This window comes from Gigantopelta aegis, chromosome 10 (genome assembly GCF_016097555.1).
Source record: "Gigantopelta aegis isolate Gae_Host chromosome 10, Gae_host_genome, whole genome shotgun sequence".
Classification (NCBI taxonomy): Eukaryota; Metazoa; Mollusca; class Gastropoda; order Neomphalida; family Peltospiridae; genus Gigantopelta; species Gigantopelta aegis.
In genome coordinates this window covers 13,278,027-13,348,026 of record NC_054708.1, presented here as the reverse complement: position 1 = coordinate 13,348,026, position 70,000 = coordinate 13,278,027, and the positions used below count along the sequence as shown (strand labels likewise).

The 70,000-nt window shown below is 37.5% G+C and overlaps 2 protein-coding genes and 1 long non-coding RNA gene across 7 annotated transcripts in view; 2 read left to right on the top strand and 1 right to left on the bottom strand.

Annotated features, from left to right (window-relative positions):
• Nucleotides 1-16,166, top strand: part of LOC121384518 (octopamine receptor 1-like) — a 51,599-nt gene extending 35,433 nt beyond the window's left edge. For both annotated transcript variants that reach the window (XM_041514935.1, XM_041514934.1), the window contains exon 2: nucleotides 13,449-16,166. In XM_041514935.1, the coding sequence (XP_041370869.1) occupies nucleotides 13,879-15,570 (1,692 nt within the window). In that variant the 5' untranslated portion in view covers nucleotides 13,449-13,878 and the 3' untranslated portion in view covers nucleotides 15,571-16,166. The remainder of the gene's footprint in view (nucleotides 1-13,448) is intronic.
• A 22,511-nt stretch (nucleotides 16,167-38,677) lies between these two features.
• On the bottom strand, nucleotides 38,678-64,193 carry LOC121384768 (cilia- and flagella-associated protein 99-like). 4 transcript variants are annotated; one of them, XM_041515315.1, is made up of 20 exons: nucleotides 64,111-64,193; nucleotides 63,440-63,471; nucleotides 62,699-62,846; nucleotides 61,370-61,514; nucleotides 60,912-61,006; nucleotides 60,011-60,123; nucleotides 54,671-54,762; nucleotides 53,305-53,363; nucleotides 52,179-52,286; nucleotides 50,014-50,166; nucleotides 49,003-49,091; nucleotides 48,396-48,600; nucleotides 47,811-47,869; nucleotides 46,591-46,673; nucleotides 45,660-45,712; nucleotides 43,666-43,806; nucleotides 42,506-42,589; nucleotides 41,787-41,866; nucleotides 41,104-41,281; nucleotides 38,678-39,658 (listed from the first exon to the last, which is right to left on the bottom strand). In XM_041515315.1, the coding sequence occupies exons 3-20, from the start codon at nucleotides 62,810-62,812 to the stop codon at nucleotides 39,521-39,523; spliced, it is 1,989 nt and encodes a 662-aa protein (XP_041371249.1). In that variant the 5' UTR covers nucleotides 62,813-62,846; nucleotides 63,440-63,471; nucleotides 64,111-64,193; the 3' UTR covers nucleotides 38,678-39,520. The 4 variants fall into 4 exon arrangements, with proteins under 4 accessions (XP_041371249.1, XP_041371251.1, XP_041371250.1 ...); XM_041515317.1 differs by having other exon boundaries at nucleotides 64,123-64,192; XM_041515316.1 differs by having other exon boundaries at nucleotides 62,699-62,935; nucleotides 64,111-64,183.
• On the top strand, nucleotides 43,696-48,992 carry LOC121384769. Its single transcript, XR_005959434.1, has 4 exons — nucleotides 43,696-43,818; nucleotides 45,171-45,220; nucleotides 47,015-47,112; nucleotides 48,844-48,992. It is a non-coding gene; the product is annotated as an uncharacterized LOC121384769 (long non-coding RNA).
• Nucleotides 64,194-70,000: the final 5,807 nt, after the last annotated feature.

The following is a 70,000-nucleotide window of genomic DNA, read 5'->3' as shown; positions in this document are numbered from 1 at the left end:
AAATGTTCTAAAATTGATCAGGAGATGCATTTTTGTGTTGTTGCTTCTGTTTGTTTTCTTCCTTTTTTCTTTTTGAGTTATCACCACTAATGATAACTGAGGATAATACACCCGAATTTAATATGGACGAAGCACTAAATGAAGTAAACAATGACAGTATTATTAATGGACAATTCAGCGAAGATGAAATTTTAAAAGGCATAAAACAACTTTAAAATGATAAGCTGCTGGTATTGACAAAGTCGTTAACGAGTACATTAAATCAACCGCAACAATTCTCTTGCCAGTTTACGTTAAACTTTTTAACATACTCATCGAGCACGCTGTTTTGCCGGAGGAATGGCTCAATGGTATCATCATACCAATTTTTAAAAATAAAGGAAACCGCCTATCGCCCGAAAACTACCGACCGATCACATTGCTTTGCTGTTGTTCTAAGTTATTTACATCTATACTCAATAACCGTTTAAATATATTTATTAAAGAAAATAATATCATGAGTGAAGTCCAGGCTGCTTTTCGTAAAGGCTACTCCACAACAGACCACATATTCGCCTTACATAATTTGATAGATATATCTTGAATAATTTAGGAATGAGCGATGTCTGGCTTTCCCAATCTTTTGTATCAGTTAAGGTCCTCTCTCAACAAATAACAAATAGACAATATGACTAATATTTACAAACATGGAGTAACGAAACAGAACTCTCATCGAAAGGCACTACATACAGATATTACAAGGAACACCTCAGTCTAGAAAAAATATTTTACTATTATCCCTGAAAAGATGTGGACAATTATTTTGAAATTCAGATTATCAAATCACTATTTGCCTATTGAAACTGGACGCTGCAATAACATACCTAAGAAAGACAGGCTATGTAACCTATGTGATGAAACAGACATTGGTGACGAATACCATTATATTTCCGTCTGTAAATATTTTCATGATTCCAGGGTCCAGTTTCTACATCCATATTATTATACACGACCAAACACTTTCAAATTCAAACAACTCATGAACAGTAAACGAATCAGTGTATTAAAGAATTTATCAAAATTAATAAATGTTATTACTAATATCTTTAAATGCTCAAAATGCACCCAAACTAACAGTATTTAAGGATTGTACTGTTTATACTGGAAAATAACTTATTTACTGCATATATTGTCAACCACCATCTTGTCATGTGTATATTGTGAAGTGAATGTGTGTACATATATACATTTATATTGTAAATCCCAAAATCTTCATGTATATATATATATATATATATATATATATATATATATATATATATATATATATATATGTGTGTGTGTGTGTGTGTTCCTTTATATTACGTAGCCCTCCTATGCCGTTGCTGAACGGCCAGAGTGTAAATAAATTCTGTTCTGTTCTGTCCACCTTTCGAAATGTAGATCAACTGTAAGCTTTAAGCACCAGAAGATTTCAGAGGTCATCACGATTTGTAAAGGTATTATCCTGGTTACAAGCAAAGATCGTGATGACCTCTGAAGTTTTTTGGTAGTTAGAGCTTATTGTTGACCTACATTTCAGAAGGTGGACAGTTATTATTAGTGGTGATAACAAAAAAAATAAAACAATACCCCCCCCCCCCAAAAAAAAAAAAAAAAATAATAATAATAATAATAATAATAAAAAAAAAACCCCAACAACAACAATAAAAAAATAAAAAATAAAAATAATAATAAAATAAAATAAAAACCCCAACAACAACAATAACAAACAAACAAAAAACAAACAAAAAGAAACAAACACAACAAATAAAAACAAACAGATTGGACAGAAATGGTGGTTATATTTTGGAGGGGTTTTACGTCTTCTTATCTGTCTTGGTTGCTCCTCATTGGCCATGGTGCCTCATTGGCCATGGTGCCTCGTCGTTCGCTTTGGTATCCTGGATGCTTTCCTTCACACTTTCCATATAGCCATGCAACTATAATGACTTCGACTCTGTCCCCAAAATGACCTAATTTGGACCCACAAAGTCATGGAGCGTCACAATAGTTTATTAGCTGAGGCGGCGCGGCATTATTTCTGGTATAGATGGCGCTGTTGTAGCTATTTTGTGTGACGGTAATTTTAAAGGCGTTGCAAAGTGGAGTATACTGAGATCTGTCAAAATTACCAAATGTTTGACGTTCAGTAGCTGATGATTAATAAATCAACGTGTCCTAGTGGTGTCGTTAAACAAAACAAACTTTAACTTTTTAACATTTTATTTTAGTTATATTTATTTTTTTAAAGCATAATATAACCTTTTTGCAGGATTTAACATCTTCCCGTTAAATGCTGGCAAAAAGTTATATTATGCTTTAAAAATAAATCCAAGGCTACCATAATTGTAAATATAACTTGGTTTTAGGCTTAATGCATTTGAATGGCTGACACGTAAGGGTCGTCTTTCGTGTGTACTGTGCGGGCACGTGGCGCGGGAAACGGATGCGTAAAAAAAAATCGATTCTATGGTAATCAGTAGCAGTGTTTCTGTCTGAGCGGCGCGGCTTTTGTTACCGCGCCCGCGCCACATCAAAAACTGCATACATGGAAAATTGGTATCAACTTGATCAGCGAAAAGTAAAAAATAAAAATAAAATTTTTAAAAATAAATTCGGAAACAAATCATATAGTTCCCTCTGGTTGTGAGGATTCAATTAACAAGTAAATCACAAACTATGACAACCAGCAAAGCGGAACTTGTTACTATCCATTTCAGTGTCTATTTACAGTGATTATGTAGTACATGTCTCCATTTGTTATGATCATAAATAATGCAAAAACGCTCCTGGAAATTTCCATAATTCCAATTAGGTTGAGTTTTAACAGGGTTTTCCATTATTGTTGGATAATGAAACCAGATCTATTACAATATTAATAAGTATCTATTACTTATCATAACAATAACCACACATTACAGATGTTATGCTTAAAATGGACTGTTCATATCTCTTGTTAGGCGAATAACAGCAGATAGTGCACTACAGTTTGACCATTAAATAGGCTAATGCAGACAATTTGTTCACAGATATTGAAAGAGAAAACCCGCAGCCACCACGCAACGGACTATTCTTTCCGATTAGCAGCAATGGGTTTTTTATATTCAGCATCCCACAGACAGGATGGTACATACCACGATCTTTGTTACACCACTTGAGGAGCATTGGTTGGAATGGGCCCACCGACGAGGATCGATCCTAGACCGACCGCGCATCAAGCAAGCGCTTTACGAAAGCAGTTGTGGATCTAGGAATTGTGAAAGGAGCTCTGAAGTAATCGTTAAGCTCTAACATTAACGGAATACCAAATACCAAAGAATGCACACGCCTTTTTTATGGGACGATTCAGACCTGAGCTCTTAAGACGCGGATGTTAAGCATATGATAAAGCTAAAAAATATAATGGTATTCGCTGGGGAAAAAAATAAATCTTGTTTTTGAAGAAAAAAACCCGAAAGTTTATTCACTCTTCATTTAAAACAATAATTTTTTGGAGAGATACAAACTTTGTAGAGTTGTCAATAGATGTTTTCAGCATATCTGTACTAGCAGTGGCTGCCATTAGCACTATTATACGCGACTAATGGATTTACACGTGGCTTAAGCGAGAGAGGCAGAGGTGCCTCCAAACGTCAATGAGGAAAACACGCTTGCAAATTATCTTCACGGATCACAGTTGACTTTTCTGCACCCAGCGATTATCGCTGGATTCAGGGATTTATTCTGCACATGCATTTCTGTAAGAGGACACCGCTTGTACCTAAATAATATCATTAAAGTTTTCAAGCGCGGCGTGTTTGTTTACAAGCAATGGGATCTAAATGACAATCAGGGGTCTATTGAGCGTCAGTAACGAGCAGGAAGGATTCTACCGGGCCGGGGTTTTTGTGATTGCCACACAGCACCGAGTCCCTGTGAAGGGTGATTAGATCAACCCAGCTAACTAGCTAGATTTGTCGTCTGTTGGCCCCAGGACACGTCGTCTGCTTTCTGCCTGTAACCAGGATAACACCTTTTACAAATCACGATGACCTCTGAAGTCTTCTGGTGCTTAGAGCTTATAGTTTTGACCTACATTTCAGAAGGTGGACAGTTATTATAGTGCTGATGACTAAACTATTAAAGGGACTATCCTGAGTTTGTAGCCATTTTCGGTAAATAGAAGAAGTTTACATTATTCAACCTACAACTTTTTATATTTTGTGTCTTAGAATATGAAACTCTCTAGAACCAACGTATTCCTGGACATCGTGCTCTTTTCCAGAATCTAGAATTTAGGATGATAAAAAAAACAAAAAACAAAAACCTGAATAATTTGAGCCAAAAGTCATTCCAAATGTATTTATAGGGATAAAGCTTTATACTTAAAACATTTTAAGGTCAAACGTAGGATGTGTGTTTATTTTGTTGGGGGAACAAACGGAAGTCTTACTAAGGCTGAAAACTCGGGACTGTCCCTTTAGATACGTTCACATCAGTATACATTTCTATCAATGAAAAAAGAACCCGAACAAACAAATACAAATAATATTATTTGCAATAAGGCATATATACTAAATTATTGTGTTTTGTTTAGTGAAAGGTGACCTACATTGTGCAATGGTTATAGTACTTCTAACTGACAAATTGTATACATGTACATCAGTACAAACTCGTATGAAATGCATTGTTTTCATCAGTAGAAAAAAAAAAAAAGTTTTACAATAAGACGTATGGTATACTAAATTAGAGCATCTTCTTTGATAAAGGTTGTGGTTGGTGCAAAGCAACTTTACTCTTTAGTATTACAAAAGAAGAAATACTTGTGATGTAAGTGCAATTTGGTCACTATGAAGAAAACCATTTACCATTTCTCAGTTGTAGAATGTTATAAAATTTAATTAAGCCTGGCTAAATTTTTGCTTATCATCTAGAAGGTGTACAGTTGGTAACCATTCATTCATTCACCCATCCAGTCCACCTCTCTCTCTCTCTCTCTCTCTCTCTCTCTCTCTCTCTCTCTCTCTCTCTCTCTCTCTCTCTCTCTCTCTCATTACTATAAAATCAATATGGTTTTAAACCATCTAAAATGACAATTAATCACAAAATATCGAATTAGTGTCATCTTTTTCCCCCATCAAAAAGCCACAGCTTTCAAAGTGTCATTCTCTCACAAAAGTCAACAGACTCAACACACAATAATTAGACCACTCTAGTCGTATAAATGTATATACGAGTCATAACACACCGTGGATGATTGGCACAAGTAAGCACTAGATGCTATCGAGTATTGGCAATCGGTCTAGGAATTCTTTAGTAAACGGAAACAGAGTATGCTATTTAATAAATGTTACACTTCCGTCTAGACCTATGATATTAAACAAACTAATTACTGAGATTTGTTTAATTTGTTTAGGAGGGTGTTTTTCTATATATGAAACAACTTTATATTTCTTACTAAAGTGAAGGAATTAATTCATATTTACCGACAAGCCGGAAGGTTACAGGTATTGTGTCTCTAACAAAACAATGGGCATTGATGGGGAAAAAACCCAATATCGCTGCATTAGCAGCTGTAAGTGAAAACGAATACTTCTTACATGAATAATAGCACGATCAGTTGGCCTACTAAATGGATTTGCAAATTATTACCCCCTCCCCAAACAACAGCAACAACAACAAAAGCATTCACGTCGTTGTAGTGTCATTCAGAATTCGTTCTGCAATTCAAGCATTATACGCATTAAACCATAGCGGTACAGGGTCATGTAAAATAATCTAAGTTCTAAGGTCAAGTACTGTGTTAATTGTGTTATTTGAATTGTAGAATCGGTGGCGGGGTATGTGCCCCCACCACTTAAAAAACTCAAACATTTATTTTCTTGTCCAAAAAAAGGTACTTGTGTCCCCTACTTGGGTGAGCCCTCTGCCCCTTCACCTATCGTTTCTTTGCCCCTGCTACAGCACCATTTTCTAAAACAAAGTACCAGCACAGCTAGTTTTAATAAAAGTGTAGTTTTGGCTTCTACTGATAATTATGCTCAATATACACACTTCTGGCCGCCATTTTAATACAACTAATGGGATACAAACTTTCCCACTGAATGTTTCTTCATGGTTTACAGTGTATTTAAAACCATACCTGACGTTAATTGGCGATAACAACCAACAAATATCAAAGAATAGCGCGTTAAAAAGCTACAATTTTGACGATGGTTATTGCTGTTTTTATTTAAGCATCTAGAACATAATATAATTATCTACATATTGTATACCTTGGTAGCGCAAACACACGAGGTTACGCCCGTTGCGTTTGCATTTCCCACTAGGTATCGGTTTTATTATATGATCTGCGGTCTGCATCTTTATTATGGCAAGTATTGGCGTATCCAGGGGAGTCAGTGAGTGTGCCACGCCCCTCCCCCAATCACACCTCATTGTTTCCCACACATTATGTATATATTGTTGCCCCATAACACGATTCACAGACAATGTGCCCCCTCCCCACGCCCAACACACGTAGTTCCCACCCCCCTCCGCCCCCACCCCCAATATAAAAGCCTGGCTAGGCCAATGAGTGCAATCCTGTCCTGGAATGGAGGAGGCGGCAAAAATCGACACCTGCGCCCATGACAGGCGTGTACTGCAACAGCGTGCTCTGAATGTGCAGGGACGGGACGTAGGTTAGTGGTAAAGTGCACTCCTGCTTACGGTCTGTCTAGGATCGATCCCCGTCGGTGGGCCCAGTGCACCACGACTGGTATACCAAAGGCCGTTGTATGTTCTATCCTGTCTGTGGGATGGTGCATACAAAAGATCTCTTACTACTAATGGAAAAATTTAGCGGGTTTCCTCTTTAAAAATGACCATATATTCGACATCCAGCCGATGATTAATAACTCAATGTGCTCTAGTGGTGTCGTTAAACAAAACAAACAGAACAAACTGAAAGTGCACGTTAAAACCTACGACCTGACCTGACTTAATGAGTGCAAGAAAGGCAAATTGGGTAAATATTTTCAAAGATCTCTGATATATTAAAAACATACAGGAGATTGACGCTTTAATGTTTTGTTTGACGAAGACTATACGGTTCTGTTTCTACACGAGTCGGTAGCTGGTTGTCGGAGATAACTTCCAACGACCATATTGATCACCGTCAAATGAGCAATGTTAAATCTAACACGACAAATGCACTCGGAATTCTGCGAATCTGCGGATACTAAATTACCGACGGGGCGCCATGAACAGATTAAAGTCTTCCGGAGAGTACGGTTAGAACTTAGTTTTATCACTTATAATAACTCGCGCGCTCAGATTAAAGTTATGGCCATTTTTTATTCGGAGATTCGTGAAGCAAGGTCAGTTTTAGTTTTACTACAGTATGCTTGCGTCCGTGCGATCTGTTCCATAGACATTATACGGAGTACAATATAACATACAGGTGATTTTAAAAGCGACATTTAAAAATAGCCATAGTAAATTGTTTTCAATTAACACTTTCGTTTAACGATTAAAATTAATTTACTAATTGCAGATCCTGGCGCAGAATATCCATTTTATTTCTGTTTGTACTTGTTACCGTTTATTTCTTTAATAGAACCAAACAGGGGTAAGGGTTTTGGGCGTCGAACCCCCACCTTCCGCTGAAGTAATTTTTGTCTTTTTATATTTATTTTTTTTTGGGAGGGGGGGGGGGGGGACACTTCTCGGCTCTCCCCCCTTATAAACGACACTCGCCACAATCTAGACCCATTCTTTATAAATATCTGCACACGCGCTTGACAAATTAGAAGGAGATAATATCCAGTCTTAAGCCTCTACCAACATTAGGACGATCACAAACACATCTTATATACAGGCAAATTAGGCACTGACATTCTTAAAAAGTCAAAACATAAAATTTAGTAGGTCTGTTTAATACTTTATAAACAGGCAATGACATTCTTAGAAAGTCAAAACATAAATTTTAATATGTCTGTTTAATATTTTATATATAGGCATTGACATTCTTAGAAAGTCAAAACATAACATTTAGTAGGTCTGTTTAATACTTTATATGCAGGCAATGACATTCTTAGAAAGTCAAAACATAAAACTTAGTAGCTCTATTTAATGCTTTATATGCAGGCAATGACATTCTTAGAAAGTCAAAACATAAAACTTAGTAAGTCTGTTTAATACTTTATATACAGGCAATGACATTCTTAGAAAGTCAAAACATAACATTTAATAGGTCTATTTAATATTTAATATAGGCAATGACATTCTTAGAAAGTTAAAACATAACATTTAATAGGTCTATTTAAAGGGACATTCCTGAGTTTGCTGCAACTTTTAATATGTTATCGACTAACAGAGACTTTTTAGCGATTGGAATTACATATCAAATATATTTTTCTGCGTAAAATATTAGTGGCTGTATATTAAACGTGTTTCTGGTCGTTTTAATACTTTTACTAGGTTAAATTTCATTTTATTTCCTAAAATATAATATTTTCGTACGTACGAAATTATTTTAAGACATAATCCAGTTTGGGCTTCTTACAAATATTAAGACGACCAGAAACACATTGAATAAACAGACACTGATATTCTAAACAAGAAAATATATTTTATATGTAAGTTTAAAGGGACATTCCTGAATTTGCTGCAGTTTTTAAGATGTTTTCGACTAACAGAGACTTTTTAGCGATTGTAATTACATATCAAATATATGTTTCTGCATAAAATATTAGTGACTGTATATTAAATGTGTTTTTGATCGTTCTAATATTTGTACTAGGTTAAATTTCATTTTATTTCCTAAAATATTTTTTGTTCGTACGTACGAAATTATTTAAAGACAAAATTCAGTTTGGGCTTCTTGCAAATATTAAGACGACCAGAAACACATTGAATATACAGACACTGATATTCTAAAACAAGAAAATATATTTAATATGTAAATTTAATCGTGGAAATATTTTATTAGTCGAAAACATCTTACAATGCAGCAAACTCAGGAATGTCCATTTTAATCGTAGACATATTTTATTAGTCGGAGATGTCTTACAATGCAACAAACTCAGGAATGTCCCTTTAATATTTTATATATAGGCATTGATATTCTTAGAAAGTCAAAACATAAAATTTAGTAGGTCTGTTTAATACTTTATACAGAGGCAGTGACATTCTAAGAAAGTCGAAATGTAATTAATAGGTCATGTTAATTACTAACAGGAATACCGGTGAGGTACATGCCAAAGGAGGTCGCGGTGACCTTGTTATTGTAGGTAACACCGATCCCAAGGTGTACTTGCATGTAAGGTCTGATGATCCTATATGCATTAATACGATAAGGAAAATATGGACCAGAAAAGTGTTTTCTTTAATGTGTATTAATCCGTGAAAAGAAGGTCGCGGTGACCTAGTTGTGATATGCGACACACCGCCATCCCAGGTTGTAGCTGCATGCAAGGTTTGATGACCCCATATGAATTGATATGAAAGATAGGCTTCGAAAACGAAACGTTTACGGGCGGACGGACAGACAACATTATACCATAATACGACCCGTCAAGGAACTGGTTGATTTAACGACGCACTCAACACATTTTATTTATGTCATCGGACATATGGTTACGGACCACACAGATATTGAGGGAGGAAACCCGCTGCCACCATGCCATGGGCTACTCTTTCTGATTAGCAACAAGGGATCTTTTATATGCAGCATCCCATAGACAGGATAGCACATACCACGGCCTTTGATGTATCAGTCGTGGTGCACTGGCTGAAACGAAAAATATTTTACTCCAACAGTGCACAGGAATATACGTCTCCGTGTTGTTAGAAACTGTTGATTTATAACAGTTAAATATAATTATTACCTCACATTTAGCTGGCTGGAGCGAGAAATAGCCCAATGACGGGGATCGATCCCAAACCGACCGCGCATCAAGCTAGCGCTTTACCACTGGGCTACGTCTCGCCCCAAAGACGGGCGTATAAACGTGTCTGTTATCCAGACGGCCTCGGTGGCGCAGTGGTTAAGCCATCGGACTACAGGCTGGTAGGTACAGGGTTCGCAGCCCGGTACCGGCTCCAACCCAGAGCGAGTTCTTAAGGGCTCAATGGGTAGGTGTAAGGCCACTACACCCTCTTCTCTCTCACTAACCAACTAACAACTAACCCACTGTCCTGGACAGACAGCCCAGATAGCTGAGGTGTGTGCCCAGGACAGCGTGCTTGAACCTTAATTGGATATAAGCACGAAAATAAGTTGAAATGAATGAATGTTATCCAGAAACATATTACAATGGCCATAACGTCAGGAATGTTCCTTTAATGGAACTAGAAAGAACTAATTATAAGCACTGCAGGGGGCAATATTTCAAAATCGTAGATAATTGGAACTAGGTCTGTGTGATTTTCGTCTACATAACCGATTGTTCGGTACACTAATTATATTTGCATTCCGAATAAAGTTCTGTTGATCCTGAAGTTTGTAACGCTTTATTTTAGAATTTAGAGTGGTTCACCGAGTAATCCATTGCTAGTGTGCGTGAATTTTAAGTTGTGTAACCGATACGTGAACTAACCAATGATTCGCGAGAGAGAGAGAGAGAGAGAGAGAGAGAGAGAGAGAGAGAGAGAGAGAGAGAGAGAGAGAGAGAGAGAGAGAGAGAGAGAGAGAGAGAGAGAGAGGGAGGGAGGGAGGGGGAGAGAGAGAGAGAGAGAGAGAGAGAGAGAGAGAGAGAGGGGGGGGGGAGAGAGAGAGAGAGAGAGAGAGAGAGAGAGAGAGAGAGAGAGAGAGAGAGAGAGAGAGAGAGAGAGAGCGAGAGACGCGCACGCACGTACACCCATACTGGTTTCTTTTCTTTTGACTGGGATGGAGAATGTTCGTCCTACATGTTTCTCACACCGCATACATGATCCATATATTGTGATGAAACCCAAGCGTGGGGCGTATAATTCTAATCATCTTCAGTAGACAACACTCAACATGCCAGCGATTGTTACCAAAGATCGCTTTGCTATAAATCACTTAGCAACCCTGTGCACGCAATATTTAACGGTGAATTATCTCAAACGAGCCATTTAATCAACGTCTGAGACATGTTGCTAAGGAGAATGCAGTGCATTGTGGGACGATTATTGTTAGACATGTCCATTCGGAATCGAGTTGAAAGTTTTTTTCTTCACAAACAGCATTTGAGCACATTGGTCTGTTATTATATCAGTTAATGGGTGTCAAACAGTTGTTAATTCTTCATAGGCGTCAGAAGCGGGGGAGTTGGGGTGGGAGCAGGGGGCACTGACCCCCCCCCCCCCCACACACACACACCAAATGTTATGATGGAGGAGACAGAGTAAATTTTGTCACCCTCCCCCCAATTGTAAGGATGTGAATATGGATTTTTTTATTTTTTTATTTTTTACTTTAACAAGGAAGGAAATGTTTTATTTAACGACGCACTCAACACATTTTATTTACGGTTATATGACGTCGGACATATGGTTAAGGACCACACAGATATTGAGGGAGGAAACCCGCTGTCACCACGCAATGGGCTACTCTTTCGATTAGCAGCAAGGGATCTTTTATATGCACCATCCCATAGACAGAATAGCACATACCACGGCCTTTGACGTACCAGTCGTGGTGCACTGGCTGGAACGGGAAATATTTTACAGTGCACAGGAATATACGTCTCCGTGTTGTTAGAAACTGTTGATTTATAACAGTCTAATATAATTATTACCTCACATTCAGTTACTGGCCCCTCCAGTTACCGGTATCTTCCGACGCGTATGTTCTGACATATAATCATGGAGAAAACCCTCTACATTTTGCCATTAGCAGCAAGGGATCTTTTATTTGAACTTTTCCACACAGGACAGCACGTACCACGACCTTTTATACATCAGTCTTGCTTTGGCTTTGGGTGGGTGGAAGTTGAAATCTATAATTGTAGCCTATTAAAAATGTCAAGTTTCCATGAATATTAATATTCATAAAATTGGTCTAACTACACTCCTTAGCAAAATTAATGTTGAACAGTATATTATGAGTATGAAATATTTTTGACGGACAGACAGACAAATGGATGGATTGATTGATAGATGGACGGACGGACGGACATACAGACGGATGGGTAGATGGATGGATGGATGAAATGATTTGATGGATGAAAGGATGGAAGGAAGGATGGATGGATGGACGGACGGACGGACGGACGGGTCGGTGAGTGGGTGGATGGATAAATGAAGGGGTGGATGTGTGGGTGGGTGAATGGGTTCACAGATAGCCAGATGAAGTCAAGGATAGACTAAGAACAGACGTGGATGAATTGGTCAATAAATCAATCAGTCTCGCACAGAAAGCCATCCCCGCTGTGAAGCGAGCGGTAGAGAATATTATGAACGTATCGGCTGTCCATTTTACATCGAATTGCATTGTTTGACTCGAAGTCAACGTCCCTCGTACACAGGATTTAGGTGTTATGTAAATTAACGTTTCCGCTAATGGCTGTTCTATTCTTAGTAATCATGATCGATAAGTGAAGTCGGAATTAAAAAATAAATTGTAACCGATTTTCAGAATATATAGTTTTCGCCATCAGTCCTGGTATTCTGCCACAGTGGTTGCTAATCAAGTCCAAATCTAGATTGTTTCACTGTCTAAAAAGTTGTTTTGTTTAATGACACCACTAGAGCACATTGATTTATTTAATCATCGGCTATTAGATGTCTAACATTTGGTATTTTGACATTTAGTCTTTGAGATGAAACCCGCTACATTTTTCCGACATTAGTAGCATGGGATCTTTTATAAGCACCACCTCACACGCATGATAATATACCAGCCGTGCTGCACTGGCTGGGACGATAAATAGCCCAATGGGTCCACCAACGGGGATCGATCGTAGGTTTTACTGTCTATGCTCTCCCTCTGTGTGAGTGTCCCCCCCACCCCACCCCATCTCTCTCTCTCTCTCTCTCTCTCTCTCTCTCTCTCTCTCTCTCTCACACACACACACACACACATACACACACACACACACAAATGTGGTAGGATAGCACAAAATAACGTAGAAATATTAAGTACAAAACAACAAATTAAAAAAAAGTACTTTATAATGTCTGCCTTAGAAAAAAAAAAAAAAAAAAAAAAAACACCCTGCAGATGACTAGTTGGACGGTTAAAGATATGGTGCTTCGCTGAATGTTATCAAATGTTTCACAACCTTTTTTATGGACAACGTTCAAAGAGACGCAAACATAAAAGTCTTTTCTCGAGTGGATTGTAATAAATGTTATATTTCCCAGCAGGCTATTATCGTAATTAGTTAAGGATGTCTTCCACTGATAGCAATATCGTCCCCCAAGAGTCGAATTAAACGATGCAGTTAATGACTTTGTCTTATTAATCTTAGATATAACTATAATTCTTCTACTTTCAGGGACCACTGGAGCCGGACATGGAGCTTCAATAAGCCATCATGTGATCAGCAAAATAGTGAATTAGCCGTAAAGAAGATTTTGCAGTAGGGAACGTGAAACTAGTTCATTGTCAAGAACGCAGGATGACACTAAATAACTTCTGTGTCGATACTATGAATGCTACAGCACGAGACGGCATGTGCTTCGATTCAATAGAGGAAACAGTGTTAACTGTACAAGCATACATGTGCATGAAGAAAACGGAAATAGTGTTATTAAAGGTGGTCCGTGAAAACATTTTCGGAAAAGACGAAAAGTGACATTTTTGTGAGTTTATATTTCGTTATTGAATTTAGATGCTGAACTTAGTGTTATACAAATGGACACTTCTGCTGACACTTAATGGATGGTTTCAGATATGATGTGGAAATCGTCACGGACGTGTCTTAGATGATGTCGGAGTTAACCCAAACTCTTGTTCAAGTGAACAATCCCACTGAGATCTACACCAATGACATCAGATCTGACGCGGAAAATGTCACGCGAAAATGTGTAAACGTCACGAGCACTCTCGCCTATGCGCCTGTGGACGCGGAGTTCGTCATTGCATCCGTGGTCCTCGCCGTCATCAACATGGCGGTCCTATTTGGCAACAGCCTGGTCGTGGCCGCCGTCTTCAAGACGCGGAAACTCCGCACCGTCACCAACATCTTCATCGTGAACCTGGCGTGCGCCGATCTCCTGCTCGGTATCCTCGTTCTCCCGTTCTCGGCGACTCTGGAAGTGCTCGACGTGTGGGTGTTCGGAGTCATCTGGTGTCGTGTCTGGCTCGCCGTAGACGTCTGGTTGTGCACCGCGTCCATCTTCAACCTCTGCTGCATTAGCTTGGACAGGTACCTGGCCATAACGCGACCGATGAAGTATCCCGCGCTGATGTCATCGAAACGCGGGAAAATCCTCGTGCTGTTGATATGGGTGATTTCATTCATAATCTGCTTCCCGCCGTTGATTGGCTGGAATGAGGATAGTCCTGCGGACGAAGACGTTTCACCGCAGGGTGACGACGACAACAGCAGCAGTTGGTATGCAGACTTCAACGTTGTGGGTAATGATAGTTTTTATAGTAATACTCAGTTCACAATTTTCCAAACAGTTTCTAACCAGCTGGATCCTTCGTGCGTCGAGGAGCATTTTATCTGTGAGTTGACGAATGCAAGAGGATATAGAATATACGCTTCCCTTGGATCGTTTTATCTTCCAATGTTAGTTTTGATATTTTTCTACATTCAGATATACAGAGCGGCGGCCAAAACCATTTCGGGGTACGAAAAGGGGGTGCTAACTTCTAAGGCTAACGGCACCAGTGATAAAACGAGTCTTAACAGGGCGGTAACACTCAGGGTCCACAGGGGAGGTGGTGCGTCAACAAGTACCTTCACCAAGCCGTCTGTTCCGCAGTCGCTGAGTTCAGAAATGGCGATGACTTACTGCAACGAGCAGACATCATTGAAGCGTGAATCGTCCTTTAGGGGCACGGTGCCTAAAACGACTGTTAACTCGTCTGGGACACCGCCAAAGTTTCAGAAACGATTTCGCAGCAAGAGTAATACTCTAGAAGTGTTTGACGGTCACGCAGGCACCGCCAACAATGGTTGCGCCGGGCTTAGCTACCAACGTTCGTGTACCAGAGATCACAGGAACCGTTCCGCCGACGGGAAGGGGGCTAACTCTGCTCTCGGCCACAGGAAAAACTTAACAACGTTGCAGAGGCAGGGGAGGAACATCAAGGCACACATGAAGAAATTCCATCGCGAGAAAAAGGCTGCGAAAACCCTCGCTATAATAGTCGGTGCTTTTATTTTGTGCTGGATGCCGTTCTTCACGATATACGTGATTGACGCGTTCTGTGACAGGTGTATTCATCCGCAGGTCTTCTCGGTCTTCTTCTGGCTCGGATACTGCAACTCCGCCATCAATCCGTGCGTGTATGCACTATTTTCGCGCGACTTCCGCTTTGCCTTTAAAAAACTACTTACGTGGAAACAACTCCGGAGAAAGATGACAAAATCTCTGTCGGAAAATATATCGATGCACCAAATGCGATCGACTCACCACAACAGCGAGGACATGTCCGAGAGCTGACGTGTTGGAAGTCGTGTTTGTATTCTGTACAGCCACAAAGTGGATTTTAGAAATGCATATATTAATATTATTATTATCGTGTAAGATATTATGTAGTATTTCCTTGCAATTTCTTCAGTCACGTGATGGGACTAAGAGTAATATTACATTATGCTCAAAGAGAATGAGGGAATTCTGGAACAGTATTAAATAAATCTTTCTTATGTTTTTTTTAAGAAAGTGAACTTACTATGGAGGTTTATCGGTTTTAATTTTAAAACATATTAACACTATTATATGGGTGGCTTTGTTGTTGGGTCTTGTAAAAAAAATTTTATTATTATTATTATTAATAATATTATTATTATTTTATTTATATTATTATTATTATTATTATTATTATTTTATTTATATTATTATTATTATTATTATTATATTTATTTATTTATTTATTTTAGGGGGAGGGAGGTAATATATGGGTGTGGGGTTGTGCTACTAATGTCATGTACGCACACTTTCTGGGGTTAGAGCCTCGTTAGACATTTTGACAATGTAATTAAATGAAATGTGACTGAACACATTATAATGCAGTTAATATATTCAGTATATGTATGTTACATTTTTGTAATGCTTTTTCCTTTAAAAGGTTTAAAATATGGACAGTCTTACATCGTAGAGCGTCTAACTCCTTTACAGAAAAACCGAAGTGGATATCTATGCACTTAAACTTTTAAAGATCGAATCCTAGTTTAAGAAAACAAAATGATACAAATTCAGCTAAAATTTAATGATCTTTATTTGTATGCAAAACCGAAAAGGAAGACAAAATCGAATAAAACCCGTGTAACAGTTTAATCAGAAGCTGTTATGTGTTCTGCATTTTGTGGCACGTGGGGGCGGGACGTAGCGCAGTGGTAAAGCGTTCCCTTGATGCGCGGTCGGTCTGGGATCGATCTCCGTCTGTGCTATTGGGCTATTTCTCGTTCCAGCCAGTGCACCGCGACTGGTATACATGTCCTACCCTGTCTGTGGGATTGTGCATATAAAAAATTCCAGCTCAGAGTGAATGCTTGCCAAGGACAGCGTGCTCGAACCTTATGTTTAACAACACCACTAGAGCACATTGATTTATTTATCGTCAGCCATTGGATGTCAAACAGTTGGTAATTTTCACATACAATCAGTCTTAGAGAGGAAACCTGCTACATGTTTTCGTTAGTAGCAAGGGATCTTTTATATGCACCACCCCACAGACAGGACAGCACACGCCACGGCCTTTGATATACCAGTCGTGGTGTACTGGCTGGAACGATAAATAGCCCAATAAATAACAAACACCTACGGAGTTAGATCCTAGACCGACTGCGCATCAAGCAAGCGCTTTACCACTGGGCTACGTCCTCACCTCTGAAAGCACAAATGTGGAGTTGGGCTGTGACATCGACGCTTATGAAAACATTTAATATTCCCTTTACACAGAGAAGGATCAACTAACCATCGTACAAAATCGTATTTATTATCGTCATTGTTCTAGTATGATGGAGGAAGATTTACAAAAGGCGTCGAAATGTCATTGCAACAGATGTAAGAGTAAACCAGTACAAAACACATCCTTTGGATCAATGGTTTTCAAACGGGTCTGTCCTACCGGTGCCCATCAATGATTTCACAAGGCTTACTGTTTATGCTTCTGGCCGGGGCTTAGGGGGAGGGTGTGTGGTCAAAATGCACTATTTTAGGCGGCGAGGTTCGATAGTTATATACTTATAGCGACAGAGTTACGGGACCGTTTTCAATGTGCATGGTGTTTGACTGTGTGGCACGGAATGAGGAAAACAGAGCATCACAAATTCGAATTTATGGTTATCAAGAGCAGCATTTCCATATGCGCGGCGTGGTCTTTTTGGTAACTACATCCGCGCCCCGCCAAGATCTCGCACATGGAAAACAGTCCTTAGTGGTTAGTTGTGTTTGTTTATTCTGTTTAACGACGCCACTATCTAGAGCACATTGATTTATTAAGCATTGGGTACTGGATGTCAAACATTTGGTAATTTTCACATATTGTCTTAGAGAAAAAACCCGCTACATGCACCATCCCACAGACAGGATAGCATATACCATAGAGTGGTCAGAGTGAGATCTCATGGGTCGTACCTTCTTGGATTAATTTCCGTTCAAATTTGTGTTCTGTGGTGGGTGTATCAAGAAAATAGAAAGAGAGAAATATTTTAGTTAAAGACGCATTCAACACATCGAGAAATAGCCCAACTGGCCCACCAACGGGGATCGATTCCGGCCCGACCTCCAAATAGCTATATAGGGCTGCAAATGAATCACCATTCATTTTCACATGGATTACAATTTACAACTAATATTGTGGGTAGAATGATGGAAATACATGTTGAAAAGGTTTTAGGCAAGCTCATTTTGCTTGAATACCTCTATCGTTTTTGCCAGAATTTGAGGATTTGTTCCAGCACTGGTGTGGCAGTTGCCTCTCTCCTCTGATCCGCCTGCCCTTCCCTATCCCGTGCCTCCTGCTCTTCCCCCCCCCCCCCCCCCCGAGTTTTTTCTTTTCTAAGGTCCTAGAACAAATTGCGGTTGCCACGTGTTTGGTACCGAACTGCCGTTAATGACAGCGCGCTTTGATAGACATCGTGATCGATCCCCGTCGGTGGGCCCATTGCGCTATTTCTCGCTCCAGCCAGTGCACCACGACTGGTACATCAAAGGCCGTGGTATGTGCTATTCTGTCTATGAGATGGTGCATATAAAAGATCCCTTGCTGCTAATCGAGAAGCCCATGAAGTGGCGACAGTGGGTTTCCTCTCTCAATATCTGTGTGGTCCTTAACCATATGTCTGACGCCATATAACCGTAAATAGAATGTGTTGAGTGCGTCGTTAAATGAAACATTTCTTTTGATGGACATCGTTAAACTAATACACATTTTCTTTCCTTTCCATTTCCTTCAGCAATTCACTATAACATATTTCGAAATCACAGTGCTGGTTTGGGGGCTTAGTTAACGTAGTCTATAAGTTAAAAATGAATATCACACTTATACACATCGGAATGGACAGAACTCTTTCTAACGGTGGCCATGGAACTTGGAATACGTCTGTGATAAAACGTGAAAATTAGATCAGGAAATGTCAGCGCATTTCTGTAGCAACGGTAATTTCATTTAGTCTGTATGTGAACGAACGCTGACCTAACGCTGGACACAGGTGGTGAAATGGTTGGCTTTAAAGCTCCATTATCAGAGGTGCTCAGTGGATGATATTTAAAGGTACTATCCCGAGTTTGCTGCCATTGTAACATGTCTACAACTAAAAGAGCCTTGTTGATGAGTAAACTTACTTATTAAAGGCATTTTCCTGTTATCATATCAGAATCTGCTTCCATGGCAAAATATTTTCAGCTACATTTTGCTTAAAATATCAGAATCTGTATTTGCAAGGAGTTTGTTGCTGTCTTAATGTTTGTACAAGCTCAAATCAGATTTTACCTTCCAGTTCTTTCGTACGTACAAAAAAACTATACATGACTGCTACAAACATTAAAACACAACGGTAAACACATTGGATATACAGACACTGGTATTATAAACAAGAAATGTATTTTTGTCAAAACTGGATATACAAACACTGATATTGTAAACAAGAAAATGTTTTTTTTTTCAAAACTGGAATATTTGAAATTTAATCACACATCATGCTTACGTGACGAATGCCATTTGAGAGAGAGAGAGAGAGAGAGAGAGAGAGAGAGAGAGAGAGAGAGAGAGAGAGAGAGAGAGAGAGAGAGCAAACAACTCAGAATTATTCCATTTAATAGCTACTGCTTTAGTTTATGGAGGGGTGTTGTGGGGTCTCGATAATGAAATGTAAATCTGGTGCATAGTGAACACACTATTTGAGATACCAAGAACACGTGTTAAAAGTTAGAGAGAGAGAGAGAGAGAGAGAGAGAGAGAGAGAGAGAGAGAGAGAGAGAGAGAGAGAGAGAGAGCGCAAGCAAACCTTGCGAGACAGTTACTATATTTTTACTGACATGTATTAAAACAACCACTCTGATAGTACTGCAAAAATAAATCATGTCACCCTACCGGGCCCAACAAATGTTCCTAATATAAGTTCGAGGTCCATAACGCTGTGAAAAATGGGTAAATCACCATGAAGGTCAAATTTGATCCGGAACAAAGTTTGTTTATTTTAACGACACCTCTAGAGCATATTGATTAATTGATCACCAGCTATTGGATGTCAAACATTTTGTATTTCTGACACGTAGTTATCAGAGAAAACCCGCAACATGTTTCCTAATGTAGCAAAGGATCTTTTATATGCACTTTCCCACAGACAGGAAAACACATACTACGGCCTTTGACCAGCTGTCGTGCACTGGTTGGGACGAGAAAAGACAATCAGTCGAATGGATCCACCGATATGGTTCGATCCTGCGACGCAAGCACCTCAAGCGAGCACTCAACCGACTGAGCTAAATCCTGCCCCTGATCCGTAACTGTAAATGATAAAGCTTTCTTATGCACCCGTTGGTGAGAACACCACGCGTTATTTTTGGTAACACATAGTTGTTTACACACGTACGTGTGTTAACAATTTCAAGACATACGACTGGCTGCTCCTAGGTGATGACCAGGTCACCAATGCCATACGTCCAATACAAAAACAGCACGGTGGAAATCGACACTGTGACATATAGTTAATACAGCAGGAGTAGCACTAATCCTCAAGAAAGGTATTGAAAAGACATTGATAGAATGGAAACCAGTCAGTGCTAGAATGATGACAGCCAGGTTCTTTGGCAAACACAACGAACTTACAATCATCCAGTGTTACTCTCCAGCCACCGATGCAGAACCGGGGGAAAAAGAGGCATTCAACAGCATGTGGCAAGCCGATAAGGAGAAAGTTTCAACACATGACGTTTTGATAATCATGGGCGATCTCAAAGCAAATTTGGGATTTGACAATGTTCGAAGAGAAAGAATCATGAGAAGTCAAGGATGTGTAACCATGAATGAGAATGGAGAGATGTTATAAGAGACAAAGATATTCTCAAATTGACCTGGATTACCCCAAATGCACGTGACCAAAACCAATTCGACGGCATTATGATCAACAATAAATGGAGGAGATCACTAGTAAATGTACGTGTTAGACGAGGTGCCGATGTTGGCTGTGATCATCATTTACTACAGGCACCAGTCAAGCAAATGCTCAGAAGAATAGGTTTCTGTAAACAGACAGTGCAAGAATGTTTCAACGTACATCTTCTGAAAGAGGCATCACAAGCGAGGGCCTTCACAGTTAAGCTACAGAACAGATTCAGTTTTGAAAGAAAAAACAAGCTCTTCCAGTCAAGTTCCAGAAAAATGGGATATCATCAAGAAGGCATACCACCAAACCAGTAAAGAGACTTTAGGCACTAAAACTCGGCAAAACAAAGAGTGGATCAGTACTGCAACTTGGGAGCGCATACAAGAGAGAAAACAATTAAAAGTCATAATTGGTCAAACCAAATCTGGAAGGTTGAAAGAACGACTGTATATACAGTACAGTGAGTTGAGCAAACCAGTTAAGAAGTCAGCTAGAAATGAATAAAGGAAGTATTTAGAGGAACTTGCAAGCAAAGCTGAATCAGCCGCTTCCAAGCACGAGATGAGCATAGTATACAAGATTACAAAGCAGGTTTGTGGAAACAACCAATAATAAAGGCAACACACCAGTCATGGACAGAAACGGACTAATGAAGAACAAGAAAAAAGATGGACAGAACAATTCAGTGAAGTTCTAAACAGGCCAGATCCACAACTCCCATCCGACACTGAACCTGCAGAAAGAGACCTGCAGAAAAAGACCTGGAGATAGAAACGTCCCCACCAATGAAAGCTGAGATTAAAGCAACAATAGCCACTTTGGGGAACAACAGAGCACCAGGAACAAATTCGTTATGTGAAGACGTTTTTAAGACTGACCCTGAGACAGCAGCTGGAATCCTGCACCCTCTCTTTGTAAAAATATGAGGAAAAGAAGAACTACCTGATGACTGGACACAGGGAAGGATAATCAAATTACACCAAAAAAGGGGAATTTAGCAGACTGCAGTAATCGGAAGGGAATTACTCTACTCTCTATACCAAGTAAACTATTAACCAAGATCATTTATGATGCGGATGAAAACAGCAGTAGACAATCGCCTTTGCCCAGAACAGGCTGGCTTCAGAAAAGGAAGAGGAACAACAGAACACATCTTCACTCTGATGAACATCCTGGAATATGTAATGAATGGCAGAGAAAAATATATATTAACTTTGCAGATTTTGAAAAAGCATTCGACAGTGTGCACAGGGAGAGTCTTTGGAAAATCCTGAGACACTACGGAATTCCAGAAAAATTAGTGAAACTCATCCAAATATTCTACAGGAACCTTACCTGCAGTGTTTGAAATTCAACAACCACGTTCATCGTGAAATCCGGCGTCAGACAAGGATGTGTCATGTCATCATTTCTCTTCACACTAACCATCGACTTGACTACAAACCAACCAACAAAACAATGGGATCAGATGGGCTCTTTGCTCTTCGTTCGAAGACCATCTTGCCTTACCATCTCACACACGAGAACAGGTACAGAGGAAAACAAACAACATAGAGCAACAAGCCAGATCCACTGGTCTCTCAATTAATGTAAAGAAAACAAAAGTGCTAACAAACAGCGACCTGACACAACAACCAATCGAGTTCAACAACCATCCACTCGAATATGTGGACAAGTTTACCTTGGCAGTATCATCAGTCTAGAAGGAGGTACAGAACAAGATATGAAAACACGATAAGGAAAGGCCAGGTCAGCTTTTGCAAAGCTACAACAGCTATGGAGATCGACCGTGTACTCCCGAAGAACAAAACTCAAAATCTACCAGGGTAATGTCCTCTCTGTACTCCTCTATGGATCCGAGTGTTGGCACATGACTCAACAAGACACCAACATACTTTCCAGCTTCTACAACACCTGCCTAAGGAAGATATTGAAAGTGTACTGGCCCGACACCATCTCCAACACCAGACTACACCAAACATCAAGACACCAACATACTTTCCAGCTTCTACAACACCTGCCTAAGGAAGATATTGAAAGTGTACTGGCCCGACACCATCTCCAACACCAGACTACACCAAACATCAAGACACCAACATACTTTCCAGCTTCTACAACACCTGCTTAAGGAAGATATTGAAAGTGTACTAGCCCGACACCATCTCCAACACCAGACTACACCAAACATCGAAACAAGAAAACGTCTGTCTAACTCTAAAGAACCAAACACCACATGTCGTCGGACAATGGATGAAGAACTAAAGAATGCTGGACCGACATGGGGTACGGGGGCAAAGAAAGCCCATGACAGAGTAGTTTGGAGAGATCTTGTGCGGGCCGTATGTGCCATACGGCACTAAGAGGATAATGGGATAAGTAAGTAAGTAGTATAGGTAACCTGGCAACCATGTGTCTGTGACGCGTAAGTCAGCCACAAGTGCAAAGGTTGTAAATATCTTTTAGTCGATAAAGATGTTAAAATTTGCTTAGAATCTGGTTTTTGAGGATATGTAAGAAATAGAATAATACATTCGTGTCCGTTAGATAGCATTTATCTCACAACTCGTTTGAAAAAGTATCAAACTTGCTTTCGCTTATTAAATACATTTTAAAACAACTCGTTGTGAGATAAATGGTATCTAACGCCACGCATGTATTATTCTTTATATACACAAAAATTCAGCTAAATATCTTGTATTGCGAAAAACAAAACATCCGAAAAACAGACAGACGGACGGACGGGGAGAAGAACGGAGACGAAACCTATAGTTTAACAAGAATGCAATTTATTCAATCCTACACCAAACATCTTAAGCCGACGAAAAATTTAGCTTTAATTTTTTGTCAGAGATACTTAAATTTATTATAAATTATAATTTTACCTATTAATGGTATTTGTATTTTTGCACAGCATTTTACACTGTGTTTTAATTTAACTTTTAAACTTTATAATATTGATGTTGATCAGTTTTTTCATATATTTACCATTGTTTGACACCCGGTAGATGTATTTTTTTTATGCTGGGGTGTCGTTAATTATTCATTCATTTATTCACTAAACCGAATTGTTATTAGGTCGGGTTTTTGTAGAGGCGAAGGGTTGGGGAGGTTGAAAATGTACCCTACATATATTTCTCCAGTTTATTTAACTCCGCTGTGTTGGGAAACTATGGTAAAGAAACTAATTGGATAGGATCTGGTTTAAACGATCCAGACATGACCTTCGGGAACAGTGGGTGGGGGCCTTAATTTGAATCGTCGAAGAATGACTTCGACAGCGCATTAGGAATGTCATCCGGTGTATGGTAACGACTTCGTTTTGTACTAATTCCAGATTCTATTGCGTGCACCATTAGTATCAGTTGGGAAGGAAGGAAATCGTTTATTTAACGACGCACTCAACACAATTTATTTTCGGTTATATGGCGTTAGACATATGGTTAAGGAACAGACAGATATATAGAGAGGAAACCCGCTGTCGCCACTTCATGGGCTACTCTTTTCGATTAGCAGCAAGGGATCTTTTATATGCACAGACAAGATAGCACATACAACGGCTTTTTGATATACCAGTCATGGTGCACTGGCTGTAATGAGAAATAGCCCAATGGGCCCACCGACGGGGATCGATCCTAGACCGACCGCGCATCAAGCGGGCTACTGAGCTACGTCTCGCATTGCAAAACTTTCAAGTCCTTTTTTGCTTCTTGTTGTCGGCTTTGTGTGTGTGTGTGTGTGAGAGAGAGAGAGAGAGAGAGAGAGAGAGAGAGAGAGAGAGAGAGAGAGAGAGAGGGGTCATGTTTTATCTTCTTTTCAGTTTTGTTTCTTCTTTTTTTTATTGTTGTCTGTTTCTATCTTTTTTTTTTTTTCTTTTCTTCTTTTTTTTCTTCTTTTTTGGTAAAAAGACTCATTAAATTGGTAGTTAGTGGTAATGTTCCCATATTAGCATGAAATAAGGTTTTTTTTCTTTTTTAAACAAATAAACAATAAATGCTCTTGCTTGCTAGACAAATTAATCTTGAATGTCATCACAGATAGAACAATGTATGATATTTGCTAAAATAGTCATGCGAAATCCTAAACCAAGGAGAATTCTGATATGATCTCAGTTTAATGTTTTCAATTATAGATTATCAGAGTGTGTGGGAGCTATCTTAAACATTAATTATTAATACATTTAAAGGGACTGTCCTCAGTTTGCAGCCTTTTAAAGATTGTCTAACGGAGTCTTTTTGAAGAATAGAATAGAACAGAACAGAATAGAATAGAATAGATGTTTAACGACACCCCATCACAAAAAAATACATTGGCAATTGGGTGTCAAACTATGGTAAATTCAAAACAGTAAGTGATGATCAACATCAATATCGTTTTAAAGAATAAAGTTACATACTAAATACATTTTTTTGTTTAGAATACTAGTGTCTGTCTATCCAGTGTTTCCAACCGTGTTTCTGTAGCAATCAATTTTCATTTTACTTCGTACTATATATTTTGGGTGTTTTTTTCGTACGGACGATTTAAAAGCCGGTTTGGGCTACTAAAAATATTAGGAGACAACAAACACCTTCTTTATAATGTAATTTTAGTCGGCAAAAAGGATTTCTTAGTCAGAAACATCAGTAGGCGTTCGCCTGAAGTGCTTGCGGCATAGGATCGAATCCCCTCAGTGGACCCGTTCTCTCATTGGGTTATACATATTCATGTACTTACATTTGTTTAAGTTAAACATTCATTCATTCATTTTAATGGGGAGGTTTTCCGTCCCAACCAGTGCCCCACGGTTGGTATATCACAAATCGTGGCATGTACTGACATGTCTGTGGGGAAGAGCATATAAAATATCCCTTTCTTCTAATGAAAAAAGGGAGCGTTTTTTTTTCTCTAAGACTATATGTCAGAATTACGAAATGTTTGGTATCCGTAGATGTCTCACTACACAGATGCCATCTGCCATTGAAACCCATGTAAAATTGCCCAGCTTCAAACGAAGATTGCCAATAGAACGGGTTCTCGTTGGCATTAACAACATACATCATTGCGAACATACATTATATAAGCATTTATTTTCACTCCAAAATTGAGTACATTTCCGTCTCAGATTTTTGCTATATGACCGCATCTGGCTGTAGTACCGGTCCGAACAGGTGGTTCATTAATCGATTCACTCCGGATGTCACTTGCGCTATATACCCATGTCCCAAAAGGTCGATGCACAATATTACAAAATAACGTGGGCAAAATACAGCCAGAAGGCTTACCATTAAACATACATATTGTTTTAATTCTTCACCATTTCCTAGAAGTGAATATGTGAACCATAACATGTGTCACAATTAGGAACTATAGTGGACCGTGATCAATGAACTCTCACCCGGAAGTGATCTGTGTAGTGAGACCTGACATGTCTGTGGAGAAGAGCATATAAAATATCCCTTGCTGCTAATGAAAAAATGTAGCGGGTTTTTTTTTCTCTAAGACTATATGTCAGAATTACGAAATGTTTGGTATCCTATAGCCGATGATTAATAGAGCCATTGATGTGCTCTAGTGGTGTCGTTAAACAAACCAAACTTTAACTTTAACTTACAGTGGCAGCAAACTTCTGCCAAATAGCATTATAAGACAGTTTATATGCATTATCCTTCACTCCGGGTGAGTAGGGCTATTTTATTTATATCTTGACTCCTCGGGTTTTTTTTTACAAATCGCACATACAATTAGAATTTTTTTTTTTTTTTTTTTCAAAAACAATTTTACTTTTCTTTTATATCAGACCATCTCGAATTGCCGATTTAAAAAACAACAATGAAAAACCCCCACAAAAACAAACAAACAAACAAACAAATAAAAAATAAAAATAATTACAAAAACAAAAACAAAACCACTGAGCTACATAAACCCACCACCACCACCACTACCACACACACACACACACACACACACACACACACACACACACACACACACGCACACACAAAAGACACAACAACAAAAAACCCACACAAAAAACGCTAAAAAAAAAAAAAAAAAACCCCCAAAAGAACCAACAACAACAACAAAAACAAAACAAACAAAAAACAAACAAACAAACAAACAAAAATATGATAACAAAAACAAAACCACTGAGCTATATTCTGGTCTAGAATCATACATATTGCCTTTTAAAAAGTGTTTCTGAAGGCGTCCTGAAAACTATTACGTTGAGTGCATGAAGGTGGGCATTTTCTTTTTTTTTCTTTTTAACTTTTTTTTTTCTCTACACACTACCGATCCAGATAAAATATCATGTATTTTCATCTTCACATTAATAATAAAAAAAAGTAATTCTAAAACAACTATTTTAACAATTTAAAATAGGGTCGGACGTTTTTTCTAGGTAGGGTAGGATGTCCGGAACAAACCCCTCCCCCCATTTTTTTTAGGCCTATGGAATATCGTATTTATAATCGACAGGAAAAAACTACAAATTGCATCTCAATAGAAACCAAATCATTTTGTCACAACTGATTATGGAAAAATAATAACAGAAGTCTTTGATAATTATGGAAGTCATTTGGGACTGTAATGTTTTGCATAAATATTCACATGAGTTAAAAGTAACGGGTTATTTAAATATCTGGACGGCGCATCTTTCAGTTATCGCGTTTCTATTAAAGCTGCAATTTCGCCTCAACACATTGCATAGCATCATTAACTAGAATAGCCAAAGTAAGTTTTGTTTAATGACACCACTAGAGCATACAAGATAGTCAAATAAGTTTGTTTTGTTTACCGACACCACATTAATTAATCATCGCCTTTTGAAGTCGAACATTTTGTTATTCTGACAGGTAGTCTAACAAAGCAGCAAGAGATATTATATATGAACTTTCACAGATAGGACAGCACATACCTGTTATTTAGTTTTTTTAATATACTCAGTATGTTTCTGCTTTAAAACTGGTGGTACTCGTACTGCATGGGTTCGTAATCGTAACTCAGGCGAATGTACGGGGGATGGGGGGGGGGGGTGGGGGCCTCAAGGTAAAGTTTCTTTTTGTATATATTTTTGTTTTCCAGAGGAGAACGCACCAAATGTTTGGCATCCAATAGCCGATGATTAATAAATCAATGTGCTCTAGTGGTGTCGTTAAATAAAACAAACTCTTTTTTTTTTGTAAGAATGGTCATGATCGATTGGTTGTTCGGCGTTATTCCGCGCAACGAAGATGGATCTTTATCTCTTAATATTGATGTGGCGTCTTTGATAATAAAAGGACAATACCCAACACCTAACATTAATAATTTACGTAAACCGTATATTGTACACTACGTATAACATAACGCGGGAACATGGAGTTACCCGTGTTACCACAATCACTGTAAACTTAACCAGTAATTACAAAATGATATCGCCAAAAGGAAATAAGTGTTTAAAACGACATTTGATGTGTATTATTTGCTGGTGATGATGATGATGACGACGACGATAACGATAACTACGATGATGATGGTGCTGCTGCTGCAGCTGCAGCTGATGATGATGTTAGTAATAACACGCATTATGAGAGTACTGCTAAAGCAATACATATCTCCTACCGAACTCAAATTTATTTTCGTATCTCCTAAATTCAAGGGTCATACTTCTGTGAAAAGTGGGTAAATCACCATAAATAAAAAGTAAAACTTGATGAGTAACAGTACATGATAAAGGTATATACAAAATGTCTTATCAATATCTTCAGGTATTACAAAACAAAAGTTCAAGGGCCATAACTCCATCGAAAATAGGTAAATCGCCATGAAAGTAAAACTTTATCTGTAACAGTACATGATAAATCTATACACAGAATTTCAGGTCAATATCTCAAGGCTTTTATATATTTAAAAAAAACTAAACAAACAAACAAACATGTGGAAAGGACGGACGGACGGACAGACAGACGGACAAACATACAGACAGAAGGACGGAGATAAAACCAAACTAATAATAGGCATAATAAGAATGGGGCAGGACGAAGCCTAGTGATAAAAAGCTCGCCAGATGGGCTATTTCTCCCTACAGCCAAAGCAGCACGACTGGTATTTCAAATTCCGTGCCGCGGTATGTGCTATCCATATGGGATATTGCATATAGCAGGTTCCTTGCTACTAACGGAAAAATATAGCGGGTTTCCTCTCTAAGATTGTGCCAAAATTGCCAAATGTTTGACATCCAATAGCCGATTGTTAATCAAATGAATGTGTTCTTAGCTGCCAGTGGTGTCGTTAAACAAAATAAACTTTAAGGAATATTTACACATGGTTTAATAACACCCCCCCCCCCCCCCCCCCCCCCCCCCCCCCACCCTCCCTTCAAACTTTATTGTTAGGATTAACGTTTAGATTTGGGTTAGTTTAAAGTTAGAGTTAGGCTGGCTGAAATTCCTTCTTTATGTCAAAATAATGGGGGCGGGCAGGCGGATGTCTTTTCCTTCAATCTACAACAACAACAAAAAACCCAGACATTTGTCGCCAAGTCATCAATGTCTGCAATCGTTGACTTGTGATCAACTGTCGCGGACGACATTAAACGCATGAACAACTGTCACAGCTGCCGGAAACGTTGATGCCGTGTGCGATCCATCATTAAAAATTATATCATTTGCACTCACCCACTGCACGATTTTATCCATTAGTGGATTTGCATCACACACGATAGCCTTGTTAAAAAGAGTTCCAAAGAACATGATCGACCTTAGTTTGACTTTATTTAAATCTACATTTCTCTTATATTGCTTAATATTCTTGATTAGTTAATTAATATATATTTGTACATTGTGTATAATATATTTTATTTCTAAAAATTGAATAGACGCCTATGACTTTGGTTTACAGATAAAATAAATGGAAATTTTCAGTTTTATTTCAAAAACATATTGTTAAGCTAAGTTAGCATTTAAAAGAGTTTATACTATACATGTACTTGTATTTATTCAAATTAATATATCGTTTTTGCGTTATGAAATGTTAAGGTGGAGGGAAAGGGTGTTTGTTAAGCGTTAACTTACGTATCGTTTTCAAAATGTGTGGGGCGAAACGTAGCTCAGTGGTACAGCGCTCGCTCGATGTGCGGTCGGTCTGGAATAGATCCCCGTCGGTGGGTCCATTGGGCTATTTTTCGTCACAGCCAGTGCACCACGACTGGTATATCAAAGGCCATGGTATATGCTATCCTGTCTGTGGGATGGTGCATATAAAAGATCCCTTGCTGCTAATCGGAAAGAGTAGCCCATGAAGTGGCGACAGCGGGTTTTCTCTCTCAATATCTGTGTGGTCCTTAACCATATGTCTGACGCCATATAATCGTATTTAAAATGTGTTGAGTGCGTTGTTAAATAAAACATTTCTTTCTTTCTTTCAAAATGTGTCTTTATATAAGAATTTACAAACTAGGAATTACACGCATTTACATTCAGATTGGGAATGTTTTACTAAAAAATTGGAGAATGATAGGGAATGGGTGCCGATTGTCGGAGTCTAGAAACATAGTTGATAAAACCCTGTTAGACAAATAAATAGATGGGATGGATTTAAAATTTAGGTCTACGTGCACCTGTATGAACGCTATATTATAGCTCACATAGTATTTAATCCGGATAAACTCATTCTAATAAAAATTGAGTTATTTGGATTTGTTAGCATACAATATGAAGCTGGTATGAAGGTACTAATCAGGAGTCACGCAATGATAATTTAATTCAGTCTGCAGGCACGTGTACTGGGGAAGGGTTTAGGGTCGACATCCCCTCCCCGCGTCATAGTGTGGGGTTTTTTTTAAAATGTATTTTCTGGGGAGCATGACTGGAACCCTTCCCCTCGAGTCTTTGCTTGACACAATAAGATCCGCCCCCCCCCCCCCCCCCACACACACACACACCTGTATAAATTCCTACACACACGCTTGATTGGTTCGAGTGTCATCTAGCCCTGCACTGTTTTTATGTTGGTTCTGAGATATATAAACAGGGCAGCGATAGAGGACACTCGAGCTAGCGCCTTATCTGCACTGGCGTAGGAAGCGGGGTCGGGGAGGGGGGGGGGGGGGGGGGGGGCAAGTCCCCCTACTTTTCAGATATTTTGCTTTATATAATAGATTAAATATAAAAGTGTGCCCCCCCCCCCCCCCCCCCCTCACACACACACACACATTTTGGCACCTTCCTACGCCACTGATCTGTCAGCAAATAATCAGCATGGGAAAAATATGCACGGAAAACAATAATGTAGGAAACGAGATAGAAAGGGCATGTTTTTTTAACGACACTCCAGACCATTAACAGGCCCATCGGTAATAATTTAGAATACCGGAGTGTCCAGCAATCAATGTTGGTATTTGCTAAATTAGGTGCCACTCATGTGCATTGTGCATACCAGCGCAAAACATGTCAAACGTCCGCGCTCCGATATTATCGCATCGATACTCGAATAGCATAGGCATTTTCAAAGGATTCCTTATTATTTGCATTTGCCATTTTAAAAAATCAGTGGATGCAACGTTTCAAAGAGAACGCTTGCAGTATTTGGGGAGTGTCCAGCGTTTAAAAAAAGAAAGAAAGAAAGAAATGTTTTATTTAACGACGCACTCAACACATTTTATTTACGGTTATATGGCGTCAGACATATGGTTAAGGACCACACAGATTTTAAGAGGACACCCGCTGTCGCCACTACATGGGCTACTGTGACGGTACATGCTCTTAATTTCTTTTCGCCTGTGGCGATATTAATTGTTTTAGAGGGCCGTGTGCAGTTCCAATATGCACTTAGCCTTGTTACCTTGGGCACCTTGTTACGTAATACCTTCGCGCGACCGTGCATCCCAATATGCACTTAGCCCAGGTGCGGAGGCCATGTGGCCAGTGGTTACGTAATACCTCCGCGCGACCGGGGTATCTCTAGCGAACTGGCGACGACCAGTCTAGGCTTGTAAGAAAACAAATACCGCTTGGTCACTGTGGAAATATACACATCATAAGATTCGGTTCCGCGTCCTGTCTCCGGACCAGTCTGGGATTTTATAATAAATAGCTAGGGTTTAGATATATCGGGGAGAAACATATTGGAAGGCTTCCAGGGAACGTTCATCCGTTTGGACTTGGTAAATATAATTTCTGCTCTGTTGTATAACCTTGATGTGACTTTAAATATTTTAATACTGTATTATACCAATATTATTTAGACGGTGCTGCCGGTCATCTGACGCAGTATACTTTATACTCACTGTTCTGAATAATTATTAAGGCTTAGCCAGTCATCCTAGAGGACCTAGGTAAACTGTAGGTTATTGTCTTTATTGTGATAGGTACCAGTATTAAGTCTGTATTACAAGGTTATTGAATGAGTAGTTAGGGTTAATTAAAAATTAACCAGTTAGGGATAGAGTTGTAATTCCTTTATTAATTAAGTTCCCCTGGAATCGTTTCTCAATTATCACACGTTACTGAATGAGCAGTTAAGGGTTAATTAAAAATTAACCAGTTAGGAATAGAGTTGTAATTCCTTTATTAATTAAGTTCCCCTGGCAGCGTTTCTCAATTATCACACGTGTGGGTGTTGTGTCACGGTTAAGTGATTAGCATATGGTGTAAACTAGACACCTAGAGATTAACTAATTAAGTGATCAGTTCTGGGTTGTTATTATCTGTTGTTAATTAACTACTGCGGCAGTACATTTGTCAGCGTAGGTTAATACAGATTCCAAAGTGTATTGTGTTTTTGTTGTGTTTTCTAGTGAACTAAACGTGCTATAATAATATATACTTTATATAAGATCTTATTTCTGATCATACCTAGACGAGCCAGCGGGTATAACTGCCTGTTACAGAGAGATCTAATAGATATACAGTTAGGAGAGATATTTGGACAATCATGTTTCATTCAGTTACGGGTATTATAGGATCCCCGTGACAGCTACTCTTTCCGATTAGCAGCCAATCTAATTAAAATTAGCTCCACTATTACATGTGGATCTAACACCAGCCAGTTCATGTCCACCAATCAAAACCGTACTTGCAGAATCCTGCCAGTGATTTAAAAATAATTTGAAAACATTCCGAATTATCCTGAGGGTATACATGTTTCGTGTGAATTACGAATGCCTCTTAAAGAGACATTCCTGAGTTTGCTGCAATTTTTAAGATGGTATCGACCAACAGAGACTTTTTAATGATTGTAATTACATAACAAATATATGTCTAATAATGGATTATAAATAATACAAATGACATTCACAACTGTTTCGATATTTCTTCCCATTTACCGGCAGCCGCAGTCAACGGAAAACCAGCCTAATATGGGAAGGAGAGATGACCACTTTAAATTTTAAAAAAAGCAGAGACCAGAGTTTATGAAATTTTGAAGATAGCAAAAACAGTATGACAATACCAAAAACATACGTTAATATCGCTATTTTGTTACTCAGATGCGAGGAAATCACGCTTCAGGCCACTTAAATTTCAAAATTTCGCGGGGGAGCATGCCCCCGGACTCCCCTAGGAATCTGGGGCGCTTCGCGCCCTCGGCCCCCCCCCCCCCCATTTAACAATCCTGGATCCGCGCCTGCTACCAGCCTGTAGACCGATGGCCTAACCACTACGCCACCGAGGCCGGTGCGTTTAAAAAAAGTCGCCCACAGCAATATATTACAGCTATTTCCGCCTGAAACACCAAGCCGACCAACGTAATACATAACACCCCCGCCCACCCCCTCTGGCGTAGCCGGGATTTTATAGGGGGGGGGGGGGGCAAACCATATAGGGCGGACCAACCCACATTATGTATGTGTGTGTGTGTATGTATGTATGATTTTGAAAAATTTAAGTTAAAAACAAACAAAAAAGGTTCGATTGGGGGCCATGGTACCTGTGCGCCCCTGATGCCTACGCACTATCCCCCCCCCCCCCCCCCCACCACTAACAATAAATAAATTATATTCCTCTGATAAAAACTGGATTTGTTGGTTTTTGGTGGGGGGTTTTGTGGGGTTTTGTTGGTGTGGGGTTTTTTTTTTGGGGGGGGTGTTAATGTTGGGGGGGTTCGGGGGGGGGGGGGGGACTTCGTAGTTTTGGGAGGTGCGCACCTCCAGCACTCTCCTCTGGATCACCCGCGCCTTTAAACGCATTCTGTAAGGAAATCTCATTTGTAAACTAACAATAACTTAAAATCGCATTACACTTTAGTTTGTTAATCTTTTGTTTGGAACATGGAAATTAATAATAACAGTAATACATATAATTCATATAAATCATATTTGACAAAAAACATGAAATTTTCTATTTATTATATAACTTTTGGCAGTTTACCTTTATTTTTAAAATGCCAGCAGCAAAATAGTTCCGGCTTTCTCATAGTGAAGATATCACTTTCTACAGTGACACATTTTAGAGTGAATTAGTGAAATTTTCACCCCAAAAAGTGTCATCGTCACGGAGTGACTGATAACACTTTTATTTTAAGATATTTCACTAAATGTTATATAATAAAGTAATTTATTTTCCTTGGTCAAGTAACAACCACAAAAGTTATCCGATTGGTTGTAATGAGTGTGGCATACAAAAAACAAAACAGTCCAAATTATTGTTATTAAATGTAGTTATTTTGCTTATTTTGGACATAAATACAGTCAACCTGTATCCACTGCAATATGGTACGTAAATAGTGCTTACCTTTTAAGTAACGAACATCAAAAACTGTAAATCCAGGCAAAAACACGAAATATAACCCAACAGTAGTAGGCTAAGCAGTTCAGAAAAATCTACGTTACTTGGTAACGTACATATGACGTTCAAGCAGTTATGACGTCACAATGATGTAACCTTTAACCTCGTTCATAACGACTACTACGAGATGGAAAGTAGTTTTGTTCGGTTGTTGGTGGGTTGTTTTTTGTTTGTTTTTGTTTAGTTTTTTGGGGTGTGCGTGTTGTTGTTTTTTTGGTTGTTTTGTTTTGTTTTGTTTGTTTAGTTTGTTGTTTTTGTACTACACCGCCCTTGTTGAAATAGGGGCTTGGAGACATTTTGAGCATGCGTCTGCATAAAAACAGAGGTCACCTGACCCCTTGCCCCTCCTCCCCCCACCCCCCACCCCCACACACACACACACACATACACCGTCCAAATAACACCACGTCATTCCATGAACAATTCCACCAAACTGTCAAATAAAATCCTTTTTGAAAACAAAGTTATTAAAAAGTAAAGGACATAAGATAAATCAATACCACAATGGAATGTTTTCAATTTATTAATTTCTGCTGTCCACTTTTATTGAACTCTTATAAATACTTTCAAGACATCCTTCTTTCATAGAATAATCACCAAAAACTTCAAATGTATTTTCATAATAAAGTGTCTTTGATTTTCTAGACCATACACACAAAAAAGTTAATCTTACACCAACAACTTCAGCTGCTCATACATGAGCTTCGCATTGAATTAAACTCTCTTTAGGAGAACGAAAATTATTTTGAGAAATTAACTGGAAAAAAAATTGAAAATTAATATTGCAATTCGATCACACTTGGCATTATATGACTTAAGCACAGGCATAGGAAGGTGCCAAAAAGTGGAGAGGGGGAGGGGGTGCACACGCACAGATCGTGTCAGGGTCTAAAACATCCAGTGACCACTTGAGATAGTTATCACCCCCTCCACATGTACACAGAGAAAGAGAGAGAGAGAGAGAGAGAGAGAGAGAGAGAGAGAGAGAGAGAGAGGGGGGGGGGGGGATTGTAGCATTAATATCAACCACCAATATAATCAAATTAATTTTCAACTTCCAGCAAAAAGGCTATAATGGTATACCTATCCAGAAAAAAAAACCCATGCAATACCATTCTTACAAATTAAGACCAACCAGTTCATTCACAAAATATTTATTAAATTTTTTCACATATATCACAGTCTGTAAATAAATAACTCATAAAGATATGTTTAAATATACAGGACGGATTCAAACATGGCAATTTCAGGTTATAGGTAAAACATGTATCCTTTTTCAATGGTACTTTCTCTGTATTAAACAAAACTAAACAGGGGGTTTTAAGATATATTTTGTACTTATTTTATCTCTGTCTTGCACAATATTAAAAACATGTTGGGTAATTTTATTAAAGTTTCTCTGATGTCAAAGAGGTTTTTTTTCACTGTAGGTTGCATAGTACCAAAGAAGAGAGTACCGTGTCAAAGTTCGACGTGCACCGTCAAATATTTACGGAGTAAAAGCAGCTGTGGGTGTGATTGGTAGTAATATGTGACATTGATTATTTGTGCAAATACTATTATCCATTGACAATAAATAAATACACTTTTATTTGTTATACAGTTGTTATGTAGTATATACCAGAGGTTGAAACTAATGCTGGGTACCCCCAAAAATGGAACTGCAATTTTCAGCAAAAATGACAGTTGCTATTAAAAACATAAATTAAATCTCTTAAATGATACGTGACCCCCCATTTTCTTGCAGCTAGATTAGATGTGAGGTGCCACACTTTCTATTGCTGTACTTCCTGGGTGTGTTGAAACGCTGCTTATATCAGTTTTATTAGTAAACGTTAACATTATCGGCAATAAGAATTGATTTGGTCTAATGGAACCTATAGCATATATTCACTATATTATCATTTTTTTTATATTGTGTGCCATTTACTGTTATTTGACAGTCATAATTGCTTAATTAGGTTACACTCAGGCATGGGAGTTCATAATGACCTTGACCTTGGCATTAATTTACTGTGCACTGCTGAGAATAGAGTTTGAAAAAAAGTCTGTGCTGACCAATTGGAGATTTTGGCCCATATTTTTTACTTAAAATATCATCTTTTTTAAAGCTTATTTATCCATTCGGTGATGGACATGTCATATAACACTAATCTTATTTAGGATAATAAGTCTAGGCAAAATGAAATAAGCTATTAGTAATAATTTATTTTTCGTAAAAAAATAATGTTCAACAGGCTGATATTAGGTTAAGCAATTTTTAGATCTCCATTAACAATGTGTATTTGAATGCAATTGGCTCTGGAATGACTATATATTTTTTACAATTAAAAAAATGTTGTGTTTGACATTGACATAAAGTTACTCACGGAAATGGGTATAATTCCGGTATATTTTTACACGATGTCCGTTAACGTTCCTCATTATAGAAAAAACTGAATATTAATTTAAAGATAACCTGATTTCTGCTGTAATTTTAACATACTTTTTAGGTTGGTGAATTATGTTTTAGGCTGTAAGGCAAATATGGGAGTTTTTACAATTGTGTTTTGTGAGTTTGGCAAAAACATTAAAATCTACAGAAGTGGGTTCTGTGTAGCCATTTTGCATTCTCTTCTTTATTTGTACACAAATATAAGCTTGGTAATGATAGCTTTAGGTCAGATCTCCATTCAGTGTTCATTAAATCTTGTCCATATATTCAGTGAGTTTTCTATAGTATAGGGTATTTGAAGTATATACCAAGTACAAGAGCAATTTTGACACATTTGTTAATCTACCTAGGAGTGTGTTAGTATTATCTTCCACTATTACCACACTTGTAAAGCTATATTTTCCAATATTACTATGTAAATGATGTGTTACATTACAGATTGTAGTAATGCATACGATATAAATATTATATTCAGTTAAAACAGAAAATAATTAAAGAAAAATGACTTTCACACTCTTTTGATGGATTGAATGTGCTTCTTTTATGACAAATAAAAAATAAAGATGTAAAACCCTAATGATAACTCTAGATATGATACATGTCTGTAAGCACCAATCACTGGAGATTATTAATAAAATATCAACAGATATATTGGTAGCTGTCAGTGGATTTAATAATGCATATATAAAAACCAACTAGACTAATGGGTTTGAAAATATTGCATTCAGTGACTTGACATCCAAGCATAGTCCATATCATGGGTGTTTACCCCACCATGAAGTGTACCACATTAATTTACTACTATTTGTGGATGCAGTGGTGTTCATTTCAGATACCACATGTAATATGCTTTTTTTCTAGTGAAGTTCTTATCATATGCCCATTAAAGTCTTTCAAAACACAGGGTCACTGCAATAAATGAGTTTTAAGGTAATTATTTATTGGAAATGAGAGACTCTGACTATGCATGCACACACTACATATACAACTAAGCATACACAACCAACCCATAGTATGTATCTTCAAGAGTAGTATTTTTATTTATTATTTGTTTTAAATATGATACATTGCATTTGTATACAACTTTGCATAACACTGATGCTTCCTGAGGTGTATATTAAATCAGGTTGCACTGTAGGAACAACACTTTCAAGTATGTTGTCACATCATATCAGAACACAGAAGATCCTGATAGTCATGAAAACACCCAATTGGACACTTTTTGAAAAATATATTTTTTTGATATAGGTTGCATATAGTACCAAAGAAGAGAGTACCGTGTCAAAGTTCAACATGCACCGTCAAATATTTACGGAGTAAAAGCAGCTGTGGGTGTGATTGGTAGTATTATGTGACATTGATTATTTGTGCAAATACTATTATCCATTGACAATAAATAAATACACTTTTATTTATTATACAGTTGTTATGTAGTATATACCAGAGGTTGAAACTAATGCGGGGTACCCCCAAAAATGGAACTGCAATTTTCAGCAAAAATGACGGTTGCTATTAAAAACATAAATTAAATTTCTTAAATGATACGTGACCCCCCATTTTCTTGCAGCTAGATTAGATGTGAGGTGCCACACTTTCTATTGCTGTACTTCCTGGGTGTGTTGAAACGCTGCTTATATCAGTTTTATTAGTAAACGTTAACATTATCGGCAATAGGAATTGATTTGGTCTAATGGAACCTGTAATGAGCAATATATATATATATATATATATATATATATATATATATATATATATATATATATATATATATGTATATATAAACCACATCAAAATTAATTTGAATGAATGAATGAATGGATAAATGAATGGATGAATGAATGAATGAATGTTTAACGACACCACAGCACAAAAATACACATCGGCTATTGGGTGTCAAAGAAACATAAGTATATGGAAATATTAAAACCACATCAAAACACAGAACTAATATTTGTGATTAATTCAGGTATTTTTCAAAACTATGATATTTTGGAAAGTTATCTGTACATTTGCAGATATGTTTTCTACAGTGACAATACTTATTCTAGGAGTATTAGAATGATTTATGAACTTTTGGTACATTAATACAATTATAGCAGCAAACCGTACCGAATTTTATGAAGACTTTGTTGGAGTAAACTGATGTATACTGGTGAGGAAGTTTTAATATGTTTTCTGTTTAGTTTCAGGTGATGAATATGCATATGTTAAGATCATAGTACAAATGATTTTGAGTGTTCACATGTAAACTAGAACACCATGGATTCAGCATATTAACATCAGCAGTTGGAAAGACAAGTATTGGAATGTTGAGTTGGATGGCAAAACTTTGAAAAACAAGATAATGATAGAGTGGAAATAAAAAATGAGTTCAAAGTTGAGAAAGAAAAGAGATCAGCAATCCCTCCCCCCCCCCAAAAAACAACCCCATCCCTGAAACTTGTTATTATTTGTGCTTTACTTTTCAATCAAGTGTGGAACTAAAATGGAATTCTGACTGAATATTATCTAGAAATCAAATTTATAAATTAACCATCTTTCTTTCTTTTTTTGGAACACAAGGAAAGTTGTTTTTAATTTGGATTTTTTATTTTTTTTGGTTCAAAGAATTTTATGGGACCAGTCCAAACCTGAAATATGTACGGTAATATTTGTTGTAACTGTCATTAGCTGGCCATCACAAAAGAATCAGGTGGGGTAAGTTTACGTCCTGTTTTACTGGACGCAATTCCTTTCGATGCTAATTTTGCAGTTCTCTCCCTTGACTGTTCTAGCTCAAACCAACGACTCTCCTCTAACCTTTGCTGAAAACAGAAACCAAAGAAAAGATTAGCTTTTCTTCCATGGTAACATCCCAGCATACCCCATAAACTCCCATTTTGACACTGTACATCGGCAGCAATTGAAAGTTACCATAATTCAGAAATTAGAATGACCTCACCAGAGATTCTGAGAGTAGCAAGAAGGACAAATTGCTATTATAGATTTATTATTAAAAGACTGTAGATGTCAAGTTTGAAAAAATATTTATTGAAAACTGTTCAATGAATCATAGATGGGAAGGTTAAAAGACTATATATGTCAAGTTTGAAAAATATCTATTGAAAACAGTTCAATGAAGCATAGAAGGGCAGATAACTCTGTATTAGAAATTGTGAAAAAGAGTTATACGTTTTTGATTTGTTTCTCAAACTATGTTCCAAGTCTTTTCATATACAAATGATTTTAAAACTATGTCTTGATAAATAACCGATGATAACATACTTTAAGGACTTCAGATGCAGACACTGCTTGTCTGTGACTTCTAGTAGACAAATTTCCTGATGTCATTTTGAAACAAAAACTATTGATTTGTCTTGATAAACCTCTCCCAGAGGAGTCATTTATTCTTAAATAACTTTTTTTCTCTCTTAAAATCCCCAAAAGAAGAAGTCCAGAAGCTATTACATGGCTCGAAATCCGAAGTAAAATATGGCCTGCTGTTATTTTTCTCATAAATAGAAGGCCAAAACAAACATGTCCTGCTAAGAAAAAAATGTGTATATGATGATTCCAGGACTGATTCTCTTTGGTGGGCCCATACGATTATTTCCTGTTTCAGCAAGTACCTTTTGACTGATGATACGTCTCATCTGTTCTACAGACTCTGGTGTGGGGGTGATTTTACCTTTTGACTGACGATACATCTCGTATGTTCTACAGACTCTGGGGTGGGGGTGATTTTACCTTTTGACTGATGATACGTCTCATCTGTTCTACAGACTCTGGGGTGGGGGTGATTTTACCTTTTGACTGATGATACGTCTCATCTGTTCTACAGACTCTGGGGTGGGGGTGATTTTACCTTTTGACTGATACATCTCGTATGTTCTACAGACTCTGGGGTGGGGGTGATTTTACCTTTTGACTGATGATATGTCTCGTATGTTCTACAGACTCTGGGGTGGGGGTGATTTTACCTTTTGACTGATGATACGTCTCATCTGTTCTACAGACTCTGGGGTGGGGGTGATTTTACCTTTTGACTGACAATATGTCTCATCTGTTCTACAGACTCTGGGGTGGGGGTGATTTTACCTTTTGACTGACGATACGTCTCATCTGTTCTACAGACTCTGGGGTGGGGGTGATTTTACCTTTTGACTGATGATACGTCTCGCATGTTCTACAGACTCTGGGGTGGGGGTGATTTTACCTTTTGACTGACGATACGTCTCGTATGTTCTACAGACTCTGGGGGTGATTTTACCTTTTGACTGACGATACGTCTCGTATGTTCTACAGACTCTGGGGTGGGGGTGATTTTACTCTTCTGCTGGGCCTCAATCCTCGCCAGTCTCTTCTCTTCCAACCTACGCTGCAGTTCCAGCAGTTTCTCGTCCTTTATCTCAGGCCTCTGTGACTTCTTCTTCTTTTTCTCTTCGAGCCTTAACACAAAACCAAACAATGGGTATTGTTTGTGACAGAAAACCTCAAGATTCCTTCTGATGTACCTATACACAACAATGACTTAATGATTGTAATACTCTTCCACCATAATACAACTTATCAAGGGCTAACTATCAGATTTGGTTACATCTAAATAAAAAATAAAAAATTTATTTGTTATTTAGAAAAAGACATTTTAATGTTTAGAAAATTCTGAAAAAGCAATTTTATACATTTATTTCAGTTATATAGCTTTGAATCCCTCTTAGTGGATGTATGTTCCCCCAAAATATTACAGTGAGAAAGTGAAACAATTTGAAATATGGACTCGTCTTATTTTCACAAAGAGTAGACATAACCTACAGTTACAATTGTCAGCTCTCAATTTTATTTTATTTTAAAAAAAATTTGAGAAACTGTATAACAGGATCATTTTCTGACAATGGCCATATTACAATAACTTTAAACTGTGATATAGTTCCAGGCTGTTACTAAGTTACTAACCTCATGGCCGCTGCCCGCATTTCCTCTGTTCGGTGTTTAGATATTGTTTCCAACGTGTCCAGAAGTAGCTGATCCTTGTTCTGGACAAACGTAATATAGAGTGAGAAACACAGGTTCCAGTTTTTAGTACAGAATTTCCTAATCTGCCTTATTACAACAAAATGTTTTGTTCTGTTAATGATAAAATACATCGGCTTTAATTGAGTACCCGGTAATCCATATTCTGAGCAGTCTGCCCTCTACCCTCAACATTATGTGGCATATAACTAACATGTTTGGTTTTTGGTTTGGTTTTATTTGTCGGGGGTTTGGGGGTTAAAACAACCAAACATGTGAGCTACATGTATGCCGCCAGGCGTACATATGATCAAGAAACTACAGAGGGTGTCTAGACTGGCAAGCAAACATTTTTAAGGAGGGTTGGGTGAAGCTTTCCTAGAAAATATATTTAACAAAAATTTGCTTGGAGCAGGGGGGTTTCAACCCCAACCCCCCTCTGCACATGCCCCTGTCCACGTACAAAATGTCTAGTCTTTTACTGATTTTGTATTACCCTCTTCAAAATTAATGGTCAACCTATACAGATACATTTTATAAATAACCCATCACTTTCAGACTTAATTACTGAATTGTGATTCTGACAGATACGAAAAGTGAAAGATGTTGACATTATAGAAAACCAAACTGAAGTCAATGACAGATGATAAATGTCCACTGACCTGCTTAGATTCCAAAATTTCATCTCTCTTCAGTTCTTCCGCTTCCTCGTTAGCCACTTTAAGCAAAGCTAACCTCTCACGCAGCTAGATGTAACAGAAATAACTAGTTATTAAACATTTTATTATTTACTCAAACAAAAAATATTACACCAATATACATGTAGTCATAACCTTTGCCAAGTAATTTACACAAGACAGTATTAAAAAAATATATATCTATATATTTGGGGTTTTTTTTCATTATCCCAGAAAGAATTTGGTAATGTCAGGGATGGGGCCCTGATTCATTACTTTGCAAGAGTTATTATATACATAAACAAATAAAAATAAAAATGTAAACTATTTTCAGTAAACTTAACCTGACCTCCAAACATAATGCATCCCACTCACTCCTATATAACCAAACATAACAATTAATAACCAGTAAGATGGCTATTTTTGGTTTAATGAATACCATTATTTGTCACAAGACCCTCACTTCCTCCCCTTCTCACCCCCCCCCCCCCCCCACAAAAAAAAAAACGACAGGAGATAAATGGATGTTAGTAGGAGGGATGAATGAAATGGAAACGTCCGGTTGAGTATTTATGTTGTTTTACAGATTTAATTACAATTTTACACAAAAGTATTCAAGAGTGTTGCTTACAAAAATGGATATAAACCAAAATTTAGCTTTAGTTTAAATTTATAATTTCAAATCAAACATCATTATAAACAAGGATATTAGTCAAATGTAGTAATTGTTATAGAATGATTTGTTATAAATAAACCACAAATGATCCTTTACATTTCAGTAAAGCATTTTTGTCACAATTAAGCACTAAAATTGTGAACCAACTAGGCCAGTCAATACATCATCCAAACAGTACGCTACAATTTTCACTTGAAACAAAGTCATTTGAGTTATTATCACACAAACTTTTAACTTGCTAAATTCTCATTTTTATTATTTGTAAACAAATTTTTATTATTTGTAAAGAAATCAATTTTTATTATTTGTAAACAAATCAAGTGAGGCATTCATTTAATAACATGACTGACATTTTTAACACTTTGGATGTGATATTTCTGATTTTTCTTTAGTATTATTACCACCTCGTAAGATTAACCTGACTTAAAGGAAAGCACTATAGAATGAAATTAAAGACACAAAGACATACTTCTGCGATCGACATCTCACTAAGCAAGCCCTGGCCGGACGTGGCTGTCAGGTCGACGAACTTCTGTCGCATCACGGGGACCGCTTCCATCGCTCGGATCTGCTGAATCAACTCCATCTTACGTCGCATGTCAGCTTCGGCCTGCATGACGAAGTGTGTAAAACATGAAACAGTAATAATCACTAGGAAACACAACTATTCTCTATCAAAGGAGCACTTATTAATATTATAATTAAAACGAAAACATTAGGTTGAAATAAGATTAACAAGAATCCTACTAACAAAAATGAGATACATCTGTGAAATCACTTTTGTTTGTTGTGGTCTCATTTTCATGTTATTCATGGACGAGTGTATAGTCAATGAATTTAAATGGACATACCCTAGTTTTTAAACACTAAGGCATATTTTGTTTTACTGAGAGCCGTTTTTGATAACTGAAATCATACTTTACTTAGATTTTATTGTTTAGATTATCCTTTTCCATACATTCACAAAATGAATTTCTCATATTTTTAAAAACGCACATGCATCTGAGAAGCAACAGTCATGGAGTTCAGTTTTAATTTATTTTTAGAGGGTATTTCACCATTTCAAAGTCACAGACTCGTGTTTCACACAGTTGTAACTTTATCATACCAGTTTACAATACTATTTATCTTTTTGATGCACAAATTTAAGTACCCAATGAAATGTGGTCTTTTTTTTCAACAAAATTTAACCTAAAACATTTACGCCCACAAAAATAAAGGATTTCACAGTAATGAAATACACATTGTGTACATAGCAGTCAAACTTTGTTATCTCAATGTAGAAAGACCAAACCAAACAGACTAAGTAAAACAGTGGGTTGAGATCAACATACATGTATATGTAGTTTTGGTTGAAAATTATAACATGTGACCATGTCTCGACTTTGATACGACCTGGGGTAATGAGAAAACTGGCCAAGATGATGATGTTTGACTACTGTATGTGTATTGATCTGTCTGTCATTTGTATTGAAATTTGGTTAATTACAACATGAAAGTGAATACTGATAGAATTCAATACTACAGTATACACAGGTGTCCACATGGCACTGGACAGTCTATGACATTAAACTTCATGACTAAGCAGAGTATCCAGAGAAATGAATGGCAAACTATAGTCCATCCCATCTTCTTACAAAATTGCTTTTTGTAAATAATTTTAGTTTAGTTTGACATAAGAAGAACCAAAAAAGTATTTTCGAAATATAAAAAAGCCAACTACTTTTGTATGCAATTTAGAAAACAATTGGTTCAGAAATAAATAACTTGTAATACATTCCATAGTATGAAAAAAGGTGTTCCCTGTGGGCATGCAGTAATATAAGCACAGTTAAAACCAATACTGTAAGATATTTGCTTCAATGGCAATGTAATATTTAGTGTTAAAGCAGCATTGCAAGTAATACAAATTTCTAATTAACAATTGCTTCTATACAACATAATTCATATAAATTCTTTCTTTCTTTATTTCAGAACAACAAACACAACTTGTGACCAATTCTCTTTCAAACTGGTTGCATTATGTAAGTATAAACAGAGCTAAAATGTGTGTGGTTTTTAGGGTCTCCACGATTACTCCGGCACGGGTCGAGTCTAACAAGACTCGAGTCCATCCACAGGACTCGAGTACCTGTACAAGGTGGAAAATAATGCTCAACTATAATACAATGGACAATGTAGGACAATAATTTCAGCAGTAGATAATCAACGATATAAGTTACACAATAATTATATTATCATGTGCTAGTTTATCTATTTAATCTGGCCGTCCGTCTGTCACGATATTGAATGTGTCAACCCGCTTTGTAAATGCAATACAATGGCATGATTTGGCATCCATGTTCAGCACTGGAATTAAGATGCATAATGCTATTTAATAGTGCAGGCCCTAGTGGTGTTCTTTGTGCTTGTCTTGAAATAAAACATGTTTAAATCCAACAAATAGTTTGACATCACATTTACCTCCTCCAATGCTCGCTTCATCAACTCCCGACTTTCCTCATTGACTTCTTGAACTGTCAACAGAAATCATTATATACACTGTAGTTTTAATACAACATCAAACTAAGTATTATACCTTCAACTATATACCCATACAAAATTACAACCAGTGATAGAAACAAGTAGAATTTTTTTACTAGTTCAGCGAACAAATACATGTACTTGTCTGCCAATATTTTCACTTGTCCAAATAAATAGTTTTTGATTGCTTAAAATGAAACCACATTGAACATTTTCACTTGTCCACAGAACAACCATCAAGATACATTTCGCTTGTCTGAATAGATTTTCACTTGTCAGGACAAACGGACAATTGCTTATATCGACGCTGACAACTAAATATTTTAATTTAATACTTAACAAAAAACATGCTGAAAATCTTGAGTGGGTGACTGATAAAACTGGATCCACTCAGCACAGGCAAACCCTGTTTACACAGCATACATGCATGTGTACATTATAATTTCGATATTCATAAGTTATTTGTGCAAAGATAATGCTTGTGATCAATAAATTTGTAGTTGTTTATTACAAATAAATCTAAATTGGGGAAAAAAGGCACTTGTAACAACAATATAGCATCTTTAAAGAAGAAACCTCCTAACAATTAGCAGTTAAAAAAACAAACAATAATAATAATATTATGCAGTTTTTTAAAGACAATATAATAACAAATATCAACACATTGAATACAGAAGTCATGGTGCAGTTCCCAGTCACCCATTCATATAACCAAGTTCGACATTACTTGATCTATGTACCACAATAACTTGTGTTTCTATGTGGCGTAACCATAGTTTATTATTTTGTAATGGACAAAGGACTAAACATAGCAGGTTTGACATTCTTTCAGCACAATTATATAGCAACCAACAAGAAAAAATATACTCACCAATCCTTTGGTTGTACTCTTGAAGTTTTTTCTTTGCCTCTTTAGCATTTTTGTGTCCCTGCATAGTGTTTTCTAAAAGTTGCCTGGAATGAATAAAAAAACAGCATTAATTTATTAAATGAATAAAATACAAATGGAATATCATACTTTCACAATATCATTTTTCTGCTTACAGTATTTTTGATAACTTTATGATAATTTTGTTTAAGACATTCCAGCCTAAACCTAAATCTGGAAGCACCAATTCAGAAAATTTTAAAATAAATTTAAACAAGAATAAGAAATTTTAAAATTAAAAGTATCGAACAATAATACAAGTTGTATGCTTTGATTAGTCATACTGACAGCATTGTGATAATTATTATTGTAAACTAATGGCGAGTGTGTTCTGTATTGTGATTGGTTAATTACATTCTTTTTCCAGAATCACATGAAAATAACAACAGGAAAGCTAATGACGTCATTAGCAATTGGAACAGGCGAAGTTGACGATTCAAGGGTCTACAGTTAGATTGTAGCCAGGTATTTTTTTCAAGAAATACCAAATATACAGTTAGTTAAGTAGGAAAACAATTCAGTTTACAATAGACATAACCATATTGAGCTTTTTAGATCTGCAGGTGTTATTGTCTATTTGATGGCTACAAATGTGTAAAAAATTGCATTTGCAGGATCAAATAGACAAATCTAAAAACTGCATATGGTTATTTCTTAAATATCCTAGTATAAGATGAAATGATATTTGAGCAAATCAATTAACTGTTGACAGAATATTATTTTATTATTCATTCATTTCAACTTATTTTCGTGCTTATATCCAATTAAGGTGCGAGCATGCTGTCCTGGGCACACACCTCAGCAATCTGGGATGTCTGTCCAGGACATACAGAATACTTATTTATAGACATAATAAAATAAATAGTTTCAAATTAGCATCATCTTACATATGGAGATATTTTCTAATTTAAAAAAAAAAAAAAAAAAATAACTTCACATTACCATAGAATGTTGAATTGTCTAATCCTTTTTTTTTAAGAAGAAGAAAAAGTTATTTTTGTTAACTGGCCTTACAAATTACAAATGGGTAGTCAGCATCACACAACTGACTGACTTGAAACAATATATTTAATAAAATAGTACATTTTAATAAAAACAAATATACTTAAAAGCTTGAGTTGTCCTAAAACTGTATAATCATCATTTTAAATAAAAATCATTACTTTATTTCTTGTTCTTCCTGGAACTTCTTTTCAAAATACTCTTTCATCATCCTTTGAGTCTAAAATAAAACAGAAAAAGTCAGCTATTATAATAAATGTAATTATGTAAGTATTTTAACATGAGACGTTTACATTAAAATAACATTCCTCAAGTAAAATAAAATGTAAATGTAATCTTAGCAAAACAGGTATTTAGTTCTGTATAGTCAGATAACATTACTGTTTGTCTGCAAGTTGAGATTTGTTCAGAAATGAAATTAATCTACATCTAGGTAAATGCTCATGTACCCCCAAGTATAACACTCAGTTAAAAATATATTATAAACAGTTCACATCTTTCACTTCACATCATGTAATCTTACAGCTGGTGCGAAAATGGATCACAACAGACACAGAAGGCATTATTTTTCTTTTGTGTATTCACCACCCACTGCTATTAGAAACACCATGGATAATCTAAACAATAAAATCTAAGTAATAGTGTCCGATATTAATTATCAAAAAGCAGCTCTTAATAGTAAAAAATATGCCCTAGTGTTAATAAACATAGATTTGTCTAAGACAGATACACAAATGTTTGTGTACCTCTTCCTTCATGGCCTGTACGGTCTTCTTGTTCTCCATGACGACGTTCTGTCTGGCGAGAATGGCCTCCTCGTGGCTCAGTTTGCCTATCAGACGCCGTCTCTCAATGTCGGCCAGTTGGGCCTCAATGTCCTTCTGGCGCATTTCGGACTGCCACTCCTCAAAATGTCTTGGATCACGGGCTCCAGCTTCAAGCTTCTTATATCTACACGATTCAGGAATGAAACGTTTTAATTCATGGCTCAAGTAGAATATAACAGCGACAGGTGGATCCTGACAGTTGTTCATGCAGGTTACCATGAAATAAACATTAATTTAATTTATGTGTTTGCTTTAATAAACGAATGGTAAAAGATATAAAAGGCATATTTTATTAATTAATAATACCTTTTTTGGTGTTTTATAAAGGCAATTTTAGAATTACTGAAAAAGGCTTCTTTAATCTTAGGGCAGCATGGTGCTGATTAAGGCAAGATGGTACTAGACTATTGAGGCATGGTGCCGCACCATGCTAAAACAAGCTAGGGAAAACACTAGAGAAGTAGACAGAGATGGATGAAAATGAGACAATTCAGCGACAGTGTGGATATCAGTGAAGACTATGTACCGGTCCATTTCTTTTTCTTCAAGTTTCTTATAGCGAATTCCATCTCTCAGGATTGTGGCTGCATTTAATTTGACTGGGACTTCTTTATGCTGCAAGAGGAACACATGACAAGTTAACAGACAATCAACACCAAATAATAAAAGTTTCTTAGCACAGTCAAATGTTAATCCACTGTCACTGTGTAATAAACTGAAGACTTTTAGGAAATATTCAAAGAAAAGAATTATCAGCTATTTTATTTTTTCTCTACATTAAAAATTGGAAAAAGTAATAATAAAAACAATGTGGTATATCTTGAAAAGGTAAATTAACATCCATGGTAATAAAAATCCATTGTCAAAAGTTGTCGCTATTTTTAAAACACTAATTAAATGGCTCACAGTGTATACGTAAGATAAGTTTTTCTGAATTTTCATCACACTTTATTCCTCAGTTAATTGATAGCCATACATCAGCTAGGTTTATTGAGTTGCAATAATACATGTCAAGTCCTCTGATATATCAATCATGGAGCACCATTTGGAACAGTAAAAAAGGACGTACAGGCTCAGTGTTTATGTGTTTATAAGTTTAAAATCTACACTCTAATCTCTAACAATGTCTTGAGACTTCAACATCATAGCAACACATACATGATGTCATTAAAAATACGAGTCTAATCTCTAAAGTTGTATAAGCATGTGCTCAATTCCACTATGGGAGATAGTAGAGTGCCCTGCCATTGAGTTACACCCCACCTCTTAACTGTTAAGCCCCAGGCACACTGTCAAGGATCAGGACACTGGATTAGCCACGGATACGATCCAGCATCATTCGTGATAATCCGTTGTGGTCCGTAGCTGTTCGTATTAAATCCCTGATCAATAAACCTTGGTGCATCCGAAGGGGACCGCGGATAGATCACTATCTGGTGTCATCCATGAGGTTTTCATCCATCGTGGATCTGGCCAGACGATTCTTGACAGTGTGAACGGAGCTTTAAAGTTAAACCAGTAGTAAACATGTCCTCACCAAAAATGCCGGTTTTGGCAAAGCTTTCTTCTTATCAAACTCCAGTTTGGACTCCTCTTTCATTACTATGTTGTGGAGTTTCTCTTTTGTCTTGTTCGACTTCTCCGGATTAGCACACGCAAACTGGTATCGGGACGATTCCATCAGTCTCTCCTAGTGTCAAAAATAAAATATTGAACATTAGATATGTTAGATAAATAAGTGTACAGGGAACATTTTGTTCAGTATCGTGTTGCGATTTGTAATGCAAATTTCTGAGATTGCTACACAATTCTAAAATGTTAAATAGTAGTTGCTAATTAATTTTCAACTGATCATCAACTGTTGCCAATCATATTTTTAAAACCAAAATGTTCCTTGATATAGTATTGTTCCACTTAATCAGTTGAGTTATTTAGTTCTAACCAATTAAAGATTTTTTATTTATCATCAGTTACATTCCCTCTTCATAGTCCATTCCTTGATGTGGTGAAGGTATGTCTCAGTGACCTAGAGAGCTATGCCAGAAGGAGCTTTGGCTTCTGTTAGGGACACCCAAGCTGGACTGGTTAATGGGTAGAGGCTAGACTGATATGGACTAAGGGTGAGGTAACTCTAACAGAAACCTTGAGTGCTGAAGTCAGAGGTATTGGGCCACATGGTGCACTCTAATAGACCACAATACCATGCATCAACAGCTATTATGACTACATCAGTTACATGATTGTATATTTAGCAAATATTGATAATGATCATGACATACTAACTTATAATTCAGGTCATAAAGTTATAATACCATCACCAGTGTCCTATCAGTTTACTGTTGAATAAAAATGACATATTAAACAGTAACTGATTTCCACTGTATGCAGTAGCATAGTGGGGAGGGGAGCATGGGGGCAATACCACACCAATCACATCTCTTTTCGTCCCAAGCATGTTATATATTTTGGTACTACCCTCTAGAATGACTAACAGACAATGTTGTTGCCCCCCTCCCAATTCCCCCACCCCCATTTTGCTAGGCAATATTTCAAGAAAAATTAAACATTGCCACTGTTAAGTGTGTTTACTGCAAAAAACATAAAATCCAGCACACACGTTTAATATCACTAACCGATCATACAGCTGGCTTAAGTACAGTTTAGTCATAGCTTTAGGAGTAATATTATGTCTAGCATTTAATTACACTTATGTTTACTTAAAAACATTTATGAAATAGTTATTCTAAGACTTGAAGTGGGAGACAGATACAAAACAAAATGTAAGAGAATCTCATTCCCCTGAGGAAGGCAGCTAGACTCCTGTCATAATGGGCATTATCTATAATGGGAATAGGTACGTGTGTTTTGTACTTCCAACAGACATTCAAAACAGACATTAACATAAAAGCTTTTTGACATAACTCATAAATATTTAAGTGAGAAATGTATTTGGTGAGAGTTCAGGTTAAATCTAGCAAAGTTAAAAGTTTGTTTTGTTTATCAACACCACTACAGCACACCGATTCATAAATCATCAGCTATTGGATGTGAAATATTTGGTAATTGTGACATATAGGAAACACCTTACAGGGAGTTTTCAACATGTAGTTTCCTACAGAGTGATGAGGCACTGTCTGGGATAGAAAAATTATGATGAGAGAAATGTTAATGTAAGAAGAGAAAAAAAAGTAAGTGCTTTTGTCCTACTCTATATATAAAGATTAAAAATATAGCGTGTCCCCTCCTCCCCCACTAAAGGTTGTGACCCACCCTCCTCCATTAGAGATTAAATTTTGTTTTGTTTAATGACACCACTAGAGCACATTGATTTATTAATCATTGGCTACTGGATGTCAAACATTTGGTAATTTTGACATACAGTCATAGTTTGAAAACCCATTTCATTTTTCCATTATAAGCAAGGGATCTTTTATATGCACCATCCCATAGACATGATAGCACATACCACAGCCTTTGATATACCAGTCATGGTGCACTGGCTGGAATGAGAAATAGCCTAATGGGCCTACCAAGGGGGATCGATACTAGACTGACCACACATCAGACAGGTGCTTTACCACTGAGCTATGTCCCGTCCTCCATTAGAGAACGTGCCCCACAATCCAGATATCGTTCGTACGGGTCTGATAATGCATGAACAAATGAGAGGTTTTCTTTTAAATTACAGTGATGAAAACAAACCTCAGCCTGGTGTCTGTTGATCTGCTTTATCTTGGACAGCTTGTCAAACTCCGTCGGATCTCTGTACAAGGTTTTGGGTACAGGGTTGTGCTTTTGCAGTTTGGGAATCTAAAACAAATAATTTTCGTCAGTCATAGTTGTTGGATAAGCTTTGAACACCAAGTAATAGTATTTTACAACATGGCAACCAGACTCAGATGTTTTTCAGAATAAACTCTGAACACCATGTAGTATATTTTAATAAACATGGCAACCAGACTACAACCAGATATTTTCATTCAGAACTCTTGAGGTCACTTGTATTTCTAAATCCTAGATTACATTATGCGATGCAATACAACTCAACTGTTGGGTTAAGTCGCATCGTGTACTGAGTATTGAAAAACGTTTTTTACGACTACTTTTTAGTCATCTTGACAGCGTTTAACACGACTAAACATGTTCGGTCACATGCAACGGCCGTCGTATAGTGTGAACAGGTCATAAGGAAGGAAGGAAATGTTTTATTTAACGACGCACTCTACACATTTTATTTATGGTTATATGGTGTCGGACATATCGTTAAGGACCATACAAATATTGAGAGAAGAAACCTGCTGATACCACTTCATGGACTACTCTTTTCGATTAGTAGCAAGGGATCTTTTATATGCACCATCCCACACACTGGATAACACATACCACGGCCTTTGATGTACCAGTCGTGGTGCATTGGCTGGAGCAAGAAACAGCCCAATGAGCCCACCGACAGGGATCGATCCCAGACCCACCATATGAACAGGTCGTGGTTCAAGACCTGACCGTCCAGTTGAGTTGCATCATCTAATGTGATCTAGGCATAACAAATACAGCAGAAGACTACCAAATAAATGTTTAATTATAACACATGTTTATTGTGAATGTTACAAACTCATGGAGAATATTAAAGAAGAGTTGATGCATTTATTAATAAAACTCAAAGACTACAAAAGTATCTACTGACATTGGCTATAATTTTTTATCTGAGAACCAATTGGAGCACATGATAACTGATTTATCTTACATGAACTGTCATTCATGATTTGCCATATGTGAACTAAATGATCATTAATGTGAGATTTGGTCTTGACGGGTAAATTTAACTTACAGGTTCGGGCAAAGGAATACTTTTAGGTTTTGGCTGTGTGAGGTCAAAAGGCTGACACTCTGAAACATAAAACAATAATTTATTTTAGAAAGAAAAAACAACACTAAAATATTAAGGTAATTTGTAAGGAATTTGTAGTGACTGAAAACAATCACAAATGATGTCATGTAATGAATAACAATGTCATTTTTGTTTAGCATAGATATTTTGTAAGATGATTTGTGATGTTACGTGAATGTAAAAGTAGGAATAATACTTTTTGCTCGTTATTTGGAATATAGTAAAATAGATTTAAACCATAAAACTCATGGTTAATAATGTTATGACAAAGTTAACCTTTAAATGTAATACTTGTAGCACAGAATCATTATATATATCCATAGGCGTACGGGCTTCCATTTTTGAAGAGGGGGCAGGCTGGCTTTTGCCCAAATTAAACAAAAGTACCCGAATCTGCATTACAATGTTTATTCATATTAACATCAGTACCAAACAGCTACATGTGTATATAGGCTTCACAATGCATTTTTACATGGATTACAACTACAATTTTGAGGGTATAATAATGGAAATACATGGAAAAAAGGTCTCAAGTTAGCACATTTTGCCTGAATATTTGTCTAATTTTTGTCCTAATTTGAGATTTTGCTCCAGCATTAGTGGGGGCAGTTGCCCCCACCCTGCCCCCCCTGTCTCGTACGCTTATGTATATATCCAGTGGCAGATCTAAATTTTGTGAGAGTTATAATTTTATTTAATTTTTCAATATTTACATTGGAAAATCCAAGGAATCCATTCGGGAACATTTGTATCCTTTGGTCACATGTCATTGGGGCCCCCCGTAAACAGATTTTCTGGATCCACCACCACATGTCATTGGGGCCCGCCTTAAATGGATTTTCTGGATCCACCACCACATGTCATTGGGGCCCCCCTTAAATGGATTTTCTGGATCCACCACCACATGTCATTGAGGCCCGCCTTAAACGGAATTTCTGGATCCACCACCACATGTCATTGGGGCCCCCCTTAAACAGATTTTCTGGATCCACCACCACGTCATTGGGGCCCCCCTTAAACAGATTTTCTGGATCCACCACCACATGTCATTGGGGCCCCCCTTAAACAGATTTTCTGGATCCACCAACATATGTCATTGGGGCCCGCCTTAAATGGATTTTCTGGATCCACCACCACATGTCATTGGCCACCCCCCATAAATGGATTTTCTGGATCCACCACTGATTTCACAAATCACTAATGGAAGTTTACACATAAACAGGTAACTTACAGTGGATAATGTAAAACATTCAAGAAACATGCTGATATTTTAACATCACAAAACAAAGACGCATTAATACAACACCTGTCTGTGCTTGCGTCACTACTTTTGGCTTCTTTTCGTTCTCCATTTTGTTATTCAGCATCTTCAACATTTCCAGCAGATCAGATAACCATCTAGAAACAGAGAATAAGCAAGATTTATTTAATGACATCATATAGCACATTATCAGGTGTGCAATTTATGTCAACTATAACTATTTATCTGAATGCATGCATAGAGAAAGCAATAAAGAATGCTTAATTTTCACTTTCCCACACACAAGAGAACACACAACTGTTAATATATATATATATATATATATATATATATATACCACAGATGAGGCATAAAGTGAAATTGGAAATAACTTGAAGTGTTAACAGAGAGGGATTGAATTCATAAGCCGACCCATCTCAGGTACTCCATCATTGCATTACATCTTGCTACTTACTGTTACAAACTTGTGCCTAAGTAAAGTGATATGGTGCATCTAAGGTGCACTATATTGTCCTGGACCCCGTTCCACAAAGCGATCTTAGCCCTAAGATCACCTTAAGTACATAGCTACCTTATGCACTAAGGTGATCTTAGTGCTAAGATTGCTTCGTGGAACAGGGCCCTGGTACACTATATAAAAGCCTGGAAATATGATTTATATTACAAAGAGGGTGGGGACATGGTGTGAATGTTATTGATATTACAATAAGTCACACATCAGCTAGTTGGTCTACAGATGGGTTAGATCCTGCTCCAAAACAAAAGTAGTATTATCAAGCAGAGAGTTATAATTTAGTTTTTTGACAAATTTGTGGGGGGGTGTTTGTGTTTTGCCAGGGGTAGCAATTATACAATGCTGTAGCTATTGTCAATACTGCATTGTTCACAACATGTTTGTTATTGTTGTTTTTGCAATGGACAAATGTTTTCCATGATACCCTAATCCACTGCCCACTTCTCTTGGACCTTAAAATATGTCACATGAATATCAAGGGTTTGCTGTTTCTAGTTATGAGGGTATTTTCCAAGAATATCCCTATCAAATGTTGAGTTGATATATACATACTTTAAAGGGACCATCCCGAGTGTCCTTCCACTGTCAGATCGAGGTTTACAATTAACAGATCCTTTTTGATGACTAAACTTACATATTAAGTATCTGTAAAAACAAGGTGTTTGTTGTCATGCTAATATTTGTAGTCGACCAAACCAGATTCTACCTTTACGAAATAAAATGAAAAGTGACCAGGGCCGTACCCTGATCAAAAGCGGGGGGGGGGGGGGGCATTACTTTTTATAAACAAATGAAACACTGTACAAATTAAACCCTGAGATGTGTATGCTATTTTCTGGAGTTAAAAAAAAATAGATTCTCAGGGAGGCACCTACCCCACCATCCTCAATCCCCCCCCCCCCCCCCCCCCCCAGAGGGTACGGCCCTGGTGACTACTACAGATATAAGCACTATACCACAAATAACTGGATATACAGACACCTGCATTCTAAATATGGGTAAGAGAATTTATTGACTATGTAATCTTAGTCATCAACAGGGCTCTGTTAAAGATGAGGGCGGTAAAGCATTCGCTTGATGTGCGGTCGGTCTGGGATCGATCCCCGTTGGGCTATTTCTCGCTCCAGCCAGTGCCCCACGACTGGTTAAAAAAAAGGCTGTGGTATGTGCTATCCTGTCCGTGGGATGGTGCATATAAAAGATCCCTTGCTGCTAATCGGAAAGAGTAGCCCATGAAATAGCGACAGCGGGTTTCCTCTCTCAATATCTATGTGTGGTCCTCAACTATATGTCCGACGCCATATAATCATAAATAAAATGTGTTGAGTGCCTCGTTAAATAAAATATTTCCTTTCCTTTCCTATTAAAGATGAAAACATCTTACAATGGCTGCAGATTAACTCAGGATGGTTGCTTTAAGTGTAGTATTACTGCACATACCCTTGGAGGGGTGAAATGACTTTGTTCTGTAGTATTACTGCACATACCCTTGGAGGGGTGAAATGACTTTGTTCTGTGGTATTACTGCACGTACGCTTGGAGGGGTGAAATGACTTTGTTCTGTGGTATTACTGCACATACCCTTGGAGGGATGAAATGACTTTGTTCTGTGGTATTACTGCACGTACCCTTGGAGGGGTGAAATGACTTTGTTCTGTGGTATTACTGCACGTACCCTTGGAGGGATGAAATGACTTTGTTCTGTGGTATTACTGCACGTACCCTTGGAGGGGTGAAATGACTTTGTTCTGTGGTATTACTGCACGTACCCTTGGAGGGGTGAAATGACTTTGTTCTGTGGTATTACTGCACGTACCCTTGGAGGGGTGAAATGACTTTGTTCTGTGGTATTACTGCACGTACCCTTGGAGGGGTGAAATGACTTTGTTCTGTGGTATTACTGCACGTACCCTTGGAGGGGTGAAATGACTTTGTTCTGTGGTATTACTGCACGTACCCTTGGAGGGGTGAAATGACTTTGTTCTGTGGTATTACTGCACGTACCCTTGGAGGGATGAAATGACTTTGTTCTGTGGTATTACTGCACGTACCCTTGGAGGGGTGAAATGACTTTGTTCTGTGGTATTACTGCACGTACCCTTGGAGGGATGAAATGACTTTGTTCTGTGGTATTACTGCACGTACCCTTGGAGGGATGAAATGACTTTGTTCTGTGGTATTACTGCACGTACCCTTGGAGGGATGAAATGACTTTGTTCTGTGGTATTACTGCACGTACCCTTGGAGGGGTGAAATGACTTTGTTCTGTGGTATTACTGCACGTACCCTTGGAGGGGTGAAATGACTTTGTTCTGTGGTATTACTGCACGTACCCTTGGAGGGGTGAAATGACTTTGTTCTGTGGTATTACTGCACGTACCCTTGGAGGGATGAAATGACTTTGTTCTGTGGTATTACTGCACGTACCCTTGGAGGGGTGAAATGACTTTGTTCTGTGGTATTACTGCACATACCCTTGGAGGGGTGAAATGACTTTGTTCTGTGGTATTACTGCACGTACCCTTGGAGGGGTGAAATGACTTTGTTCTGTGGTATTACTGCACGTACCCTTGGAGGGGTGAAATGACTTTGTTCTGTGGTATTACTGCACATACCCTTGGAGGGGTGAAATGACTTTGTTCTGTGGTATTACTGCACATACCCTTGGAGGAGTGAAATGACTTTGTTCTGTGGTATTACTGCACATACCCTTGGAGGAGTGAAATGACTTTGTTCTGTGGTATTACTGCACGTACCCTTGGAGGGATGAAATGACTTTGTTCTGTGGTATTACTGCACATACCCTTGGAGGGATGAAATGACTTTGTTCTGTGGTATTACTGCACGTACCCTTGGAGGGATGAAATGACTTTGTTCTGTGGTATTACTGCACGTACCCTTGGAGGGGTGAAATGACTTTGTTCTGTGGTATTACTGCACGTACCCTTGGAGGGGTGAAATGACTTTGTTCTGTGGTATTACTGCACGTACCCTTGGAGGGGTGAAATGACTTTGTTCTGTGGTATTACTGCACGTACCCTTGGAGGGATGAAATGACTTTGTTCTGTGGTATTACTGCACGTACCCTTGAAGGGGTGAAATGACTTTGTTCTGTGGTATTACTGCACGTACCCTTGGAGGGGTGAAATGACTTTGTTCTGTGGTATTACTGCACGTACCCTTGGAGGGGTGAAATGACTTTGTTCTGTGGTATTACTGCACATACCCTTGGAGGGGTGAAATGACTTTGTTCTGTGGTATTACTGCACGTACCCTTGGAGGGATGAAATGACTTTGTTCTGTGGTATTACTGCACGTACCCTTGGAGGGGTGAAATGACTTTGTTCTGTGGTATTACTGCACGTACCCTTGGAGGGGTGAAATGACTTTGTTCTGTGGTATTACTGCACGTACCCTTGGAGGGATGAAATGACTTTGTTCTGTGGTATTACTGCACGTACCCTTGGAGGGATGAAATGACTTTGTTCTGTGGTATTACTGCACGTACCCTTGGAGGGGTGAAATGACTTTGTTCTGTGGTATTACTGCACGTACCCTTGGAGGGGTGAAATGACTTTGTTCTGTGGTATTACTGCACGTACCCTTGGAGGGGTGAAATGACTTTGTTCTGTGGTATTACTGCACGTACCCTTGGAGGGGTGAAATGACTTTGTTCTGTGGTATTACTGCACGTACCCTTGGAGGGGTGAAATGACTTTGTTCTGTGGTATTACTGCACGTACCCTTGGAGGGATGAAATGACTTTGTTCTGTGGTATTACTGCACGTACCCTTGGAGGGGTGAAATGACTTTGTTCTGTAGTATTACTGCACATACCCTTGGAGGGGTGAAATGACTTTGTTCTGTGGTATTACTGCACGTACCCTTGGAGGGGTGAAATGACTTTGTTCTGTGGTATTACTGCACATACCCTTGGAGGGGTGAAATGACTTTGTTCTGTGGTATTACTGCACATACCCTTGGAGGAGTGAAATGACTTTGTTCTGTGGTATTACTGCACATACCCTTGGAGGAGTGAAATGACTTTGTTCTGTGGTATTACTGCACGTACCCTTGGAGGGGTGAAATGACTTTGTTCTGTGGTATTACTGCACGTACCCTTGGAGGGGTGAAATGACTTTGTTCTGTAGTATTACTGCACGTACCCTTGGAGGGGTGAAATGACTTTGTTCTGTGGTATTACTGCACGTACCCTTGGAGGGGTGAAATGACTTTGTTCTGTGGTATTACTGCACGTACCCTTGGAGGGATGAAATGACTTTGTTCTGTGGTATTACTGCACATACCCTTGGAGGGGTGAAATGACTTTGTTCTGTGGTATTACTGCACATACCCTTGGAGGGGTGAAATGACTTTGTTCTGTGGTATTACTGCACATACCCTTGGAGGGGTGAAATGACTTTGTTCTGTGGTATTACTGCACGTACCCTTGGAGGGGTGAAATGACTTTGTTCTGTGGTATTACTGCACGTACCCTTGGAGGGATAAAATGACTTTGTTCTGTGGTATTACTGCACGTACCCTTGGAGGGGTGAAATGACTTTGTTCTGTGGTATTACTGCACGTACCCTTGGAGGGGTGAAATGACTTTGTTCTGTGGTATTACTGCACATACCCTTGGAGGGGTGAAATGACTTTGTTCTGTGGTATTACTGCACATACCCTTGGAGGGGTGAAATGACTTTGTTCTGTAGTATTACTGCACATACCCTTGGAGGGGTGAAATGACTTTGTTCTGTGGTATTACTGCACATACCCTTGGAGGGGTGAAATGACTTTGTTCTGTGGTATTACTGCACATACCCTTGGAGGGGTGAAATGACTTTGTTCTGTGGTATTACTGCACATACCCTTGGAGGGGTGAAATGACTTTGTTCTGTACAAATTCTTGCTCATAATCCTTCTCCCATTCATCCTTCATCCATGAAACCAGGTAGTGGTCATTCAAGAAAAATGTGAAGAACTGAAATAAAAACATACATAATTTTATTACAATGCAATTTCCTTCCTAAAACCATCACTCACAAAAAACAAAAAAAATACTTTGAGTACATTTGTAACTAAAACAAATCTAGCAAACTTATCACTCATAAATAATATAATGAACATGCTTAATACGAACTACTGCATAGAACGAACTGATCATAAAATCCTGCTTTTCTCCCTATATATTAATAACCAACTTATGCCAATGTGTACCACGAACTACTGCTATAACAAACTAGCTACCATGGTCCCATCTGGTTCGTTATAAGAGTACTTTACTGTACAAAAAACACCAAAGTTTCTGTATTTTATACATAATATCTCATGAACATGTTAATTTGGTCTCTTCAATAATATGGTTAGTAATATTTATTTGTGTAAAAGAATTCAAATACAGTAAAAAAAACTGCGCTATGTTCCAATGTTTTCTTCAAGTGTATATATATTCTGGTCACATAACTAAAAAGGACCAAAAAAATTTAACTGTTGACTGGTAATTATCATAAACAAAATTAAAACAATGAGCCATAAAGATTATCAACAAAACAAAAAACAAAACAAAAAACCCCCACCACCAACAGAATGTGTCCTTCAGAATAGTTGACCTCTAAATTACAAAAACAGAATATACCTGTATGTTTACACCACTACACGTAGTATATATATATGTAAGCAAAAATGACATCACTGAAATTATGTGTACATAAAATATGTACATACTTATGTGGAATACTATAATGCATGCAAACACACATATATACACACCTTAAGCATTTTCCTAATGTCTTGATTTTGAACAAATTTACGATAATGTGACATGCCCAGTTCATCTAGCCGAAACAATACCAAGTAACAAAGAACTGTAAAAATACAAATACAACAATACATTTTAAAACTATAATGATTTGAAAAGACACCTGTATACAGAGAGGATAGAAATGTATATTTAATGAATAGAATAGAATATAGATGTTTAACGACACCCCAAAATATTTATAACAGTTCCTTTGCAAGTAATTAAAAAAAAATGCAAGTTTTCTCTCAAGATTACATGTCAGAAAGACCAAATGTTTGACATCTAATGACTAATGATTAATTAATTGAGTTGAAACGTGCCTATATCCTTTCTAGGTTCAGGCACTTAATTAATCAATCTATAGTGGCATTATTAAACAAATCAAACTTTGATTAACAATGCAATGAAAATTTCACAAACTGTAAACCTGTGTATAAATGTTGCTCTGATCTCAGCATCTTCTTCCCGTCTTTGTTGTAATATCCATCGACGACGACCTTCATGATGAGCGAGTAGCGGATACAGCCCGAGAACACCTCCACTACAAACGCCTGGTCAGTCTCGTCTGTGATCTGTCAGTTTAAAACACATTAGTACAACGTTTAAATACTACAATCTTTGAAAATTAAACAATTCAGAAGCATTTTAACATACATGTACCTGTGTATGAATCCATGTATGTGTCCAAAATTCATTTCTACCTATGTGTAAATAACATTTAGAAAACAAAAAATTTAAATATAAATCCAATACCATATTTAATATCTAATAAAAAAATTTAAACAGTATATAGAAGATACAGAAATGTTTTAAAAAGAGGTCAAATGAACCTGAAATATTTAATTCAGTGTCACTAAAATTTAAAGGAAAGGAAGTCTGTGTACAGATTTTCTAAATGACATACTGCTGAGGATCATAGGCACTCACATCCTCCTGGATCTGTCACTGATGTTGTTAACACCCACATTGAAAATCATCAGGAAAACATGCAGTTGCTTGCACACACCTAAACCATTTTTAATCAACTGATAGGATACAGTTAAAAACAGAGGTCATGGAAAAATAATAAAGATTTTTATTTCAAGTTTGACCTGTTTGTAATTATAGGCAGCTGGTGATAGATAACAAAGAAAAGTGAATGAGTGAAGATGTGAATCAAACTACAAATATAAATTAAAAAAATTTTTTTTTTACATTAGTAGATTGATGACGAAATTCAAACTGATTCTCAAAACTAACAGCGCTCAAAATAGCTATCTGCGAAAAGCAGTCCATTTTTTAGACCTAGCAGATAAAATAGATAAAAAACGCCAAACAATTGCAGGTCATTTTCAAAGAAAGAGATGTATGTACAATTATCACATCTCTTATTTAGCTCGTGATTCTATTAAGCTGTCATTCCATAATACTCCGAAATACATTACTGATGTCCTAATTTTTCACACACTATTCTAAACTCTCCACTCACTCTGTGCTGTCTTACTTTCAGCAGGCCATATTTTGATCTCAGCAGGCCATATTTCTTTTGACCAGGGGCCTAATTCACAAAGGTCTCTTAGGCTCTGTTAGACAACAGGGCATCCTCTTTGTAAGTCTTTTAGCACTGCACTGCGAGATTGCAAAGTTGCGATAGTTTAGTGAATTAGGCCTTTGTTATTTAAAAAAATATATCAGCAGGCCATATTTTACTATGCATGTCGAGCCCTGACCAATAGTAGCTCCTAGTATACATGTACGTTGTGTGTATGTGCACTACCTGTTGGTGTTTCAAATACTGATTGACGTGTTCTTCAAGTGACACCGTCTCCTCGTTGAAGGTGTTCAGCATCCGGACACAGTGGTCCAGCAGCTTTGTGTGGTTCATGGTCATCGTGCAAGCTAGTGACGGTCACAGTGAAACTTGTCTACAATCAAGTATCGTGAATCATATATCACACCCAAATCACGTACCATGCAAATCCCATACAAGTGATAATAAAATCAAGTGAACATACTGAAAATAAATGAAAGTGAAGACATATATTATGATACACATGCAGAGTTCAAGATTAAAATTTTGGGGCAGTATCCCAGTTGGATACTAACATTTCAAAATCTGGTATCCCACCTGAGAATTTAGTATTATATGGTATCCCGATGACATACTGGGTTCTTGAAGTCTGGTATCCAAAATTAAATTCTGGTATCCCCGGGATATCGGGATAATTGTAATCTCGAACACTGACATGTGCTAGTATTTGATCATGCTGAAAAAGTACATTGTGTATTCATAATCTGGTGAATGAAAACTGTGAATTTAAAATCATAAATTTTATAAATTTGAAATTTTGAACTTAGAAAAACTGTGAACCAATTATGATGTGGTAATCTTAGATATTTATAACAGTCTTCAACACTTTCAAGGGTAACATTTATAGTTCCAATCAGACTATCGGAAATCCCAGAAGCAACAGCAACATGCTACAGGCATGGATCTCAATACCACTATTTGCTTTACCTGTCAAAATGTCCTCTATCAGTCAGATTGTGCTGAAAATAAAAGAAAATATAGGTATGATACCAGTCTTGTCAATTTTATGATCCATTCAAATATAATATCCCTGTCCATTTAAAAATATAATAATAATAATAATAATGTGGGGTTTTTATTGCCATATGTATATGCTATATAATTTAAGAAAATGCCATTCCCGAAGATCGATGTTCTTAGTGAATTCTTTTAACTGTGTCTCTGTTATACACCAGTTGGCAACATGTTGGATCTAACTAAATTATTTCAATGTCTGTACATCTGTAATTTATTCTTTTATATGGCAATTATAATTGATATGCCTAACTTCTAAGCGATCACACACACACTTTGGCAACAGTTTATTAACTGATAATTAACTAATGTTGAATTAAGTATTACATATGATGTAAAGCTGAGGTATATGTCTTACCATAATCTAACCCTAAACTAATGCTAAAAATATTTGTAAAATTTGTTTGCGGAAAGGGGGAGAAATAAGGAAGTCTTGCCCCATTGATAAAATGAAAGTAGCAATTCGTTTACCATGGCAACGTAAATAACGTGTTTACTACGTTTAGAAGATAAGAAAAACAATAAGCGCTAAGATTATTTTTGAAAACAAAAATAAACAATGACTACTGAATACGTAGATAAACCTTTGGGCGTACAAACATCAGCTGAAAGGAAGTTTTAATTTTTGAACACGGCAAATTCACTTTTGTGATGACAACAAGCTGCCATCTTGATTTATTCTGTTTTAAGCCCTTCCACCTAAATAAGAGCATCGGTGTTTTCGTTTCGCGGTTTAGACTATTGGTTTTCTGGAAAATAGGCAAGCAGATAAACGTAGAGGTGGATGCCATCATATGTCAAATTATACAATGCAAAATCAGTATCACCTGAGGAAGTTAAAGAGCCTATCCCAAGTTTAGAAGTTGCCATTGTAACATGTTTACATATGAAATCTCCCTCAAATATCAATGTAGGTATATTCAGTATGTTTCTGGGTTTTGTATAGTAGCTCTTACTGGATTTTACCTTTTAACAAAGTCGTACGTACGAAGAAATACATATATATTATAGGAATGAAAATGAAATTTGTGTTACTACAAAAAGACATTGAAAATATTATAGACATTGATTAATGTAGTCTACACAAGAAAACATAATATTAGTCGTTAAAAAGGCCAGGAGGAATTTTGCTCAGTCGGTAGGCCTTATAATATATCGTTCGCCTGTGGTGTTTCAACTGTTTGGGTCGTCCTGATCGCACCTCTTCGGCGGACACACTGGGTTTTCCCGGTCCGATCCTCTTTCCCATTACTGGTATATGAAATACTGTGGTATGTGCTCTCTGTTGTAAAGTGCATACAAACAATCCCTGTAGTCGAAATCCTCTGAAGACTGGTTGTCAGAATTTCCAAATATTAAAACAAATAATAAATATGTTATTCAAAAGCCGATGATCAATTAATAATTGCGGTGCGACGATTTACCCAATACTACCCAATACTTACCCAATACCACTACTAACTATTATATCAGCACGCAAGAACCCCTAAACCTGGATATTAGTTACACGTGTTGTTTGCGGCGAATTGTATACTCCCTTCGTTCACCCTTCTATAATACGAATAATTTTTATAAAATAAAATATAAAAAAATACTAACTACAAAGAACCCAGAAGCAAACAATGTTTGGTCTTAATTGGTGAAACGACAAATTGAGGCCTTTCCACTTAGGGCCTAAGTAATTTTAATTTATTAAAAAATATCTGTAAAACATATTTTTAGACTTGCACGCTCAAAAACTGCATCTAATAAACTGGTAATGTAAAGATATAATATTTAATGACTAAAGGTCTTGTACCTGATTTGGCAGACGGTTCAAAAATTTATTTTTATTTTTCTCACACCTGTTGTAATTGTTTGGGGGGTTTTGTGGGGGGTTTTATCATGTTTTCTGATCTCAGTAATGTGATAAAAAAAAAAATGTCCATATCACCAAGATTAGAATTATAACTGGGTTTTTTTATACTTACCTCTTTTTTATTTTATAAAAATTATTCGTATTATAGAAGGGTAAACGAAGGGAGTATACAATTCGCCGCAAACAACACGTGTAACTAATATCCAGGTTTAAGGGTTCTTGCGTGATGATATAATAGTTAGTAGTAGTAATGGGTAAGTATTGGGTAGTATTGGGTAAGTATTGGGTAGTATTGGGTAAATCGTCGCACCCTTTTGTGTGGATTTTTTATTGTTTGTTTGTTGTTGGGGGTTTTTGGTGGGGGTTTTTTAAAGTTATGTAGCGCCCTTCTTAAATTATAAATTTTTATTTGATGAAGAAAATTACAAAGACGCAAAACTAAACAGAATTGTTTTATTTTATTGATGTTTGCAGGCCCGGAAGAACGATATCTGGAGTGGCGGATACAATATTTAGTATAGGAGGCATAGTCTCTAATTGGGGGGGGGGGGGGGGGGGGGGGGGGGGAGGTTGGAGAGCGGTGAACAAGCCATATTGTTATATTTATTTATATAGTGTATGACAAAAACAAAACCTGGTTTATTTATTGACTATTGTTCTTATTATTATTGTTATTTTTTATTTTTAAAATGTTAATGTCTCTTCAAATGATATGAATGTACTTGTAAATTCAAAAACTAGGGGTGAGATTTGCAAAATGTATAGCTGAGCTTGTGAGCTTGTGAGTTGAGTTGCCTAATAAGTATTTTTGTGAAATCTGTAAATTACGTTAATCTAGTTAATAATACTTGTACTGGGTATTTAAATTTAGCTGACCTAAAATAACACTTTTTTTGTTGTTGTTGTTGTTGTTGTTGTTGAAAAACCTAAAATTTGGGCAAAAATTATACAGATATTCGGAAAAAATGTGCTAACCTGAGACATTTTTACTATGTATTTCCATCATTCTACCCTCAAAATTAGTTATAATCCATGTAAAAAGACCAGTGATTCGTTTACAAACCTATATAGTTGTTTGTCAGTAATACTGATATGAATAAAAGTTGTTATCCAGATTCGGGAATTTTTGTTTAATTCGGACAAAAGCCAGCCTACCTTCCTACAAAAAGTGGAGTCCGTACGGCTATGGTTTTAATCCGACAATTTAAAAGTAACTTATGTAGAAAATAAAAATTTAACTATTAATAAACAATATATTGAACTGGTTTTTAGCAATATTTCAATGTTTTGCATTGTATGCCTATCCTTTTATCGCAATTTAACATCAACAAGTGGGACGTTTTTGTTTGGTTTTGTTTGTTATTTATTAATTATTAGGCTAATTCATTCATTCATTTAATTGTTTATTTAGCCTATTTATCATCCGATATATGCGTATTAATAATCGGTTTGAAATTAAAATGCAACAACTCAATTTTTCACCATCTTCTTCCTTAATTATTACTTTTTTTACCTTTTCTTTTTATTTCTTTCGTTCTGATATTATTTTTGTCTTGTTTGTTGTTGTGTACATCCAATCTGGGATGGGGAGTCAGTGGCGGATCCAGAAAATCCATTTGGGTGTTGGGGGGGAGGAGGCAGTGACATGAGGTGGAATGCCAAGGGAACTTTGGGGGAGGTTTGGAGGGGGATCGTAAAAAAATGAATATTAATATATAATAAAATTACAACTATCGCAAAATGTAGGGGGTGGGCCCCTGCCCCACCCCTAGATCCGCCTCTGGGAGTGGAGAGGATTAATATTATTATGTGAACGATCCTGAACCCAGTTTGCAAGCCTGGCACACGGGCTATGTACTACTTTACTATAACTCTCATTCCAGATTCCCACTTTTGCAAAACCGAAAAACAAAACAAATGTATCCATGAACGTAGTCTTTATTATGACAATAAATCGATTATCGGAGATCGAAGACCATATATATGTCCGACTCGTTGAGCGCATTTTGTCCGACATGAAATAAAAGCAGTCGATACGTGTCTTTGTTCACATCCTTTCATTTGCTTGGTAGATTAGTTACTGTGATATCGATTATCTCATTTCATGTGCGTGAATGTGCATCGAATTGTAATGTGTTTTCTCAGACCAGTCCCACGAACATTTACCAAGACGTGTCCCCCAAGTTCAGCTAGCCAACGTTTCGCTAACGTTCGCAAACTATTTGATTGGTTCCTGACGTGATCATTTGGTTTACCAAGAAGCACATTTATAAACCAGTCTAGCGGACGTTTTTCTGCTCGGTCTGGCTGAACACAGCTGTGGTGTGCGGGATTCTGAAACGGCAGATCCATGTACGCGTGTTTGTCACATGGCAGTGGGGGGTAGGGGGGCAGGGAGGGACTGGGACATGAAAGGGCGATGGAAGGACACAGTGGCTAGAATGCTGACACTAAATATTAGTATGGGACAATGATGGTAGGGTGCTTTTCGCTATCAAAGTTACAGTTTCTTTTTGTTTAACGACACCACTAGAGATATTAATCATTGGTTATTGAATGTCAAACATTTGTTAATTTTGACATATATTCTTAGAGAGGAGTGTTTTGTTTTTTGTTTAATGACACCACTAGATCACATTGATGTATTAATCACTGCCCATTGGATGTTAAACATTTGGTAATTATGACATATATCTTAGAGAGGAAACACTACATTTTTTCCATTAGTAGCAAGGGATTTTTTGTATACACAATCCCACAGACAGGATAACACATACCACTATCTTTGATATACCAGTTGTGGAGCACTGGCTGGCACGAGAAATAGTTATTGGGCCCACCGACGAGGATCGATCCCATACTGACCGCGCATCAGGCGAGCACTTTACCACTGGGTTACAGCCCGCCCTTCACTCCCACAACCGAAGCTGAGTCGTTTTTCATTTCATTTGTACTTCGTGCTTATATCCAGTTAAGGTTTAAGTTGTCCATGGCAGTGGGTCAGTCGTTTGCTAGTTTGTAGTGGCTGTACACACCTACCCAATGAGTTTTTAAACCTACTCTGGGTTGGAGCCGGTACCGGCAGGTGAACCCAGTACCTACGAGCCTTAAGTACTATACGATGACTTAACCAGTAATGTACACAGCCGAGGCCGGTAACTTAAGTCGCCACAACTGGTTCTTATTAACTTTAGTTTAGAATTCGAGCTAATTCAAACTCAGTCTCAAATTTCATACATCAAGTATCTACAATTAATGAATGTTTAACGACACCCCAGTACCCCCCCCCCCCCCCAAAAAAAAAAGAGAAAAAAAAGTACATCGGCTACTGAGTGTTGAACAAAGGTGAATATATCAATGAATTGATGATCAATATTTTTTTATTATATAAAAAATATCAAAAGTTATATTAAAACAAAATGTAAAGAGCTGTGCAGAAATATATAAATATAAAGTACATATATTAATCGGCATCGATGGTGTCGTGGTTAAGCCTGGTAGGTACTGGGTTCGCAGCCCAGTACCGGTTCCCACCCAGAGCGAGTTTTAACGAATCGATGGATAGGTGTAAGACCACTACACCATGTTCTCCCTCACTAACCACTAACTCACTGTCGTTGACATACAGCCCAGATAGTTAGGGTGTGTGCCAGGACAGCGTGCTTGAACCTTAATTGGATATAAGCACGAAAATAAAATTAAAATGAACATATATTAAAATTAAAAGGGACCAGATAGATGGAGGACCTATGCCCCCTTCCTACTCGAGGACGAAAATGTGTTGGGCTTCTTTTTTTTTTTATCCCACTCTACATAAATAAAGTAACAAATCCTGCTTGTACCCACCCCCACCCCACCCCCACTAAAAACTACCTCTTTTACTACAGACTGTAAGTCCCCTTACTTCAAATATATTGTTCCTACGAACCTGTTTAGAGTGGAATCACATTTTGTCTATCAAATATATCTTTTCTGGTCGATCAAAGATAATTACTGCACTAAAATGTGATGAACCGCCATGTGCACTGACCGTGTTCACATTAAAGTGGAGGATCCTTCGCAATAAAGTGGAGGATCCTTCGCAAGTCGCCTATCTATAAAATAATGCGCGTTTGTTTTCATTCTAGGCACCATCCCTGATGAATGTCAAGAGTCGATCTGTAGGCCCATAGAAACGTTATATTTGCGGGGGGGGGGGGGGGGGAGGCAAGCCAAGTCAGGTCAGGTCATAGGTTTTAACGTGCACATTCAGAACAAGTTGTTTTGTAGCACACGCCTGTCATGGGCGCAGGTGTCGACTTTCGCCTGCTCCTCCGTTCAGGACAGGAAAAGGTTTGGGGTGGGAGGGAAGGTGCCAAAAAGTGTGTGTGTGTGGGGGGGGGGGGGGGCACACTTTTATATTTACACACTTTTACACTACTATAAAGCAAATATAAAGCAAAATATCTGAAAAGTGGGGGGCACGTGCCCCCTTCCCCCGACTTCCTACGCCAGTGGCCTGTAGGAAGATGGGGTCACCCGCGCCGGGATGTGCAAGGGAGCAAAAACTGACCGCAGAGTAACAGGATAGGGTTACGCACATGCATATACATGTATATGGAATCTACTCAATATAT

Bases quoted from the DNA above. Each gene is read 5' to 3' on its own strand.
- LOC121384768 (XM_041515315.1), bottom strand. From the start codon at position 62,812: ATGACCATGAACCACACAAAGCTGCTGGACCACTGTGTCCGGATGCTG. The intron at 48,601-49,002 runs GTACATAGTCTT...TGAATCGTGTAG, and splicing joins GAAGAAAAAGAAATGGACCG to ATATAAGAAGCTTGAAGCTG. The intron at 39,659-41,103 runs GTAAAATCACCC...TTCTGTTTTCAG, and splicing joins GACGTATCGTCAGTCAAAAG to CAAAGGTTAGAGGAGAGTCG.